We start from the raw sequence: 72,089 nt of genomic DNA, 5'->3' as shown, positions 1-72,089 counted from the left end.
TATCTATCTAGTTTGTTTTAAAAGAAAAAGGTATATTATCTTCAAGTGTTCATGGCACACTGCAAGTAGTTATCATGTATTTAAGCCACAGAGAAAATTAGTGTTCTCCAATACTTGTTAAGCGTTTTTCACATATTATCTTATTAAATCCTCACAACAACTCTGTAAGTTTGGTATTGTTATTCTCTACATTTTAGAAATACTTTTTTAAACTACTTATGGTGGGACACAGCATCAATAAATAATTTATTCAGTTTTGAATCTTGCCCAAGTTGTAATATTGAAAAAATTTTAAAGATTTACCGCAAAAACTGAAGTTTTATGGACAGATTGTTTTGAATAAAGTTCTACCAAATTTTTAAGTAATAAACAATGTTATATTTTATTAAAACCATTTCATAGCATACACAGATAAGGAAACTAATCAAATTTTTTATGAATCTATCCTAATACTGATAATAACACATTATGCATTTAGAAAATAATAATTAACGATAGGATTTCCTCACTTATGAAGAGAAGTTCTATCTTCGTTAGGTTAAAAAAACATATAAAAAAAGCAGAAAAAAACAAATGATAGAGTGCCGGGGATCTCAATAGGCAATTGTGCGACCCCGAGGATCCGGGCTGATGGATTCGCCCGGCCTGCCCCGCGGCTACAGAAGGCGGGACGCTGCAGAGAAGCGATTAATTAGCAAGCAGGGAGGAAAGTGGCTGCCATTCGGTGGAACTCTGCCAGCCAAGCCCGCACTGACCCCTGGACTGAGTACAGGATTTCAGATGGGGAAGGAAGCGATACAGTCCCGTCCCCCACAACGGAAACCCCTCCAAGGCAATCAGCGGCCACCATCTTGGAGAGCTGAAGTATCCACCACCACTCTCCGACAGACTGCAACAATAAAACAGGTCTGTGTCTCCTAGGCTCTCCTAGGCTTTCTGGGGGAGGGAGTATCAGAGTGAGCCCGCATAAAGACGAGGGGAAAACTAGAGACACCTGTCCTTCAACTCCCCCTCCCATCAGCAGCCAAAACGAAACCTGTCTAGCCAGCGCTGGGGGAGAGGCAAGCAGAAAAAATCAAAATGATAGAGTGCCAGGGATCCCAATAGCCAATTGTGCGACCCCAGGGATCCGGGCTGACTGATTCGCCCGGCCTTCCCCATGGCTACAGAAGGCGGGGCGCCACAGAGAAGTAATTAATTAGCAAGCAGGGAGAAAAGTGGTTGCAATTCTGTGGAATCCTGCTGGATCAGCCCGCACTGACCCCCGGGCTGAGTACAGGATTTCAGAGGGGGAAGGAAGTGGTACAGTTCTATCCCCCACAACGGGAACAAAACAATAGAGTGCCGGGGTCCCCAATAGACACCCTCTACACCCAACAAACGGCAGGTCCAGAGTACAGTCTGAACTACTGAGAAATCTAGTCTAGCAGGAGAAACCAAGACTAGCAGGAGAAACTAGGGGACTAGAGGCCAGGCCCTCGCAACTGGGCGGCTGGAAACCGCAGGCCCGCCGGCAACAGTTCACCCACTGCCCGTGTAACTGGGCGGTAGGAGAACGCCCGCCTGCCAGCTACCGACCGCAGGACGGGGTGCCTAGAGATCGCCCGCCCACCGGCGACAGCTGGCCCGCTGCCCGCGCGACTGGGCGGCTGAAGTCCACTCCCCCGCCGGTGACCGTTCACCCGCCGGCTGCCTGAGATACTGGGCAGCTGGAGACTGCCCGCCTGCCTTGACGGGGAGCTGAAACCAAACAGAGACAGTCCAGTCACACAGCCCCATTAGGACACCCCAGCAAGGAGCCTGGGGCCCGTCATAGCAGAGTAGTGACATCACTGGAGCTCGGATGTCGGAATTCCTTCCCAGCAGAATCCACGTTAGCAGGCACAGTTTAACAACACAAAGAAGAAACAACAGAGTAATACAGAACCAAAACAAACCTATAGAAGAGAGCAGAAACACGGCAATCAAATAGAGCTGAAAAGTAACGTGGACAACATGAGAAAACAAGGGAAAAAAAGGAGTACAAACAATACAGGACAACTTAATTCTACAGGAGGACATAGAAACATCAGAAGCAGGGATAGGGAATGAACTCAAGGCCTACCTAACTTGAATGGAAAGGAATATTAGGGAAGACATGAGAGAGCAAGTCCAAGCAATAAAAGTATATTTTGAAAATGAATTAAACAAACAAATTCAAATGGCAAAGAACGAGCTCTACCAGGAGATAGAGATCTTAAAAAAAATCAAACAATAATGCTAGAATTGCAGGAAAATATAAACCAAATTAAAAACTCAAACGAGAATATGACAAACAGACTTGATCAAGTAGAAGTCAGAACATCAGATAAAGAAGACAAGGATTATCAACTTGAAAAGAATATAGTCAACATAGAAAAGATGCTTAAATCCCATGAGCAATCTATTCAAGAGATATGGGATGTCATAAAAAAACCAAATTTGAGGGTCATCGGGATAGAAGAAGGCACAGAGCCTCAAACCAAAGGAATGGACAGCATATTAAATAAAATAATTCTAGAAAACTTCCCAGAGATGAAAAATGAAATGGATTGCCAAATCCTGGAAGCCTACAGGACCCCAAACATTCAAAACTGTAATAGACCAACTCCAAGACATATAATTATGAAGATAGCCAATGTACAGAACAAGGAGAGAATATTAAAAGCTACGAGAGAAAAGAGGCAGATTACATTCAGGGGTAAACCAATTAGGTTAACGACTGATTTCTTATCACAGACTTTGAAAGCGAGAAGATCCTGGAACAATGTATTTCAAAAGCTGAAAAATAATGGATTCCAACCAAGAATACTGTATCCAGCAAAATTAAGCTTCAGATTTGACAATGAAATTAAAATCTTTCACGATAAACAAAAGCTAAAAGAATTCGCAGCAACAAAACCAGCACTGCAAAGCATTTTGAGCAAAATACTACAAGAAGAGGAATTGAAAAATAGTGCCCAAAACTAACAGCAGGAGGTGTCTCAATAAAGGGGGAGGAAAATAACCAAAAAGTAAAACCAGCCAAACTAAAATAAATAAAGTAAGAAGCATGACTGGAAGTACAAATCATATCTCAATTGTAACCTTAAATGTTAATGGCCTAAACTCACCAATCAAGAGACATAGGCTAGTAACCTGGATCAGAAAAACAAATCCAACAATATGCTGCCTTCAAGAGACTCATATGATAGGAAAAGACATACACAGGCTGAAGGTAAAAGGTTGGGAAAAATCATACCACTCACATGGCCCTCGGAAGCAAGCAGGAGTGGCCATACTCATATCGAATAAAATCAACTTTAAACCTAAGTTAATCAAGAAGGATAAAGAAGGACACTATATCCTGTTAAAAGGAACCATCTACAAACATGACATAACAATTATCAATTTGTATGCACCAAACAATGGAACTGCAACGTTCATAAAACAAACTCTCCTCAAGTTCAAGAGTCAAATAGACCACAACACAATAATTATGGGTGACTTTAACACACCGCTCTCGCCATTAGACAGATCCTCTAGGCAAAAACTGAATAAAGAAACTATAGAACTCAACAGCACAATCAATAACCTAGACTTAACCAACATATATAGAATATATCAACCATCATCAAGTGGATACACGTTCTTCTCAGCAGCACATGGATCCTACTCAAAGATAGACCATATATTATGCCATAAGACAACGCTTAGTAAATATAAAGGCGTGGAGATAATACCATGCACCATATCTGATCACAATGGAATGAAATTGGAAATCAATGATAAAAGAAGGAAGGGGAAATCCTACATCACATGGAAAATGAACAATATGTTACTGAATGATCAATGAGTTACAGAAGACATAAAGGAGGAGATGAAAAAATTCTTAGAGATAAATGATAATACAGACACAACATACCAGAATCTATGGGACACAATGAAAGCAGTTTTAAGAGGAAAATTCATTTCTTGGAGTTCTTTCCTCAAAAAAAGAAATAACCAACAAATAAATGAACTCACACTACACCCCAAAAACCTAGAAAAGGAAGAGCAAAACAACAGCAAATGTAGTAGAAGACAAGAAATAATTAAAATTAGAGCAGAAATCAACGAAATTGAAACAAAAAAAACCATTGAAAAAATTGATAAAACTAAAAGTTGGTTCTTTGAAAAAATAAATAAGATAGACAGGCCCTTACCAAAAGTTCTCTACAGGTTTAATGCGATGCCAATCAAAATCCCAACAGCATTTCTTGTTGAAATAGATAAAGCAATCATGAAATTCATATGGAAAGACAAAAGACCCAGAATAGCAAAAGCAATTCTAAGCAGGAAGAGTGAATGTGGAGGTATAGCGATACCAGAGTTCAAACTGTACTACAAAACAATAGTAACAATAACAGCATGGTACTGGTACCAAAACAGGCAGGTGGACCAATGGTACAGAATAGAGGACACAGAGACTAATCCACAAAGTTACAACTATCTTATATTTGATAAAGGAGCTAAAAACATGCAATGGAGGAAGGATAGCATCTTCAAGAAATGGTGCTGGGAAAATTGGAAATCCATATGCAACAAAATGAAATTGAATCCCTTTCTCTCACCATCCACAAAAGTTAACTGAAAATGGATCAAGGAGCTAGATATCAAATTAGAGACGGTGCGTCAGATAGAAGAAAAAGTTGGCTCCAATCTACATATAGTGGGGTCAGGCTCCAAATTCCTTAATAGGACGCCCATAGCCCAAGAGTTAATAACAAGAATAAACAAATGGGACTTACTTAAACTAAAAAGTTTTTTTCTAAGCAAGAGAAACAATAAAAGAGGTAAATAGAGAGCCTACATCATGGGAACAAATTTTTACCCCTCATACCTCAGATAGAGCCTTAATATCCAGAATGTACAAAGAACTCAAAAAATTAAACAATAAGATAACAAACAACCCAATCAACAAATGGGCCAAGGACCTGAACAGACACTTCTCAGAGGAGGACAGACAATCAATCAACAAGTACATGAAAAAATGCTCACCATCTCTAGCAATCAGAGAAATGCAAATCAAAACCACACTAAGATACCATCTCACTCCAGTAAGATTAGCAGCCATTATGAAGTCAAACAACAATAAGTGTTGGCGGGGATGTGGGGAAAAGGGTACACTTGTACACTGCTGGTGGGACTGCAAAATGGTGAGGTCAATTTTGAAAGCAGTATGGAGATTCCTGGGTAAGCTGGGAATGGAACCACCATTTGACCCAGCTGTTGCCCTTCTCGGACTATTCCCTGAGGACCTTAAAAGAGCCCACTATAGGGATACGGCCACATCAACGATTATAGTGGCACAATTCACAATAGCTAGACTGTGGAACCAACCTAGATGCCCTTCAATAGATGAATGGATAAAAAAAATGTGGCATCTATACACAATGGAGTATTATGCAGCACTAAGAAATGACAAAATCATAGAATTTGCAGGGAAATGGATGGCATTAGAGCAGATTATGCTAAGTGAAGCTAGCCAAGCCTAAAAAACAAATGCCAAATGTCTTCTCTGATATAAAGAGAGCAACTAAGAACAGAACAGGAAGGAAGAGCATGAGGAAAAGACTAATAATAAACAAAGACGAATGGGGGAGAGAAAGGGAGAGAGAAGGGAAAGCATATGGAAATGGTAGGAGACCTTCAATGATACACAAAATTATAAGAGGTTATGAGGGGCAAGGGGGAGGGGGGGGAAGGGGAGAGAATTGAACAACAGCAGAGGAGGTAGAGAGGGAAGATGGGAGGGGAGGGGAGTGGAGGGGGATAGTAGGGGATAGGAAAGGAAGCAGAATGCAGCAGTCACTAATATGCCATTATGTAATATTGTGAGTATGTAACAGTTGTGATTCTGCAATCTGTATCTGGGGGTAAAAATGGGAGTTCAAAACCCAATTGAGTCTAATGTATGAAAGACGATATATCATGAGCTCTGTAATGTTTTGAACAATCAATAAAAAAAATATAAAAATATATATAATTGCTATATATATGTATATATTGCAAATTTCACCCAAGGGCAATTTACCACTGTGAAGCATCCCAGCCATTTTAATTTTTAGTTTGAGACAGGGCCTCACTAAGTTTCTTAGGGCCTTTCTAAGTTGCTGAGATTGACCCTGAACTTGCAACCCTCCTGTCTCAGTTGTTGGAATTATAAGTGTGCACCGCCATGCCTGCTTTTTGACCCATATTTCACAATCTTGGATGTGAAAGACATTATGCTCGATATAAAAATACAAAAAAAATCTTTTGTTAATGTCATATTTAGCAAATAACCACATAAAAGTCCCCACATGTGGGCTGTGGCTGTGGCTCAGTAATAGTGCACTTGCCTGGAATGTGTGAGGGACTGGGTTTGATCTCAGCACCACATATAAATAAATAAAGGTCTATCGACAACTAAATATATATATATATATATATATATATATATATATATATATATATATATGGATGGATATATATATTATTCCTTTTTCACATAGATATTTTATTAAATATATATTATATATATATATATATATGAATATATATATGGAGATATATATATCTCCACCCCCACATGTATCTTGTTCACTATTTTATTTCCACTACATAAAACAGTGCCTTTTACAGGTTAAGCAAATATGTATTAAATTACTAGATAAATGAAAGTTTAGGAATATGTAAATATTTTAGAAAAAAATGATAGGCAAACTGACTAGCAGAATATTTTCCAGAAATATAATAAAATTATATGGGAATTTATATAGAGCATGCATTATTTCAAGCAATTAAAATAATGAATTATTTAATAAATTTTGTTAAACTAATGAATCATTTGTAAAATGGATAAAGTCAGATATTTTGTTCACATCACCATTTACAGAGATAGATTCCAAATGGAGAAAAGGTTTAAGTGTAAACAAAATATGGTATATTTTTAAAATTCTTAATATATTAGATAATATGTACATAAATATGATTCAAAGTTTAGAAATTCAATGATGAAATTTAGGAATTAATGCAAATATTTTTAAATCATGTGACAAAAGAAATAATACACAAATTGATGAGTAAGAAAAAGAAAAATACATATATAAATGTATATATCTGAAAGAAAAGTAGCATCTATAATACATGAGAATCTTCAAAATAAAGTTTCATTATAATTATTGCCCTATAAACTTATAAAATATTTCCAAGTTACAAGAAAAACAGAAAGTTAGAAAAACCTGTTTACCTATCATTCAGCTTTAATATATGTACTAGTGAAACACTTTAAGTATTTAAATATTACAGGAACAGTTTAAAATTATTTGTTTTGCCAATTATCCCCAAATAACTTGTTCTCTCCTTTATTCTGAGAATTCAGCATTATTCAAAAGTTGATTTTATCCCTATTCATGTTTTCTTTTCACATACATAAACAATATAATTTAATGTTTTAAAATTTTACATAATCTGTTGCTGTACATTATCTCAGTTTCTGGGCATCAGCATCCCAGGTTTAGTTTGGGACCTTTGCCTCAAGGCTTCTCACAAGATATTGATCACAGTTGCATCTTCATCTGAAGGTTCAAAAGGGGGACAGCATGCTTTCAATTTCCCTCACATAGTTGTTAGCAGGATTCTATTCTTTGTGAGTTGTTGGACTAAAGGACTTGGTTGTTTACTAGTTGTTGACCAGAAACCTCCTTAAGGTTGTACTCCATTGACTTTTTATATGGCAGCTCAGAGACAGTAGCTGATTTCCATCAGAAAACTGGGTGAGAGAAAAGGAAAAGGTGAGCAAGACCAAAGCCAGGTTATTTTAGTAGTCTATTCTAATACCTTATTAATTTTCCATATTCTATTCATTAGAATACTTCTGGTAAGTTCAGAGTATACTCTGCAGGGGATTACATAGGTGCATTACATAAGGTGGGAGTCATCAATGGCAATCTTACTGGCCATCTACCATAATTTTCATACAACTTTCTGCAAATTTGTCTCATACTTTATTGATTTATTCATGTCAACATATCATTTAAGCATTATATAGTACAATCTGTGTAACCATTTTCACCATGTTAAGTATTCCAAAGTTGTTGTAACATTTTACACTGCTATCAGAATTATATGAAAATACATATTTTCTTCAATTTTGATTTTTTGCATTTCTATATTAATTTCATTTAGTCAAATAAAGAGGTATAATTTTCATACTTAGAGAAAACACACACACACACACACACACACACAAATTTAAATGTGCATAATCCAAATCTGTCACCATGGTCAGCTCTATTGTGTTTTGAAATGAAATAGGATTAACAAATTAAACAAAATCCAGAAACATAAGTAAATAACCACTGAAGATTTCAGTGTCATTAATTTTGGATTATAGACTTCCAAATGTACTAAAATTGTTCCTTGCTCAGCTGAAACATCTCACTTTTTATAATTTTGCTTTGTAAACTCCTATATACTCACTTATAACCCAACTGTATTAAGTATTGCAACAGGGTTTTGAATTCCTAGCTCTTCTCCTCCTTCTCTCAATTGTATTTCAAAACATTATTTTATAGATCACTATAGTACTTCTGGACTTTATTTGAATATTTTCTTCAACTGTTATCTTGTGTGCACAAAGTGTTCCTAAGGTTTAATAGTACAGAAAAATGCTGAAACTTGAGTAGAGAAAGAATGGGTTTATTGTAAAATGGGAGAGAAAAAGGTAAAAACAATAAAAGCATTAGTATTTATTCTAATACTTTGTGTAACTATCTCACAAAAATAAGCTCTACCTTGGGGGAAAAATAATAACATATAAAAATCAATTTAGTTTATAGTAGACTAAAGTAGTGGCTTTTTAGTGGTGTTAAAATTTAAGTCACTTGTTTGTTTCATGGAGTATTGCTTTCTCATCAGGTTAAAAGTAATTCTGCACAATGATAATGACAAAGTTTGAACAAAACTCTCAATTTCCACATCTCTTCTATTTTCTGATACATCTAAAGCTGAATTTCCACTTTTCCATCTCTTATTTTGAATTAGATATACAATGTTATTTAATGCCCTGTTTATCTATATATATATATATATATATATATATATATATATATATATATATACTAAAATTATTATGTTTGAGTCAAATATAATTTATCTACTAAATCAAAACAGAATGTGTACATTTATAATTCTTGTCCTAAGCAAGATTGGATATGATTTTGATTAGTGACCATTCTAGCTGATTCTTGATTTACTCAAAATGATTAAGGAGAGAATTACATGGTCATTTACAACTCATCCATCCTGGCTCTTCAAAATAAGCATGCAATGTTAATAAATAAAATACTCTAATACTAATACTGTAAATTCTATAATAATACTAATAATACTAATACTCTAATACTCTAAATACTCTTAATAAAATAAAATACTCCAAGCAAGTTAGGCAAGAAATATTATACTATGCCAAAACTTTCTGCCCATATTCTTCCACCTTTGATCACAGGCACAATTGATGTATATTTATGTCTTCTACTCTTGGATTGATGTTTCTAGCTATTGTTATAATATTAAATCATCTTGGAGCAATCTTAGCTATAGCTACATTCCCATCTTTAGATTCTCATACAAAATAGAAAAGCTAAGAGTTTCCTTTAGGCTTCAATGTGTAGTGCAAACTAATAGGATAAGTGTCTTCAAAGGTCCCTACCACACACTAGATTCCTGTTATGGTTTCCATATGTGGTGTCCCTTAAGATCTCATGTGTTGAGACAATACAAGAACATTCAGAGATGACATTATTAGATTATGAGAGTTGTAACCTCCTCAGTGGATTAATCCACTAATTTGAACTAATTGGGCAGTAATTGTAGGCAGGTAGGGTATAACTGAAGGAAGCAGGTCACTTTGTTTTGATATTTTGTCCATAGTGAGCACAGAACTCTCTGTGCTTCCTGGTTGTTATGCCCTGAACTGCTTTTCTCCATCATGACCCTTTGTCACAATGTTTGCTCTTACCTTGGGCCCAAATCTATGGAGTCAGCTAACCATAGACTGAACCTCTGAATCCCTGAGCCAAAATAAAGTTTCTGCTTCTAAATTGTTCTTGTTACAGTGATACACTATTTGGTCACAGTGATACAAAGCTGACTAAAATAATGCCAGTCTTTTCAGGTTGTCTCCCTGCTCTTTGCTCCTTTTACTAGAGTAAGGCCTACTTCTCCTTGATTCATAAACCCAAATGTTATTACATCAGAATCAAGGACTAAGTTAACATAGGACTACTTAAATTTAAATTGCCCTGAGTACAAACAGGTTCTCAGTTCTTAAAGATTCAATTATTGTATGCTGATTAGTGAAGTAAGTTTAATAATATTACTAACCAAAAGATTCCTTAGGTCACTGACTAATGCAAAGTGTTTATTTTACTTTAACAATTTCAGGTCATATATTTTAGTTTGTTCTTCTTCATGTCTGTCCTAAAGTAAAACAATCACAAGCAAACTCTTACAAAATTCCCTATTTATTATTATAATTTGTTTTTATCACAAAATTTCTAAGTATTCCCATGTCTTTCTGCACATCATTTTCTTATTTTTCTAGTGTTCAAAAGCTAAAAATGAAATGCTTGCTCTACTTAGATCTACACAATTTATTATGATTTTAAAAGAGTCTTTTTCTTTAACACTTTAAAATAACCTGACCAGAAATTCCAGAATGATTAAAATTTTTCCAAGTAAAATTAACATTTCAGATAGTAATCTGAGACAATATAAACCTAGTAAAATACTGTGAACTGCAAATAGATTCCATTTATTATATTATGCTGATAGTGCAGAATTACTACTCAAAATCATTTTTAATGTTTTTTAGTGAATTATAATTATATACAATATTGGGGTTCATATTGGTACCAAAAAAAAAAAAACCAAACCAAAAAACCCACTTAGTAAATGGGTGAAATAGCTAAACAGATATTTATCAAAAGATAAATAACAAATGGCCAACAAATGTATAAAAAATTGTGCAACATCATTTAAAGCACATTATCAATCTTTATTTACTGTATTGTCTAGAAACCTAAAACACTTACACTCTCATATTTCATTTCAGATAGTTATGGCTATATGACCTAGCTCAGAACAGTAAGACACAAATATAAAAATAGTCAGACAAAAATGGGTGTGTTTAATTTTATGTATCAACTTGATTGAGTTAAGGTATGCACAGATAACTAATTTTTAAAGCATTATATCTGCCTGTGACTGTGAGAATGTTTCCAAAAGATATCAACAATGAATTGGTAGACTGAATAAAGAAGATTGACACCAGTTATGTGTGAACATCAACCAGTCTTTGAGGGTTTAATAGAAAAAAAACAGTGGAGGTAGATTTAATTTGCTCACATTTTTCTTTTTTTTTTTTTTAATGATACAAATGTTCTTTTTTGAAAATATTTTTTAGTTGTCAATCGACTTTCATTTCATTTATTTTATTTATTTATGTGTGGTGCAGAGAATTGAACCCAGTGCCTCATACATGCTAGGCAAGCATTCTATTGCTGAGTCACATCACTAGCCCCTAATTCACTCACTCTTTTTGTGCTGAAACATTCATCCTGTCCTCCCTTCAGAGATTGGAGCTTATTCCTGAGCCTTCAGGCTTTGACCTTATCCCTCTCCATACCTCCCACCAGAACACTTAATGATACAAATGTATATGCACACAACATGGAAACAAATATATAAAGCAACTACTGAATGATCTCAATGGTACCTCAGTATCCCACTTTCAATGATGAAAAGATCATTTAGACAGAAAACAAACAAGGAAACTTTGGACTGAAATTATATTGTGGACCAAAAGGACCTAAAAAACATGCAGAACACTCACCTAGTAGAAACTGAATACACATTCTTTTCACATTTACACAAAATATTCTCCAGGATTGATCAATTTTAATCCACAAAACAAAACTTAAAGAATTTATGAGTATTGAAACCATATCAAGTATCCTTTCACATCATAATGGCATGAACCTAGAAATCAATCACAGTAGAAATCTGGAAAAGTGTAAAATTAGAAGAAAATTAAACAATATACTCCTAAAAACACAACTGGACAATAAACAAATCAAAGGGAATTAAAATATGTGAAATTAATTAAAATGGAAATAAAACATACCAAACTTATAGGATACACAAATGTAGTCCTAAGAAGAAAAATTAGAGCAATAAGTACCTATATCAGAAAAGATTACAATAATTTAATATTATAACTTAAAGAACTAGATAAAGTAAGCCAATCCCAAGTAAGCAGAAGGAAGGAAATAGAACAGATTAGAGCAAAAATAAATGAAATACAAACTAGAAAGATCATAGAAAAAAATCAACAGGGGCTGTAGCTTAGCTGCAGAATTCTTGTCTAGCATGTATGAGGTACTATGTTGGATCCTCAGCACCACATAAAAATAAACAAATGAAATAAAGGCATTCTGTCCATTTACAACTACAAATTTTTTTAAAAAGAAAAATATCAACAAAACTGTTTTGAAAATATAAATGTAATCAACAAGCCTTTGTTAGTTTCATTAGGAAAAATAAAAGGTACAGTCCTTAAAATACGTCAGAAATTAAAGAAGGGACACTAAAGTGGATAGCACCAAAAAACAAAGGATAATAAGTGGCTACTATGAACAATTATACACCAAAATATTTGGCAACCTAGAAAAAATGTAAATTTCTAGACAAATACAACGTACATCTAAACAGTTCAATAACAGGAAAGGCCATTGAATCAGTATTAAGAAGTCTGGAGGGAGCAGTTTCTTTGGCCCTCTAGGCTTTTGGCGATCTATCTCTGTCCCTGTTCTAGGGTGATCAGTAGATAAATGGCACTGAGGGAAAGCCCCAATTACATTTGCCTCTGTGTGGTCTATACAACACTCCCAATCCCACATCCATTCACTCCCTTTCCTTTGCTGGTCAGAAACACTAGCAATTTAGGTTGTAGGACTGAGAGAAAGACAAGGGATAATTAGTAAAAAGGTGCCCAGGTTCCCCTCATGCACATAGATAACTTTCACTAGTCTGTTTAAAAATTTCCCATTACCATTCCAATGCTTAGAAATGTGCTTTGTTCTCTTTAAGCTGCCTCTTTAAGCTGCCAGAGGGAGGCAATTTAAAATCAACCTTTCCAAGAGTCCCTCAGATAGAAAGTGCTATATGCCTTACAACCAGTAGATATCCCTCACCCTCAGGAGATTCCTTTAGTCTATGGAGCAAAAAAGCAAACAAGAAGAGTGGGCAATTTTCTTTCATTGTGGGTTTTATAGTGACAGGGAGGAAAGTAGTAATGCCCTTAAGTCTGAATCCTCCAGGGTCTCTGGCACAGGGCAAATTGGGATCTAGCACTTTGCCAAAGGGGACAAGAAACAACTTTGGCATAGCAAGATGAGAGATGAGTTTTCTGGACCATAAGGAAGCTCAAACTTAGGGAAACATCCCTAATGAGAACAGTTTTCTCCAGCACAGGCACCCGAGTCCAGGTTTTTCTTTTTTTCACTCAGATGGGAGCTTCTCTCTCCAATATGGTCTATACACCACTTACCTGCATATTGAAAAATTGGCATAAGTTTGACCCACAGATGCTCAAGAAAAAGTGCCTCATTTTCTTCTGCCACCAGGTCTGGCCTCAATACAAACTCCCTGGTGGGGAATCCTGGCTACCAGAGGAAAATATCAATTTTAATATAATTTTACAGCTTGATAAATTTTGCAAAAGGGAAGGGAAATGGTGTGAGGTTCCATATGTCCAGGTTTTCTTTGCCCTAAGGGAAAACCCCAAATTATGCCCACAATGTAAAGTAGACTTAGCTAGGGCTGGGGTTGTGGCTCAGCTGTAGAGTGCTCACCTCGCATGTGTGAGACCCTGGGTTCAATCCTCAGCACCACATAAAATAAAAATAAACAAAACTAAGATATTGTGTTCATGTATAACTAAAAAAAATTGTTTTAAAAAGTAGACTTAGCTATGATATCTGCCATGAAGAGAGAAAAACTTAAGGAATCACCTACTGAGGAGAAAGAATCAGATGGACCCACAAAATTTCCATCCCCTGTTGATGTGCGACAGCAGCCCTCCTGTCCTCCATATCCTTGCCTCTCTCCATTTTTCCCAATAGACAAATCAAATATATTACCCATCCAGGGGATGCCAGCTGGAGAATTTGGACCAATCAAAATACATCCTCCCTTCTCCCTTCAAGACCTAAGACAGATAAAAACAGACTTAGGGATATTTTTGGAGGATCCAGATAAATATATTGAGGTATTTCAAAACTTATGCCAGGTGTTTGACCTCACCTGGAAAGATAATATGCCATTACTCAACCAGACTTTGACCTCCAATTAGAAGAAAGCAGCCCTAAGAGCAGCTGAAGAGTTTGGGGATGACCTACATTTTGCTCATGCCCCAGCAGCACAGAGTAGGAGCAAACCCAATTATCCATCTAGAGCACAGGCAGTTCCCAGAAACAATCCTGACTGGAACCCAAATGATGAACAGGATGTTTGGAAAATTAGACATTTCCAAATATTGGTCTTGAGGCCCTCAAGAAAATCAAGCAAAAGCACATTAACTATTCTAAGGTTTCAGAAATTACTCAGGGCCCCCAGGAAAGCCCTGCTATTTTCATGAAGAAACTCAGAAAGGCAATGAGAAAACACACCACTGTGGATCCTGAATACACAGAGGGCCACCTCTTTTTAAAAATTTTTATATGTTTATTTTATTTATTTTTATGTGGTGCCAGTGCCTCACACATGCTAGGCAAGCACCTTACCATTGAGCTACAACTCTGGCCTGGGCCACCTACTTTTAAAGGAAAAATTTATTACTCAGTCAGCTGCAGACACTTGTAAGGAGTTACAAAAATTAGCATATGGCCCTGATCAATCTTTAGATGACATCCTCCAACTTGCTACTTCCATTTTTTTAATAGAGATCAAGAGGAAAAGAAGAAGAAAGAGAGCAGAGACAGAAAAAGAACTGAAGCACTGGTATTAGCTCTTAGAGGAATAAGCTCCCAGGGTGAAAAAGGAGGAAAACAAAATGGTCCTCAATCCACAAAAGGGACTTGTTTCCATTGCGGAGAGGAAGGACATTTCAAATGGGATTGCCCAGGAGCCAAGTGACCACCCCCAAACCCCTGCGCTAAATGTAAAGCCAATCACTGGAAGAGTGACTGTGCTCAGGGGCATAGGTCCTTGAAGCCAGACTCCTCCACACAGGTCTAATGGGCCCAGGGTCAATTCTGGCTCCCATAATTCCTATCACCACATGTAAGCACTGTGTATGCCTCTCCATAGGGAGCCAAGAGGTCAACTTCCTCTTAGATACTAGCACCAGTTATTCTGTGCTCACTTATCCTGGACCTCTTTAATACTATAATGGTGCAAGAAGTGTCTGCATGACCTATTAATAGAAAGTTTACTCCCCTACTAAGTTGTGAGTGGGAGGGGATGATGTTTTCTCATGCATTTCTGATTGTCCCAGAATGTCCTACCCCTTTATTGGGAAGAGCCTTACTTTCAAATCTTCAGACGTCCATTACAATGAATTTGGGACAGCAAGGATCATTATGTTTGTTTTTATTAGAATGTAATATAAACCCTGAAGTGTGGGCTACTGAAGGCAAAATTGGATGGTCAAAAAGTACAGTTCCAGGGCTGGGGATGTGGCTCAAGCGGTAGCGCGCTCGCCTGGCATGCGTGCGGCCCGGGTTCGATCCTCAGCACCACATACCAACAAAGATGTTGTGTCCACCGAAAACTAAAAAATAAATATTAAAAATTCTCTCTCTCTCTCTCTCTCTCTCTCTCTCTCTCTCTCTCTCTCCTCTCTCACTCTCTCTTTAAAAAAAAAAATAAGTACAGTTCCAATCAAAATAGTCTTAAAAGATCCTTCTTTCTTTCCACATCAGAGACAATATCCCCTACACCCAGAGGCAAAAAAGGGCTTATTGAAGATCATTCAGAATCTCAAATGACAGAAACTTTTAGTGCCCTGCAACAGCCCATGGAATTAAAAAACCCAATGGGGAATGGTGTCTAGTCTAGGACCTCAGAATAATTAACAAAGCAGTTGTTCCTCTCCACCCTGTAGTTCCTAATCCATACACTCTGTTATCTGAGATTCCAGCAGCCACTGCTTGGTTTACTATGTTAAATTTAAAAGATGCCTTTTTCTGTATACCATTAAACTCCCAATAACAATATATGGTTGCCTTTGAGGAACCAGATAGCGGATCTCAATTAACCTGGACAGTATTGCCCCAAGGAATCAGAGATAGGCCTCCTATGTTTGGCCAAACCCTAGCTAAGGACTTAACAGAATTCAGAGATAAAACATCTCTGACTTTCCTGCAATATGTAGATGACATACTTTTATGTGCCTCCACTCAAAAGAAATGTCAAAAAGCCATTAAAGAACTTTTAAACTTCTTAACTGATGAGGGTTATAAAGTCTCAAAGAAAAAAGCTCAATTGTGCCAAAAACAAGTTTAATATTTAAGATTACATCTGTCTCAAGGAACCCACAAACTAGGACCAGGAAGAACTACCCCTAGAGAACAATATCCTCTACCTCAAACCATAAGGCAACTTACAGGCTTCCTAGGGATAACCGGGTACTGTAGGCTTTGGATCCCTGGATATGGGGAATTATATAAGCCTCTTTATAGCCTTCTCAGAGAGACACTATTCCAAGGAACAACTTCCCTGACATGAAAACCAGAACAGATTAAAGCCTTTAAGGCATCAAAAGGGGTCTTACTCCAAGCCCCTGCCCTCAGTTTACCTACTGAACAAAAATTCAACCTATATGTCACTGAGAGAGGAGGAATAGCCCTGGGAGTGGTCACAAAAAAGAAGGAACCTGCTTAATAGCCAGTAGCTTATCTCAATAAGGAGCTTGATCAAGTGTCTGGAGGATGGCCTCACTGTTTGAGAGTAGTAGAGGCAGTAGCCCTACTAGTCCCTGAGGCAATTAAAATCACTCTAGGAAGAGACCTTATTGTTTATACCTCCCATAATCTCTCAGGGATTTTAAATACAAAAGGAGAAATATGGCTCTCAGACAACTGCCTTCTATAATATCAAACTTTACTTTTAGATGAATCTGTAACTCAAATAAAGACCTGTAACTCAAATAAACCTAGCCACCTTCCTCCCAGAAAAATTAGAAGGAAATCCTGAACATGACTGCCAACAAGTTCTAGTGAAAGGGTAAAGTTTCTAAGCTGGAAACCTTGAATTGAAATGTAAAAGATTAGTTACTATTAAGTTCCTCTGTTACACCCAGATTCCTGAGATAGTTAAGACAACGCCCTACTGGCCATTCAGCCTAGGGCCCTGTGCAGTTCGTCACAGGGCCCGAACCAATCAGTTTGAATGTGTACCCAGTTTAGAAGTGACCAATCACCCCTGCCCAGCCTGTTCCCACCAATGAATGGACTAATCATGTATCAGAGTTGTTGTTCAATTTTCCCGCGCCTCATGATGATTTGTTCTGATGTATGCAAAGCCCCCCACCCTCTCCAATAAGTGTACTTAAGCTCTGCTTGACCTCTGCTCTGGGCTCCGGGCTGCTCTCCCTTCTTGAGTGAGCATGGAGTCCCAGCGCGCTGGAATGGATCCAATAAATCCCCCTTGCCATTGCATGAAGCTAGTCTCGTGGTCTCTTTCTCCGACGTTTCGCCGGACCCTTACACTAGCTATAAATTACTCCTTCAAAATGTTCCTCTGTCCAATTCAGATCTCACCATGTTCACAGATGGGAGTTCCTGTATGGAACAAGGAGAATGCAAAGCTGGATATACTGTGGTGACTTTACATGACACCATAGAGACACAATATTTGCCCCCAGGCACAAGCACATAACTAGCTGAATTGATAGCCCTAAGGAGAACACTTGAAATAGGGAAGCAACACATAATTAATATTTATACTGACTCTAAATACACCTACCTAATCCTGCATGTACATGCAGCAATTTGGAAGGAAAGAGGATTTCAAACAACTGGAGGAACATCCATAAGGAACTAGGAACAAATCTTAAAACTTCTAGAAGCTCTTTATTTACCCAAAGAGGTAACAGTAATTCACTGTCAAGGACATCAAAAAGAGATAGATAAAATAATAGAGGGCAACAGGCTAGCAGATCTATAAGCCAAAGAGGCCGCTAAGGGAAATTTACTGATGATAACCTTAGCCCCTTTGATATAGACAGGCCTTCCCCCAGAGATAAGACCTTGGAAGATTTTACATACACCAATATTTCCACCTAGGAGAAGAAAACACTCTTAAATTAACCTGAGAGATAATTGAAAGGAAAGATATTTCAAAGACCATCCACCAAATAGTCAAAGTCTGTGAAACATGCCAAAGAAATAATTCACTCAATTCTGCCAAGAAGCCCCCAGGATTATAAAGGACAGGGCAGTTCCCTGGGGAAGACTAGCAACTTGATTTTACCCACATGCCCAAAGGCAATGGATTCCAATATTTATTAGTTATGATCGATACTTTTACTGGGTGAACTGAAGCCTAACCTTCCCGAACTGAATAGGCAGGAGAGGCAGTCAAAGCATTATTACAGGAAATAATCCAGGATTTGGGTTGCCTTGAAGTCTACAGAGTGACAATGGAGCAGCCTTTAAGGCAAATGTCACTCAGGGAATATCCAAAGCCTTAGGCATCAAATACCATCTCCATTGTACATGGAGACCTCAATCCTCAGGAAGAGTAGAGAAAACTAATGGCATTTAAAAAAGACATCTAAAGGAAACTCACTCAAGAAACCCACTACCCATGGCCTAACATGCTTCCTTTGGCAGTACTCAGAATTAGAAACACCCCCCAAACATTAGGGCTTAGCCCATTTGAGCTCTTATATAGGAGACCATTCCTAAGAAATAATATCCTTAAACACCAGGAAACTGCAAAGCTTGTGACTCATCACAAAGTTGGCCAAAATTAAAGCTGAAATTTGTAAATATCCCATATCTGAGCCAGTTACTACTCCAACTCTATATGAGCCTGGAGATCTAGTTATGATCAAGACCATACTTTCAAACTCCCCAAACTTAGACCCCATTTGTAAAGGAATTTTTTCTGTAATCTTATCCACCCCTTTTGCAGTAAAATTGCTGGGACAGGAGAACTGGATCCACCACTCTCTGATTAAAGCCTGCCATCCTGAGCCAATACCCAAAGAGACTTTTTCCCACGTATGCCAGGTGAGTGTGCTACCACTTGAGCCACATTCCCAGCCCCAACTTTACTTATTTTATCAAAATATCAGACAAGTATATTGAACAGTGTTAGTCATTTCTTTCTTGTTGAAGAAAAGTCCTAGAACCAAGGCATATCAGATATTTTATAGACATCAAAATTTTATTAGTTTTTTTGAACACCTAGAAAAACTTGTAAGCTTAATTTTAAAGAATCTTTACTTTCATCTGTTTACTCAATTTAAATTGAACCATTTAAATCAGGTAAATTAAAGATATTTGGATCCATTTTTAAAAAAATTCATGAGCCAATTGCCTTATATATTAGCCAAGTTTTATATCATGTGCATGATATATGGACATACACACATATAGGCATACAACATATAACACAAGCATGCACACATAACACAATAGTAAAGTCCTTGTAGTTTTTCCGCAGGTGAAATCTCCATTTCGATGTTTAAAAACTCCACAGTTGAATACAAATAAAACTGATCAGAAAAACATTAACCTAGGTCTGTAGGATCAAAATCATGACTAAAAAAAATACAGAACTTAAGAAAAAGCAAGAGTCCTGGAGAAAATGACTGGCCAATAATTAGTAAATACCATACAATTTACTTTTTTGTTTAGTCTACTTTGAGTTCAGGTAAAAGACACTTTTACTTTTTTTTTCCCCCCTTGGGCCTCAGATCAGTCTCCTACTGAGCTTGAAGGCTTCTTCCATTTGCATTTCAATGTAACTCCTGCCTGAGATCTGGAAGGAGCAGGGAAAACTGCTATTCTGAGCAGAAACCTCATGCCTAAGGCATTTTAACCATTTTTAGTCTGTAATTGGACAGGTTTAGATGTTGAAAATTATGATAACTTATTTTCTATTATGCATTCCTTATTATTAATTTTATCTCTGACAACCCAACTTTTAACTGCAAGACTGTGCAATGTTTCAAAAAACTCATTCAGATACAAGATTGTTACAGTAAAACATTATCTTTTAGACACATTTACATCTATAGGTACCCATTCTGCCAAGATCATTTCCAAGAAACAATCTATAATATCAACACATTATTGCCCATGTCTTAAAGGGCCAGAAACAGATACAAAGACGCAATGACAGACAGACAGAAAGGAGCTCTAGACTATGGCTGAGGCAGACAAGAACCTTTAAAACAGACAGACCAGATAAGAGAAAAATCTCCCCAAATTTCCAACTCCCATTTAATTATGACTCCTACATCAGTGGCACCATAGATGTCCCCACGAGTGGACCAGATCTTCTCATAGAGGGGCAACCAGAAGGGTAAAATCAAGGGTCTCGGTGTGGCAACTTTACTGCATTCAGTGTCCCCCCTTTTTAAGTAGATAGAGGTGGAGTAATTCTTACAGTGTAGGGAAGGAAGGTGGGAGTTCCCCAAAGCAAAATGGGAGTCATCAGGTGCTGGGAATCCCTCAGTCCCTCCTTTTACTTACAGGATTAGCTCCTCTGATTCTGTCTGACCCCAGGCATGCTTGCATATCTCCTAACTTTCCAGTAGTCAGCTCTCAAAAAGTTCATCTTACATCCTCTGCGGGCAGTTGTTTGAAGTGCTAGGCTTCCCCAAGAAAGTGGAGCAGGGGCTCCTCTAGAGTCCCTCCAGTGGTATCAAAATTTGTAACTGAAAGTTTGGTTCCCGTCCTCGAAACCAATTAATGCCAATTTAATAATGAGGACAGGGTTTTGAGAAAAAGAAAAACAAATGAGAAACACAGGGGACTCAGTCCCAAAGGTTGTGACTCTCTTGATCTGGAGGGACAAGGGAGTTTTAAAGGAGTTTCACTTGTTAATTTGGGAGATATTCAGTTCTTAGATCCCCAATAGGCATTTCCCTCTGTAGTAGTTATACTCAAGGCAGCCAACTAGGGGAAGAAAAGAAAACTTTGGTTCCCGAATCCCACTTAACAAAGGGGGGTAAAGTTTATCAAAGCTCTTTAAAACACAGCTCAAAGGAGTGTAAGAGGTGAGAACAGAAAAGCTGTCATATCTATTTGAGGGGAAATTGACCTTTGGTTAGGGTTAGGGTTAGGGTTAGGGTTAGGGTTAGGGACATTTTTAGGCTAAAATTTGTCTAAAGTTACCTCCACACATCTAAGGCAGATCAGGACTTGGGACACTGTGTCAGTCCAAAGTAAAACAATGCCATCACTCTTAACAGAAACACAGAAAAAAAAGGCAAAACACAGATTCCTGGGTCAGATATAAAACAGAAACAGATTGGGGGAGTCTGAATCCTCCTCAGATTGAGTCAGAAGTCTCTCTGAAGGGGCCTGGGATGTCTCCCAGGAGCCCCAGTTGGTCACTCTCCAGCGTGTCTGCCAAGGCCATTTGCCAGCCCAGAATACAGAGTCTGCTGGCCATAGTCAGAACAAAGTAGACAACAGATACATGAATTACAAGACTCACTGGTATTAGACTTTCCAGTTTGGGGGTTCTGGGGCCTGGGGGATCCAGGATGAGCCCCCAGATGTAATGTCAGATTCATGGGACCCCAATAGACCTCTAGGAGCCAAATCAGATGTAATCACACAAGAATCTTTATTGCAAGCTTGAGCCTAGATTCACAACCATTTCTGATGTAGTGGTCCTGAGGACTGTGAGTCCTGGTCCTTTGTTCATTGATATTTTATAGGTTTGGGGGGATATTCTATGTGTCACAACATCACTCATCAAATATTTCATACTGCAGGAAAATCAAACAACAACTCTTAATATTGATTAGCACATTTACTGGCGGGAACAAGTTGGGTAGGGGTGATTGGTTAGTACAAGAGGGGGATTCCTTTGAACTGATTGGTTTAATCTGTGAGGGGTGTATATGCTAAACTACATGGTTTCCTAACATGTTATCAATCACAGAGACTGGTGGGGGGTTATCTGGTATCCCAGGTATTTTTCCTGTCTCATGCTGATTGGTGGTTGCTAGGGGGTTGCTATGGGTTCTCACCTAGGTAACTGGGTCAGGAACACCTGGGGCCACAGATATCTCCTGTTATTTACAGACAAACAACTCAGCAGGGTGGCTATGTGGCTAGGAGTGCTCCGTGGGTTTTTCCAAGGACAAGGGTCACACCCCCCACTAGACAGGTTTTGCTCTGAGGTAGAGTCTGGTTTCTCAAAAGTGGAGTCACATCAGTTTCTCACAGTACTAATAACTTCTTGTTTCTCTTATAGAATCACCCATCACTCAAATGGCCCTCCAGCCTGTAACTTCTCTATCAGACTTCTATCAGGAACCACTCAATAGACTGGATTTTTTAAAAAGGAACTTCCAAACCGCTTGTTCCACACTGCCCCCTTCCAGCTTGAAGAAGCCAGAAAGGTTGCTGTCCCCTTTCCTTACAGCAGTAGGAGTTCCTAAAATTAGAGGGGGGAATGAAGCCAGATTTAAAGATAGGTAGTTAGTGTAGTTAGGTATTTTGGGTATAATATTGAGTAAGATAAAGAAAATGGACACCATTATCGAGAATGGAGTCCAGGAAACCAGAAGAGCACCTGGGGAAATTGAAATATTAATGTCCCCAAGGCCCTAAACCCATCCTAAGGAACTGTTAATGAAGTAGTACCCAGCAAACAGGAAGGTGCTCATCAAACCACCTCAGGCCCTTGCTGCCCAGATTACTCCTCCAGTCCACAGATCTCTGATCTTTTGGCCTTCCCACCTGCATTCTATCACTGCAGGATAAAGGGAAACAAAGGACAGGAATGTGGGAGGACTAAAAGAAGACCTTAGATATAAAAAAAGGGAAGACCTCCCCCTTCCACGGATTCTGCCTTCTGCCTTCCCTTTCAGGTCTCCTTCTTCCTCCAGGGAGGAAGTCTTTTCTGCTATCCTTTAATAAAGCCTTCTACTTTCCACTCTACACTTCCCACTGTGTGCTTCTCTGGTGTTATACTTCAGCATTCAGGAATTCAAGGACGCATCACTGGTAAACAGTGGTAAGAGTACCTCTGTGTAATCTGGAGCTCCTGAGGAGGAAACTCACTTGGCTCTAGAGATCCACCACTTTCTGTTTTATAAGTGTAAGAAGAATCTGCCATATACATGCTAGGACTTACTAGGATTCACTAAATTGCTGGCCATAAGAAACAGCAGCCACTGAACTGCTTCATCATGTCTACTTGCAATTGATTAGGAGCTGTAAGGGGCACTAGCCATAGACATGCTTACCAATGACTGGTTACAACTGACAGGGAGCCCAGCTCCATGGACATGTACAAAGAACATGCCCAGGTGCAATTACACCACCTCAATGGACATCGACAATGGACATTGACTTTCACTGTATGCACCCAATCACCAATGTACACCACCAACTTGGAACTGTATTAAATTGCTGGTCCTGACACATTGAAGAGTTTTGCTCCAAGGACATTGATGAGACTGGCTGCCTTGCTGTTGGTCCCTGGACTGACTCCACCATTCCCTGACATCCAGCCATCAGCTGGAGAGAACCACCAAACAAGGACAATGTCTGCTTTTTGGCTAAAAAATTCATGTGGCATTGGAGGTATTTTGGGACTTGTGGTTGCCCTAGGACTGTGTGATTTGCTTATAGGATTTAATTAGTGTGTATTTAATGCTAGTTGGGGTGCTCCTGCACACCCAACATTTTTTGTATTAATTGTTCATATTTGATGATTGGTGTGGTTGAATGTACCCTTGAATTTAAATACAATCCACCTCTGAGTATTAATTATTAATAGCACAGCTTGTGACAATAAGTCTCATCAGAAATAAGGGTGAGACTGATGAGGAAGATGGCAGATTACTGGAAAGTAGCAGTTGGCACAGGTTTGTGAATTGGGACACACTCAGTGAAGAAATTACTTTTCTGGGAGGTAAGTGAAACAGAGGGAAAACACTGATACTCACTATTGTACAAAAAGCCTTGAACACTGAAAAAGTTGGAGTACACCAGATAAATCTAAAGAGCTCTTTAGGAGCCAGGAATGTTATGGGTAACATAAACTTCTCCCAGTAGAGAGAAGAGGGCCATAGCTAGTATCCTGGTATCCCAGTATCCCCCCAAGTGAGGAAGTTCTGCCTTTTGTTTCTTTTTTTTGGAAGTGGTGTGGATTGAATCCAGGCCCTTGTTCATGCAAGGCAAGCACTCTAAATTATATCCCCAGCCCATGAGTTCTGCCTTTCTATAGGTTCTAGGCTTCCTTTGTTCTCCTCCCTTCCCCTTATCTCTCCTTCCAGCTTATATCTGAATAGGCCCCGGAAATGCTCTGTGGAATGGCCAAAAGGTGGGAAATAGGTGGGCTGGAGAGGCCAGGGAGGAGTGATCCAGACAGGAAAGGGGCCCAGGGTGAATAATTAGCAAGTTTTACAACTCCCCATAGGGAGGGACAATTCCTGGGACTGGTAACCTTAGCAAAAGATTGGAGCAGGAGCAGGTTATCTGTAGGAAGGGCTCTGGAGGCATTAACATTTTAATTCCTCCATTCTCAGGATCCACCCTTGCCTATCTGCCTAAGTCTGGCTTCAGTGTGTGTGTGTGTGGGGGGGGGGCAGTAAGTGATCTATAAGTGCTGGTATATTATGATGTGGGGAACCCCAGGGTGGGAGGTGCAGACCATCCTGGGCAGATCCAGAGGCTATTCAGCCAAATAAACTGGTAAGCAAAAAGGAAAGCTCAGCCAGTCATGCACAGGGATGTAGACTCCAATACCTCCATGTAAAAGTGGTGTGTGCACTTGAAACAGGTATTTAGATCCACAAATTCCAGGCTGAAACTAGTACATGAATTCAGTAGACACCAACTGGGAGATCTAAAGTGAGCCTAGTGAATCTCCTCTGGCTCAGAGGCTATTTTGACTGGGGCTTTATAGGTCCCAGAGGCCAAAGAAAGTACACACTCACCTCTTGCACTCCATTGAATCAACAGGTAGCAGGAACAGCAGCAGGGAGAAGAGGAACTGGGCAAAGAAAACAGGGAGAGCTTAGTGCTCTGCATTAGCTTAGCCTGGGGTTAAGTCAGATCTGAGAGGCCAGAGCAAGCTCAAGCTCCCCTTTCCCCCTTCCATTGAATCAACAGTGAGCAAGACCACCAGCTGGAAGAAGAAGATCTGGGTGGGTGGAGAAAAGGACAGAACTTTGAGCTAGCAAACTGCATTGCCCTTGGACTAAAAGAGATTCAGAGAAGCCAGAGAAAGCCTGTTCTTGGCTCCCTGACTCCATTGAATCAGCCTGAGCATAAATATCAGCAGGGAGCAGAGGAACAGGGTGGGGCTAAGAAAACAGTGCACAGTTGCTCTGAATCAGCTTTGCCCATCCAAAATAACTCAGTATCACCTAAAAGCAGAACCTTTGAAGGACCTCCTCCCACCAGAGGTGCTCTGTAAAATGCACTGGGATACAGACTCAGAAGCACATTGATTCATTAACATTTGAAAACACCCCACAAAAAATACCTGGGGGTGATGGGGATACAATTCAGTTGGTAGAGTCCTTGCCTGCATACACAAGACCCTGGGTTCAATCCCCAGCACCACACACACACACACACACACACACACACACACACAAACACACACAAAATAATACCTGAGAGAATGCTGGAATAAATTGCCTCCACAGGGAGCTACAGCTACACTGCCAACAACTCATGGCCCAATCTCAAAGACAGTACTCAGGTAATCAAGCTGCCAGTGAGAAACTGATGTGACTCCATTTTTGAAAATAAATAAATAAGAGCAGCTTCTACCTCAAGGCCTGTCCTAAGGAAAGGGGCATGACCCTTGTCCTTGGAAAAACCCACAGAGCACTCCTAAGCACATACCCACGCTGCTGAGTTGTTTGTCTGTAAATAATAGGAGAGATCTGTGGCGCCAGGTGGCCCTGACTCAGGCTAGGTGAGGACCCACGGCAACCCCCCTAGCATCCTCCAATCAGCATGAGACAGGGAAAATACCTGGAATGCCACATGACCCCCCAGTAGTTTATGGTGGTTGATAACATGTTGGGAAACCATGTAGTTCAGAACATACACCCCTTTTGGCCTAAACCAATCAGTTCAAAGGAATCCCCCTCTTGTACTAACCAATCACCCCTACCCAATTTGTTTCTGCCAGTGAATGTGCTAATCAGTGTTAAGAGTTGTTCTTTGATTTTCCCATGGTATGAAATGATTTGCTGTGTGATGTTGTAATGCATAGAGTATTCCCCCCAAAACCTATAAAATCTCACTGGACAAAGGACCAGGACTCACTCCCTGGGACCGCTACATCAGAAAGAGTTGTGAGTCCAGGCTTGAGGTTTCAATAAAGACTCTTGTGTGATTGCATCGGATTTGGCTCCTGGAGGTCTACTGGGGTCCCATGAATCTGGCATAACACCAGAATCTTCCAGAGCTTCTCACAATATCCCACTGAGAAGGGAATTTGAGAAATAAAAAGACAGTTTGGGACAAAAACTAGCAAAATACAAACAACAACTAAAAACTTCTGTTGACTATTTTGCTAGTTATTTTTTTTTTGCTGTTGTTACATTTTGATTTGTTTTTTGAATGTGTACTGATTAACAAATGATAGACATTTATGCATTTGTACATATAACTATTTCTCTATTTTTTCTTAGCTTTTATCATTTCCTTAAGATGGTTAGCTTTTTTTCCTTTTTTTCCTATTTCATGCTTTCCATTTTTTGTTAATTTTTTTCAACCTTTATTTTTCTTTGTTTGAAGGCTAGGTCATTGATTAGTATAAGTTGGATTGACTTCCCATTGACTATTTCACAACAATTTACCTTTATTTATAATTCTCTTTTCTTACCAACATCCAAACTCTACTGCCCTATTTTTTACTCTTCCTTTAATTTTTTTAACCTCTATTCATTTTTATTATTATTTTTGTGTTTATCCATTTTTTTGTTCTCACCTTTTAAAAATACATCCTATATTTCCTCTGCATAGACCCCTACTCAACTATAAAATCTATAAACTCTTTTCTGCCACCCCATCTCTTTTTCTTTTTCCTCTTAAAGAACTCTGTAATGGGCTCGGGCTGTGACTCAGAGGAAAAGCTCTCACCTAGCATGCGTGAGGCACTGGGTTTGATACTCAGCACCACATAAAAATAAAATAAAGGTATTGTGTCTATCCACAACTAAAAACATAGAAAAAAGATCTCTAGAGTGGGAAGTATATACATACTCATATATCCTATTTTGTTCTTCATATCTACCATTTGCTTGTAGATTGTTATTATTCATAGATCAATATTTCAAAGACTAAGATGTTTGTTTAGTACATATTGATTTTGTTCTTTCACACTTGTATTACTTTTCTGTATAGTTTACTTTTATATATTTTAAATTTTTTCCTATGTTCCACTTTATTTTTACTTTTATTACTTTTTTCTCTAACTTCTTGATTTCCCTTGACTCTTTCTTTCTTTTCTCTGCTAACCACTAACCACTAATGTTCTGTATTCCACTCTTTAACTTTTTAGCTCTATTTTTGCTCCTCCTCCCTCATAATCATTACATCCTACATCACTTCTATTATATCCATGGTCACCATATGAAATTGTAAACTCTTAGGAAACCTTAAGATTTTTATTGTGAGCAATAACTAGTCATATCATTTCTCAGTATTATAACAACAAACATTGTAAATTTCATTACAAGAACTTTTTGGTTTAATACTGTAAGTTGTTTGCATTGGTTGTTATTATCTGTCTCCCCCTAAACTATGACATACAAGTAAACTTCAGTGACACTATAAATCCATAAGGTTGAAACTCTACTGCCTCAAAATCAACTGTTAGATGGGTAGACATACAGATGACATGAACAGACCAGGGGACAAATTGCCTCTAACAAAACAAAAGAAATCAAAAAGAGAATCCATTGACACCACCATGGAAGAAATGTCAGAGAAGGAATTTAAAATCTACATATTTAAACTGATCTGTGAGGTAAAGGCTGATGTAAGAGAGCAAATTCATATAGCAAAAGATCACTTCAATAAAGAAATAGAGATTCTGAAAGAAAAACAAACAAACAAGCAGAAATACACAAAAGAATCAATTAATCAATTAATCAAATAAAACATTCATTGGAAAGTATCACCAGCAGAATAAACCACCTGAAATACAGAGTCTCAGGCAGTGAAGACAAGTTACATAATCTTAAAAATAAAGTCAAGGGCTAGGAATGTGACTCAAGCAGTAGTGCGCTCGCCTGGCATGCATGCGGCCCGGGTTCGATCCTCAGCACCACATACAAACAAAGATGTTGTGTCCGCCGAAAACTAAAAAATAAATATTAAAATTCTCTCTCTCTCTCTCTCTCTTTAAAAAAAAGTCAAACATGCAGAAAACGTGTTAAGAAACCATCAGTACAAATTTCAAGAAATATAATATAATATAAAATGATAATATAAAGATAATATAAAAAGACCAAACTAAAGATTTATTGGAATAGAGGAAGGCTCAGAGATATAAACCAAAAGGATACATAATCTCTTTAATAAAATAATATCTGAAAATTTCCCAAAGATTAAGAATGAAATGGAAAATCCAAAACTGGAAACACACAGGACTCTGAATATACAAAATTACAACAGACCCACACCAAGGCACAATATTATAAAGATGCCTAACATGCAGAATAAGGATAGAATTCTAAAAGTAGTCAGAGTAAGAACTCAAGTAACATTCAGAGGGAAACAAATTTTGACTTCAGCTAATTTCTCAACCCAGACCCTTAAAGCTAGGAGGTATTCGAACAATATATACCAAGCTGTGAAAGAAATGAATGTCAGCCAAAAATAGTATACCCTGCAAAACTAAGCTTGAGATTTGATAATGAAATATAAAACTTCCAAGATAAACAAAAGTTAAAAGAATTAACAACCAAAAAGCCTGCACTACAAAACATTCTCAACAAAATATCTCATGAAGAAGAAACAAAACATAAAAATAAAATACAACAAAGGGAGGAACTACACTAGGAGTATAGTCAAATTAAAAATCAAAAATAAACCAAAATGTCTGGGAAAAATTAATAACATCTCAATAATAATCTTGAATGTTAATAGCCTAAACACATCATTCAAAAGACATAGACTGGCAGGTTGAATTTTAATAAAAAGATCCATTATTGTGCTGTTTCCAATAGACTCACCTCATAAGCAAAGACATTCATAGACCAAAGGTGAAATGATGGGAAAAATCATTACTCATATGGATTGTGTACACAAGCAGAGGTTTTTCTCCTTATATCAGATAAAGTGGATTTCAAGCCAAAGTTAATCAGAAGGATCCAAGAAGGATATTTCAGACTGCTTATGGGAATTATACATCAGTAAGACATAACAATTATAAATATTAATGACCCAAACAACGGAACATCTATGTACATCAAACAACCTCTTCCCAAATTCAAGAATCAAATAGACCACAACACAATTATACTGGATGACTTTAACATACCTCTCTCACTACTGGATAGATCTACCAAACAAAAATTAAATAATGAAATTATAGAACTAAATAATACAATCAATAATTTAGAGTTAATGGTCATATATAGAATATTTCATCCATCAACAAGTGAATGCACTTTCTTCTTAGCAACACACAGATCCTTCTCCAAAATAGAACCATATCTTTCCACAAATTAAGTGGAAATATATTACATCTTTATGGGTTTAAATAATCAACATGATAAAAATGTCCATTCTACTCATAGATTCTACTATAGACTCAATGGGATTCTTATGATTGTCCAAAGGCACTTTTCATAGTAATAGAAACAAAAACAATTCCAAAATTTGTATGGCACCACAAAAGACATGTATAAACTGAAGTAATCCTGAGAATGAAAAACAATTTTTGAAGACATTCAACTATGAGATTTAAAATGGTCTTTCAAAGCTTAGTTATCAAAACAGTATGGAAATTATATAAAAACAGATACATAGATTAATGGGAAACAATAAAGAGAGGACCCAGATTTATTTCCAAGCTTATATGGCCATCTAATTTTTGTAAAGGACCCCAAGAACACAAAAAGAAGAAAGGATTATTTCTTCAATAAATAGTTCTGAGAAAGTTGGGTGTACACAAAAGAATGAAACCTTAAATTAACTTAATCCATATACAAAAATAAACACAAAGTGGATTGACATAAACATAACAATAGAAACTATAAAACTAGTTTAAGAAAACAGAGAGGAAGCTGCTTGACCTTAGTGTTAGAAATGATTCCTTAGAGAGACACCAATATCACAAAAAAGCAAAATTAAACAAATGGGATCATATTAAAACTAAAAGTTTCTGTATAGTAAAGGAAACAATAAATAAAATTAAAAGGCATTGGTGAATTATTTTAAAACTGACATTTTTTTCCTTTCTCCTGTTCCTCTTCCTCTTCCTCTACCCAACTTCAGGGAAAGCAAGAAGAACATTCTTCCTACCATAAGCCTAGTGATCTGGACTTTTGCTCACTGTCCACAAGAATAAAGAACTCTGAGCCAGGCAGGGTGGCACATGCTTATAATCCCAGTGGCTTAGGAGGCTGAGACAGGAGGATAATGGGTTCAGAGCCAGGCTCAACTTGGCAAGGCCCTGAGCAACTCAGAGAGACCCTGTCTGTAAAAAAAAAAAAAAAAAAAAAAAAAAAAAAAAAAAAAAAAAAAGAGTTGGGGATGTGGCTCAGTGGTGGAGTGCCTGTGGGTTCAAAACACTCTGGCCTGGAAAATAAAACAAAAGCTCTGTCAAGGACATAATTTAAACATTAGTTAGTTCTAATTATAACAGTACTTGGAAAATAGCCCTTGCACTCATCTTTCTAAAGCCCTGTATTCTCTCTGGAAATTCCAATGGCATTCTCTGTGATATGAGTCTGTTGCCTTTCTCCTTTGCTAGCAAAACAATAAAACTTATATTTTCCTTTTTCTCATAAACTTGTCCTCATTATTGGATTGGCATCTGGGGCAAGCTTTGACCTTTTGGTATCAGTTGTTGAGTATGTGTAAAACAGTGAATCCTTGTAAACTGTTGGTCGTAATATAAATTGGTATAGTTATTATGGAAAACAATGTGGAGATTCTTCAATGAATTAAGAATACTAGCTGGGCAAGGTGGAACATGCCTGTAATGCCAGTAGTTCTAGAAGCTCAGACAGAAGTATTGTGAGTTCAAAGCCAACCTCAGCAATGGTGAGGTGCTAAGAAACTCAGTGACCCTGTCTCTAAATAAAATGCAAAATAGGGCTGGGGATATGGGTCAGTGATTGAGTGCCCCTGAGTTCAATCACTGGTATCCAAACAAAACAAAACAAAGCCAAACAACAACAATAACAAAAAAAGGATCATTAGATGATCCAGTACTCTCTATTCTGAGTATATATACAAAGGAAAGGAAATCAATACCTGATAAAGTTATCTGTACCCATATGTTTATTGCATTATATAAAATATACGAGATATGAAACCACTCTAAATTTACTTTGAAGTATGACTGGATAAAGAAATTGTGATACACACTTAATGAAATATCCACCTTTATAAGAGGAAAATCTAGCTGTTTGTGAAAACATGGATGAAATTAGTGTATATTATGCTGAGTACAGTAAGACAGGCACAGAAAGAAAAAATACTACATTATTTTTTTTCTTTCATGATGAATATAAAAAATGTTAAATACATAGAACATGAAAATAGAATGGTGTTTATCAGAGGTTAAAGTGGTATGAGAAGATAGTGAATGAAGCAATAGAGATATATAAGTCAAAATATTAAATTGTAATTATTCAAATAGTTGAATGTAGAAATCATAAGTATTATAGCACGAGAGCTATAGTTTATATTATTATGTTGTATTCTGAAAATTTTCTAAGAGTAGATTTTTGTTGTTCTTAATATACACACACATACATATGCACATGATAACTGTGAGGAAAGAGAAATATGTTAAATTTCTTACCTATAGTAATTACTTCATTATATGTATATAGAAACATTTTGTATACCATAAATTTAAATAATTAAGAAAACATAGTTAACTCTTACTCAACATCTCTCTCAAAACAAGGCAAAAGCAAAAACATAATTTCACAATTCTAAATCATATATTTACACTAAATCCTGGAGTAAGAAAGGAAAAGAAATACTAAATTGTATCTTTCAAGTATGTCAGAATTCTATTGTGGCAAGCTTGTAAAGGGATTCAGATCTATTCAATACAATGGAAACACGGTTTTGAATCTCAGCTGCATGGGTATCTATAGCTAAGCCATTTCTTTCTCCTTTCTTTTGGTCAAAGCATTATTGGGGATATGCATTCACAGATGTTTATTTTCATGTATAATGGCAATTTCATTTTTGCACAGGAACATCTTTATAAAAATGCTCCTGATATTTCTTTATTTGAATAATTTCCTAGGCTTTGAAAAAACACAAAAATCATTTATAGCTTATTTTATTTTATTTTATTTTTTTTAGAGATCTTTTTTTATTGGTTGTTCACAACATTACAAAGCTCTTGACATATCATATTTCATACATTAGATTGAAGTGGGTTATGAACTCCCAATTTTACCCCAAATGCAGATTGCAGAATCACGTTGGTTACACATCCACAATTTTACATAACGCCCTATTAGTAATTGTTGTATTCTGCTATTTTTCCTATCCCCTACTATCCCCACTCCCCTTCCCTCACATCTTCTCTCTCTACCCCATCTACTGTAATTCATTTCTCTCCTTGTTTATTTTCCCATTCCCCTCACAACCTCTTATATGTAATTTTGTATAGCAATGAGGGTCTCCCTTCATTTCCATGCAATTTCCCTTTTCTCTCCCTTTCCCTCCCATCTCATGTCTCTGTTTAAAGTTAATCTTTTCTTCCTGCTCTTCCTCCCTACTCTGTTCATAGTTGCTCTCATTATATCAAAGAAGACATTTGGTATTTGTTTTTTAGGGATTGGCTAGCTTCACTAAGCATAATCTGCTCTAGTGCCATCCATTTCCCTGCAAACTCCATGATTTTGTTATTTTTAGTGCTGCGTAATATTCCATGGTGTATAAATGCCACATTTTTTTATCCATTCATCTATTGAAGGGCATCTGGGTTGGTTACACAGTCTAGCTATTGTGGATTGTGCTGCTATGAACATCGATGTGGCAGTATCCCTGTAGCATGCTCTTTTAAGGTCTTCAGGGAATAGTCCAAGAAGGGCAACAGCAGGGTCAAATGGTGGTTCCATTCCCAGCTTTCCCAGGAATCTCCAAACTGCTTTCCAAATTGGCTGCACCAATTTGCAGTCCCACCAGCAATGTACAAGTGTACGCTTTTCTCCACATCCTCGCCAGCACTTGCTGTTGTTTGACTTCATAGTGGCTGCCAATCTTACTGGAGTGAGATGGTATCTTAGGGTGGTTATGATTTGCATTTCTCTGACTGCTAGAGATGGTGAGCATTTTTTCATGTACTTGTTGATTGATTGTATATCCTCCTCTGAGAAGTGTCTGTTCAGGTCCTTGGCCCATTTGTTGATTGGGTTATTTGTTATCTTATTGTCTAATTTTTTGAGTTCTTTGTATACTCTGGATATTAGGGCTCTATCTGAAGTGTGAGGAGTAAAAATTTGTTCCCAGGATGTAGGCTCCCTATTTACCTCTCTTATTGTTTCTCTTGCTGAGAAAAAACTTTTTAGTTTAAGTAAGTCCCATTTGTTGATTCTTGTTATTAACTCTTGTGCTATGGGTGTTCTATTAAAAAATTTGGAGCCCGACCCCACAATATGTAGATTGGAGCCAATTTTTTCTTCTATCAGACGCAGAGTCTCTGATTTGATATCAAGCTTCTTGATCCATTTTGAGTTAACTTTTGTGCATGGCGAGAGAAAGCGATTCAGTTTTATTTTGTTGCATATGGATTTCCAGTTTTCCCAACACCATCTGTTGAAGATGCTATCCTTCCTCCATTGCATGCTTTTAGCCCGTTTATCAAATATAAGATAGTTGTAACTTTGTGGATTATTCTCTGTGTCCTCTATTCTATACCATTGGTCCACCTGCCTGTTTTGGTACCAGTACCATGCTGTTTTTGTCACTATTGCTATGTAATATAGTTTGAAATCTGGTATCGCTATACCGCCTGATTCACACTTCCTGCTTAGAATTGCTTTTGCTATTCTGGGTCTTTTATTTTTCCATATGAATTTCATGATTGCTTTATCTATTTCTACAAGAAATGCTGTTGGGATTTTGATTGGCATTGCATTAAACCTATAGAGAGCTTTTGGTAATATTGCCATTTTGATAATGTTAGTTCTGCCTATACATGAACAGGGTATATTTTTTCATCTTCTAAGATCTTCTTCTACTTCTCTCTTTAGGGCTCTGTAGTTTTCATTGTATAAATCTTTCACCTCTTTTGTTAGGTTGATTCCCAAGTATTTTATTTTTTTTTTTTGAGGATATTGTGAATGGAGTGTTTTCCTCCTTTTCGTTTCAGAAGTTTTGTTGCTGATATACAGAAGTGCCTTTGATTTATGCATGTTGATTTTATATCCTGCCACATTGCTGAATTCATTTATTAGTTCTAGTTGTTTCTTTGTAGACCCTTTTGGGTCTTCTAGGTATAGAATCATGTCGTCCTCAAATAGTGATAATTTAAGTTCTTCTTTTCCTATTTTTATGCCTTTAATTTCTTTTGTCTGTCTAATTGCTCTGGCTAGTATTTCAAGGACTAAATTAAATAGAAGTGGTGAGAGAGGGCATCCCTGTCTTGTTCCAGATTTTAGAGGGAATGCCTTCAACTTTTCTCCATTCAGAATGATGCTAGCCTGAGGCTTAGCATAGATAGTTTTTACAATGTCAAGGTAAGTTCCTGTTATCCCTAGTTTTTCTAATGTTTTGAACATAAAGGGATGCTGTACTTTGTCGAATGCTTTCTCTGCGTCTATTGAGATGATCATATGGTTCTTATCTTTAAGTCTATTGATGTGGTGAATAACATTTATTGATTTCAGTATATTGGACCATCCTTGCATCCCAGGGATGAATCCTACTTGATCATGGTGCACAATTTTTTTGATGTGTTTTTGTATTTGATTCGCCAGAATTTTATTGAGGATTTTTGCATCTAGGTTCATTAGAGATATTGGTCTGTAGTTTTCTTTCTTTGAGGTGTCTTTTTCTGGTTTCGGAATCAGGGTGATGTTGGCCTCATAGAATGAATTTGGAAGAGCTCCCTCTTTTTCTTTTTCCTGAAATAACTTGAAAAGTATTGGTATTAATTCTTCTTTAAAGGTTTTATAAAACTCCGCTGTATACCCATCCGGTCCTGGGCTTTTCTTGGTTGGTAGTCTTTTGATTTCTTCTTCAATTTCATCTATTGATATTGGTCTGTTCAAATTGTGTGTATCCTCCTGACTCAGTCTGGGCAAATCATATGACTTAAGAAATTTATTGATGTGTTCACTGTCTTCTATTTTATTGGAATATAGGTTTTCAAAATAATTTCTAATTGTCTTCTGTATTTCTGTAGCATCTGTTGTGATATTGCCTTTTTCATCCCGTATGTTAGTAATTTGAGTTCTCTCTCTTCTTCTCTTCGTTAGCATGGCTAAAGGTCTGTCGATCTTATTTATTTTTTTCGAAGAACCAACTTTTAATTTTTTGTTAATTTTTTTCAATAGTTTCTTTTGTTTCAATTTCATTGATTTCCGCTCTGATTTTAATTATTTCTTGCCTTCTGCTACATTTGCTGTTGTTTTGCTCTTCCTTTTCTAGGGCTTTGAGATGAAGTGTGAACTCATTTATTTGTTGGTTTTTTCTTTTTTGAGAAATGACCTCCAGGCGATGAATTTTCCTCTTAAAACTGCTTTCATTGTGTCCCATAGATTCTGATATGTTGTGTCTGTATTTTCATTTATCTCTAAGAATTTTTTGATTTCCTCCTTTATGTCTTCTGTAACCCATTGATCATTCAGTAACATATTGTTCATTTTCCATGTGATGTAGGATTTTTCCTTCCTTCTTTTATCATCGATTTCCAGTTTCATTCCATTATGATCAGATAAAATGCATGGTATTATCTCCACCCCTTTATATTTACTGAGGGTTGCCCTATGGCAAAATATATGGTCTATTTTTGAGAAGGATCCATGTGCTGCTGAGAAAAAAGTATATCCATTTGATGATGGTGGATATATTCTATATATGTCAGTTAAGTCCAGGTTATTGATTGTGGTATTGAGTTCTATAGTTTCTTTATTCAACTTTTGTTTGGAGTATCTGTCCAATGGTGAGAGGGGTGTGTTGAAGTCACCCATAATTATTGTGTTGTGGTCTATTTGATTCTTGAACTTGAGGAGAGTTTGTTTTATGAATGTTGCAGCACCATTATTTGGTGCATAAATATTGATAATTGTTATGTCTTGTTGGTGAATGGTTCCTTTTAACAGTATATAATGTCCTTCCTTATCCCTTTTGATTAACTTAGTCTTGAAGTCGATTTTATTCGATATGAGGATGGCCACCCCTGCTTGCTTACGAGGACCGTGTGCATGGTATATTTTTTCCCATCCTTTCACCTTCAGCCTGTGCATGTGTTTTCCAATCAGATGTGTCTCCTGGAGGCAGAAAATTGTTGGATTTGTTTTTTTAATCCATGATACCAGCCTATGTCGCTTTATTGGAGAGTTTAAGCCATTAAGATTTAGAGTTACTATTGAGATATGGTTTGTACTTCCAGCTATGTTTGATTATTTATCCTTTTTTAAAAAAAATTAGTTTGTTTCTCCATGGTTATCTTTCCCCTCACCCTCTTTATTTACCGAGGCACTTCCCACTGATGGTTTTGGTTATTGTTTTTCATTTCTTCCTCGTGTAGTGTTTTGCTGAAAATGCTTTGCAATGCTGGTTTTCTGGCTGCAAATTCTTTTAACTTTTATTTATCATGGAAGATTTTTATTTTATTGTCATAACTGAAGCTTAATTTTGCTGGATACAGAATTCTTGGTTGGCATCCATTGTCTTTCAGTGTTTGAAATATATTGTTCCATGACCTTCTTGCTTACAGAGTGTGTGATGAAAAATCTGTTGTTAACCTTATTGGTTTACCCCTGAATGTAATCTGTCTCCTTTCTCTTGTAGCTTTTAATATTTTCTCTTTGTTCTGTATATTGGATATCTTCATAACAATGTGTCTTGGCGTTGGTTTACTGTGATTTTGTGTCCTGTATGCATCTTCAAATTGTATATCTGTTTCCTTTTTTATTTCTGGAAAGTTTTCAGTAATTATTTCATTCAGCAGGTTGCTCATTCCCTTGGATTGAATCTCTGTACCTTCTTCTATCCCGATGACTCGTAAGTTTATTTTTTTATGTTATCCCATAACTCTCGGATGTTTTTCTCGTGATTTTTTACCAGCCTTTCTGAGTTGGCTAGACTCTTTTCCAGATGATATATTTTGTCTTCATTATATGACATTCTGGCTTCTACTTGCTCCACTCTGTTGGTGATACTCTCAATTGAGTTTTTAATTTGGTTTATCGTTTCCTTCATTTCTAGAATTATTGTTTGATTATTTTTTATAATCTCTATCTCCTGATAAAGATGCTTAACTTCTTCATTTATCTGTTTATGTAATTCATTCTCAATATGTTCTTTCGCTGCTTGAATTTGCTGTCTCGTATCCTCTTTAAGTTTCCATTCCATCTGTCTAAGGTGTTCCTTGAGTTCTTTATATGACCATTTTTTTCTGATGAATCTAGGTCCTCCTGAATATTTAGGCTGTCCTGCATTGTTTGTACTCCTTTTCTTCCTTGCTTTTTCAAGCTGCTCATGTTACTTCTTGTTCTGTTTGACTGCTGAGTTACTGTTTACTCCTATAAATTTATTTGATGCTTGGGAGGAAAGGTATTAGAAGGGAAAGGAAGAAGTCACTAAAGAGAATGAGAGTAAGCAGGTAGAATTCAAGGAAGGGGGAATAAGAAAATTGAAAAGAAATGAAAAGACAAAAGAAGAAAAAAAATAGGAAATAAAAAAAGAAAAAATATAAAAAAATAATAAAATAAAAAATTAAAATTAAAAGTAGAAGAAAAAAAAATTTAAAAAATTGTAAAAAAATTAGAAAACAACAAGAAAAATGAAAATGAAAGAAAAACCCAAATCCAAAAAAAAGAAAAAAAAAACTAATAAATGCAGTCTTAGAGTTTGATTAACTTCTCTTCCAGTAGGTGGCGCTGTGCCCACCAGGCCAAGTTTCTCCTGTCAGTACGCGGGAACCAATCACTGTGCAGCAGCTCCTCCTCCCAGACTGGGCGAGTCTTCAATCCTGAGTGCCTAGGGCCTCCTCTTGTGTCTAGTCACTTCCCCACTTTTCCTCTAGCCAGGCCTCTCTCACGGGTGCCGCTCACCACAATACTGGCTACACGCCAGGTCTGTTGCTCCAGGGAGCCCTGTTTTCATGTACGACTGGGCACACTCTTCCAGTTCACCATTCCCTCAGACCCTAAGTTTGTAGAGCTTGGGGCTGAGAATCCTCAGCGAATTTTACTTGCCCTCTAGTAGCCACACCCCCGGTAGCTGGTGCAAGAGACCTCAGTTGTCAGCACTGGTGGGAGCGGTAGCCGGGAGTTCCGCTCCGTGGGTCCCACGCCATGTCTGATTCCCTCGGTCTGGCTATCCGCTCACGGGAGAGCTGGGAGGGGCCCTTACGGGAGAGCTGGGAGGGGCCCTTAAGGTTTCCCTGATGTGTGGAGAGGGAAGGCTATGGAATTACACACCTGTAGCTGTAGGTTTCAATGAAGTTATCTCCTCCGCCACAGTCTGGTGACGTCAGTTCTCTGCCATGGTGGTATCTCTTGCAAATGGTGGCAGTTTGTTTCCCTTGCCGGGTGACCAATGCAACGGGTGGGTGCTTACTGTCTCTCCCAAGACCCGTTTCAGACCTATGGCCACTACCTATGAAGGCTCGGTTGGCATTTACCTCTGTAGGATCAGAAGGGCTGACCAGTTGTTTCAGCCGGATGGATTAGTGCTGAGTCACAGCTGTTTGTCTGCGGGAAGCGAATGGGAGCTTGAATTCAGCCGATCCGGGCTCAGTGTGTGTTCTGAGAGGCCCAGACTGTTTGCCCCAGATCCATGTCAGCTCAGCATTGCCTAGTGATCCTGAGCAAAGAGAATTTAGATTGTTTAAGACTCCCTATGCCCGCACAGCTGAAGAGGTCAGAGACTTGATCTCTCCGCACCCGCCGCCATGTTGGAATCCCTATAGCTTATTTTAATCTTTGCAAAGATGAAAGGCAGTACCCAGTGCATTTCTAGATAAAAGGCAACTCAATTCACAATGTTGATTGGTATTTATATAATAACACAAAAAATATCAATTACAAAACAAAATTAAAATTAAATAGCTAATTATTGTGCATATATATATGCACTAAATGTATATATAAATAGCACAATAATTATAAATATAATATATATACACACTATATATATGCATATATATATATATTTTTTTTTCTCTTTGCACTCTCCATTGACCTATAACTAACAGAGCTATTTAAGCACACCAAAGGAAAATTTTAAATTTGCCATTTTATGCATCTTTAATTTATCTAAAAAATAAAGTTTGTATTGAAGTAACATTGAGATTAAATCTTTGATAAATCACAGAAAGGCTCAGGAATAAAAACTTCTGATCCTTCATATTTTATTTTACATATAAATTGTCTCTTGAGTAGTTTCACATAAATCAAAATTACAACTTTGAACCAGAATGAAAAACATTAAATGTATTTACTTACTCATTTTTTTTCCTTGAGTAAAGGGCTGCATAAACTGAAGAAGCACTGATAAAAAAAATTGTAATCTCTTCTGGTTCTTCCATTTTTAAACATAGATACATCATGTTTTGTCTTCTTTAGAAGAAATACAATTAATTTTATTTTTCTACAACATTTGAAAGTAAGTTTTAAGCCAGGCATGATGGCACACACCTGTAATCCTAGCAGCTTGGGAGCCTAAGGCAGGAGGATACTGAGTTTAAAGCCAGCCTCAGCAAAAGAGAGGTGCTATGGAACTCAGTGATACACCGTCTCTAAATAAAATATAAATAAGGGTTGGGAATGTGGCTCAGTGGTTGAGTGTCCCTGAGCTCAATTTCTGGTACCTCCCCCCAAAAGTGAGTTTTATAGGTGCCACATTTATTTAAAAAATAGTGCATTCTTGAAAATTGTTAGTGGTCTAAGGCATAATTCCTCTTTAGTTTCATTGTATCATGTTTATCAAATTCTATAGACTTGATATATGATTTGGGGGGCAGGGAAAAAGCCTTCCTTCATTTTTCTTTATTTTTCTCTTTTTTTAAAGAGAGAGAGAGAATTATATATATTTTAGTTCTTGGCAGACACAACATCTTTGTTTTTATATGTTGTGCTGAGGATCGAACCAGGGCTGCATGCATGCCAGGCAAGCACGCTACCGCTTGAGCCACATCTTCAGCCCCTTTCCTTCATTTTTCTACATTTGGTGAAATTAATCATTTTGAACAAAGTTTTGCAATTTTAATAATTTTCAACAAAAATTTATAATATAATTTATAATTTAGTAATATTATTTATTTTGATAGAGATTACCAACTTTAATACTGAATTCCAAAGTTCTCAAACCACTGTGTTTAAAATTTGTTTACATCTTTGTTTTATACCCTGTTTTTACATAGCGTTCCTTACCCTAGTCTAAATTTCCAATAAGCTAAGAGCAATATCTGAGTGGGTACCAAAATGGAAGGCTCTTTCTTCACAGTGTTCTCTCACTTTATTCAATTTTTTCACTTTTCTTCATTCACTTTATAAATATTTGAAGTATAGAATGCATAATAGAAGTGGTCCTTCTATTATGAAGGCCACAACATTGAGAAAAATAAAGATATGTTGGCCTCAGGGGCTTCACATAGTATTCTAGATGATTGTCTATTACTTCAAAACCTCTTATTTATGTACAATGAACATCTCTGTGATGTAGAATTTGAAATATCAGCCTGAATGGGTTAAACTCTACCCATTTATCTAGTAAAATATTATTTTTGAGTGTATATGTTAGGATGCTTCTGGATAAGTTTGGCATTTTAATCAACGAACTGAGTATGAAAAATATGCCCTTAAGTAATGTGGTTGGGTACCATCCAATTCATTGAGGGCCTAGATAAAACAAAAGGCAGAGGAAAAATAAATTTTGTTTCTCTCCTGGAGTTTGGAAACCCATCTTATACTCATGCAGGCTTTGTACATCATTCTAGACTTTGGACTCTAAGACTTGCACCACATTATGACACTTTTAGACACTGACAGAAAGTTATACCATAAGCTTCCCTGGTTCTGTAGGTTGTCAGCACATCAGAGGACTTCTCAGAATTCATAATCAATAAAGCAATCTTCATAATTAATACATATATAACATATATATTAATAGATTTGTGTGTGTAGTTGCTATTACACAGTAAATATCACTAATAGAATATATATATATATATATATATATATATATATATATATATATATATATATATTCTATTGCCTATTGGCTCTGTTTCTCTGGTGAGTCCTAATATACTGATACATTTAAGTCCTCTGAAAACCACTAGGGAGCAGTCCATTGTATAGCAGGAGACTAGTATACTTCTTTTTCCCTCTATGAACAGCAAGAGATGTTTTATGTCCCCAACCTATAAGTAAGTAAGTCTCACTTATTTGAAATTTTAATTCAACTAAATAATCTTAGTGAGTACTTTTTGTGTAATTTGTTAATCACTACAGGGAACACAAACATGAGTAAGCTCATGAGTAAGTTCCCAGGATGTAGGCTCCCTATTTACCTCTCTTATTGTTTCTTTTGCTGAGAAAAAAACTTTTTAGTTTGAGCAAGTCCCATTTGTTGATTCTAGATATTAATTCTTGTGCTATGGGTGTCCTATTGAGGAATTTGGAGCCCGACCCCACAGTGTGTAGGTCGTAGCCAACTTAAATTTTAAGACAGGACCTCACCAAGTTGCTGAGGCTGGTTTCAAACTTGCCATCCAAATGCCTCAGCCTTTCAAGTAGCTGGGATTACAGGTTTGAGGTATTGTTCCCAGATTAAATTGAAAATTTTATATTGTATATATTTTACTACATAAGATAATTAACAGAGTGCACAAGCTCTAAAAGGATAGCAAGCACCTGAGTAGATATGTTGCTATGATTTTGAGTCAGAGAAAAAGAAAAGTTATTTAGAACTTCATTGATGTACATTGTCAGACATGAAATATAGAAGACTTAAACATAAAATATTTCAAAAAATAAAGGGCAGAATTACAAAATTATTTCAACAAGAAACATATCAAGAAACAAATAGGGGGCTCGAGATGTGGCTCAAATGATAGCATGCTCGCCTGGCATGTGTGAGGCACTCGGGTTTGATCCTCAGCACCACATAAAAATAAAATAGAGATATTGTGTCCATCTAATAAACCTAAAAAAATAAATATTTTTTAAAAAGAAACAACAGACATATTTGAAAAAAATGAAAATTCCAGAAATGAAATAGTAGGTATTCATTGAAATGACAAGAACTCAATGGTGGAATTAAATGGCAGAAAGCAGTTGTCTTGCAGAGATGATTAGTGAAGTAGAAAGAATATTTCAATAACATATTCTGTACAGAGTTAAAGATATAAGATGGAAAATATGAAAACGAGGCTTAAATAAGTCAAGGGTAGAATGAGAATTTGTAATATTTGAATGAGTACAGTCATGAGTAGAAAATGAAGATGAAGTATTAAAGGCAAAAAGACAAAATTGAAGCAGATAATTGTGTCTTCCATTTCCAGTAATGGTCATATAGATATTGCAGAAAATATATAAAATTATCTATCTGACCAGATGCTTTTTGACTTACTTTAGGATTACATCCGGATAATTGTAAATTTAAAATATTGTAAATCAAATAGGGATTTAATAGACCCAAACTACTTATCATCACAGTTTAGTAATACAATACTCTATTAATACAGTACACTCTTAATAGTTCACAGTAACCTCATGCTTATATGACTGACTTGGAGCTGTGGTTTGCTGCTCTGGCCAGCATCACAAAAAAGCAAATAGGCAGCTTAGAAAAAGATCAAAATTCCTAACTTAAAGTATGGTTTCCACTGAATCAATATTACTTTTAAGCCATAGTAAAATTGATAAATATTGATTTGAGCTATCATAAGTTGGAGTCACCTCTGTGTGTTTGTGTGATCTTAAATATAATTTTAAAATGCTTCTTAAACTGTTTATAATAACTAGACTTTATTGAGGACTGGGTTGTGATTCAGTGGTAGAGTGAGCGCTTAGCATGTTGGAGGCCCCAAATTCAATCTTCAGCACCCCAACAAACAAATGTATTTATTAGATGTCAATTGTTCCAACATTGAGTTCTTGAAAGAATCCAAACAGGTAAGAATAATTAAAATTTGTTATGTAATTACTAAAACATACATGGTTTTAAGTGCTTTATGTGGATTAATTTATCAAATTCTCACACCAATCCTATAAAGAGGCATATCTATGAAAATGTATATCCTTTAAAAGACATTAAATAAATGTTTATCTCCATCCTCCTTTTAAGGGAGCAAGGGATGTGATTCAAAAAAAGTAAAAAAGACTGGAGTTGAGATATTTTTAGAGATTTTAAGATAACAAATGAATTGTATAAGCATGGGGAATATAAATAAATCATCATTAGGGACATTCTAATATGATTTTAAACATCAAAGATGAGAAGAATGCTTTAAAGAAGTTAGAGAAAAAAACAGATTGCCTTTAAAAGGTGACAGTGTAACTGGAAATCTGACTTAATCAGAATTATGTTCAGAAGATTACAGGATGTCATCTTTCATTTACTGATTAAAAAAAAACTTGCGGGCTGGGGATTTGGCTCAAGCGGTAGTGCGCTCGCCTGGCATGCGTGCAGCCAGGGTTCGATCCTCAGCACCACATACAAACAAAGATGTTGTGCCCGCCGAAAACTAAAAAATAAAGATTAAAAAAAAAATTCTCTCTCTCTCTCTCTCTCTCTTTCTCTCTCTCTGTCTCTCACTCTCTCTTAAAAAAAAAAACTTGCTTTCAAAACACAAGTTTTAACTAAGTAAATATATTTTAAAAATGAGAGAAAACAAAGACTTTTGTAAGCCGTAAAACCTGGCATTTTTTACTAATTGAAATTCATGAAAAATATTCTATAGGCTATTTATCAGGTGAAAAGTATTCTGTAATGGAAGGTCTGGCATGTAAGAAAAAGTGAAGAACAAGTAAAGTGGCAAAAATATAGATAAATATAAATAAACACTCCATAACTTATCAACAAAAATAACATTTTGTGTATATAAATAGAGAATTAAAATAAATGAAAAAAATGAAAGATGTTTTGGGAGGTGATTAAATTGAGATTCTTGTTTAACCAAAAAGGATGAATAAACACTGTGATTATATTAAGAATTAAGTAGGCATAGGCATATATAATTTCTAGGTTACCATAAAATAATAAAATTCTCAAATTAATAGGAAAACCTTGAAAGATAAATATTGGCATCAGATCTATATTGGCATCAGATTCACCATTTTAGGTCAGGAGCTCCAAAGTTTATATTCTGAGGCAATGCTGCTTAACTTCCTGTAAGAACATGTGCCTGCTGAATGATCAATGCCACCCCAGTTTAAACTCCTAAGCAGATTAAGATCAACCCCATTCTGGTTTATGATGCAACTCCTAAGTAGCTTATGAAATTCCTCTTGCAGGCCATAAAGCTGCTCTATAAGTGCCAACATGCTGCTGCTCTTATCAGAGGGTAGCCTTGTTGGTTTGCCTCATGTTACCAACAATAAATCTCTTGCATGAGATTCTGGGGTGTGGACTCTGTGAGTGTACTTTCAATAAAGAAAGGCAAAACAAAATAAAAACAAAAAAGAGAGAGACCAATTAAACAAAGAATACCTTACAATAAAGAAAGTACAGGTTAATATGGTTTATTAATGCCAGATGCAGTGGCACATGCCTGTAATCCTAGTGGCTTGGGAAGCTAAAGCAAGATGATTGTGAGTTCAAAGCCAGCCTCAGAAAAAGTGAGGCACTACAGCCAAATGAGCAAGAACAATATCATGTGATAGAGCATGTAGATATCAGTACTCCTGTTTCAAGGTCACAGGTGCACTTCATGTCTCCTGTATCCATCCTCAGAAAGCATAAACTCAGACCAAAATGAGATCAACATCGAACAATCCAAAATTTCAGGGCATTCAACAAAATCTCTGACCAGGACCCCTCAAAACCATCAAGGTCATAAAACATGGAAAGATGGAGAAATTGTCAGTGACCAGAGAAGACTAAAGAGGCATGGCAGATAAATGCAAACGTGAGATTCTAGATTCCATTTTAAAGAGATAGATGACATCAATGGAAATAACAGCAAAACCCAAATAAAATCTGGAGTTTAGTTTAAAATGGGAAATACTTTTACCATATAAAAATCACTGCCTTCTACCCATGCAAAATAAATTCCTTCACTTTCTATTTCACTTATCTAGATACAGAATGAACTGCATTAAGTGGAACTCTTGTTGAATCTAAGATCTTCTTTAAAGTGGGGGTGGTGGGGGGTGGTAAAGAGAAAAAAAGGAGGAAAGAACAGAAAATGAAATTATTTTGTGGCTCACATTATCTTTTTAAATATATCCCCCTTTACCAATTTTTAATACAAATTAGAGTACACAGAGAAAAACCACTTACTCTAGAGTTAGTGGAAAAATTTAGATTTAGCTTCTAGCTATTGATATCTTGTGATGATTGAAAGGAAAGCAAGGATCCGGGAGATGGGCAAGCAAAAAATGAAAGGCAGAGATACATACAAGTGTTCATTATCACAGCTGACAAATAAAGGCCATCTCTCCATAGACAAATAAAGGAAAAACAGGCTTGGGGCTCTGGATTTTTATGGGGCCGGCTCAGGGATTAGAGTAAATTGGGTCCTCATGCAGGTGGTTAAGGGTGGGGTTGATATAAGGGAGTGGTGAGCCTTTCTCAGAAATGCCCTTGGGCAGGAAAGCCAAAATTTTCTTAAAATGCAGGCTGTCATTTAAGATGGCCATCCAGATGCTAAGCAAGGTTCTTACAAAGATTGTTGAAGTATTTAAAAAAGGTAAGGTACTAAGTAACTCAGTGAGTCCCTGTCTCTACATAAAATACAAAATAGAGCTGGGGATGTGGCTCAGTGGTTGAGTTCCACTGAGGTTGATCCCCAGTATGAAAAAAAACCCACAAAACTATATGGTTAGTTAAAACATACATATGTTGGTTATTTTAAAATTATAAATGGATTAAATTCTCTACATAGAAAAGAAATTAGTATTAGAAAAAATCCATCTATATGCTGTTTTAAAGAAAGGTCATCTAAACCTTAAAATTAGAGAAAATTTGGCAGTGGAAGAATAGAAAAATAATAAGTTTAGGCAAAGATAATCAATGTTCACTAAAATGTTAGTGTAAAAGGCTGGTAAGTAATTTTTTTTTCTGAGCAAAAGGAAAAAGAAGGTTTATCACTAACAAAGGTGAAACACAGCAGACTCCTGTCCCAGAGGCTGTGATTCTGCCCATCAACAACAACATGGGACTTTTAAAGAGCTTTTGCAAAGACTACATTCCATGTTTTCTCTGTAATGCACTTGTTCATTGGGGAGATAGCGATTTCTGAGATTTTCTGGTACCATCCCTAAAGTCTGGATTACTTCTTTCCTATGGTGTGTGTGTACTCAAAGACAGATAAACCTTCCTAGGATGAAGAAGAAAGTCAAACCTGTTTCCCCTGAGATTAGGAAGGGGGAGAGATTAGGGAGGAGCAGGGAAAGAGGAAGAGAAAGAAATATCCATTTTAAAAATAAGTTACAGTGGCACAGCACCAAGGGATATATTCAAGGCATAAGATAGATTACCGTTACATTTCTCTACTGTTAACTTGTACATTCCATTTCTATGGAAAAATGAGCGATGGAATCTCCAAACTTCTACCTGCTGAAAAGGGGCAAAATTGGGGGAAGTAACCCTAAGTCCTTGTTCTCTATCAGATGGGGTGTGGAGAGTTAAGTGCATACAGTATCACAGTAGTCCAGAGGTCGACAACTGCAGATGACAGGTGACTGAACAAGGCATACACAGGGCAGGGATCATGCTAAGACAACAATAAAGAAGAAAGAAAAACATTACTTTTTTTGTAAACAATTAGCACAAAAGCAATTAGTATTTCAGCTAGTCTCTGAAAACCATGAGGATAGTAACTCATCATCTTATTAGTGAAAAACAGATCAAGTTTATCAATGTAGGGGTTTAGGAAGATTTGTAGGTCTATGAGATCAGATTCAAATTAATTCAGGACAAATATTTGACTCTAGAGAACTTTGTGATCATTATTATTAGGCACTCTCACACAAAGAACCCTTCCTTTATAGCCTCCACTTTACTTGCTTTTGGTAGGGCTGACACAAGTGTATATCTTAAGTTACATTAATAAAACCATTATTTTTCCTTTTAAATGTCCATGTAGGACTGTGCTTAGGCTATACCCTCCTGCCAGGTGTTTAAAACTAAGTTGGTCAAAACTGACCTTATTCATATCTACTATCAAGAGTAAGCTAAGATTCCTCAGCTATCACTCTTGAAAATGTGTGAGAAGCCTCTTGCCTCCTTTATCTTTCCTCTATCAGCAGTGTCATCTGCCAGGATGAGTCAGGGTCCTGCTGACCATATGTAGCTTCTCTTGGAAGCATCAGGGGCATTTCCATCTCCAATGACCCACCTTTTTGCAGAATGTGCACTTGTTGGCTTCCGGTTCTTTAGGGTCCTCTTTTTATCAAATATATATTAAAAAAATATTTTTTAGTTGTAGATGAACACATAGTATCTTTATTTATTTTTATGTGGTGCTGAGGATTGAACCCAATGCCTCACACATACGAGGCAAGCACTTTACCACTGAGCTACAGCCCCAGCCCCTCTAGGGTCCTCTTGATCTAGCTGATCAGTAGAACAGATAACTAACCTGATAAGTAATTTTATACTGGATATATGAGGTCTTTAACACCCGAACCAATCTCATGCGATGTAAGAGCAAAAACCCCAGACATTATGTTACTCTTGATATTATATAAGCACTTAACATCACACATAAAGCAGTCTTTTGAAAAGAACAAATCTAGTTTTAATCAAGATTTTAAATCTATATGCCAGATTATAGAAAATTAAAACCAAATTAATGTTAGAGGAAACCAAGATGATGCAATCCTGCAAATACAGAACATGGCAAATTCTACAAAACAAATTGTTGGTTTAATTGATAAATAGTAGAAACATAAATAGAAATCTAATTGAATATAATAAAGTGAAGCTATATATTGATAAAATGCATATGTGCACATTGTTTGCATTTTGGCTGGAGAAACCAACCGTAAAAGTTCATATTGAATCAGTAATAAAAATTTTCATATTGACTTGGGATTTTACCACTTTCAAGGATTACTGATGATCTTTTAGCTACAATGGTATATTGTGGTTGTATTCTGAGTTGTGAAATTCATACTAAAATATTGGGGAATGTAATTGTGATGCTTGAAATTTTCTTTAACAAATATTTCATTATTATCATAACAAATATATAAAATAAATATAGAAACTCTAGTTGAATATATATTTAATCTCTGTGTAAAAATATTTTTGGACCTTCCAAACAATAAAATCATATGACTATATCAATTGTTGTCAAGGGCTTTATATTTGAGGAAATGGGAAGAGACATTGGACAATGTATACAAAGTTTCAGTTATGCAGGAAGAATCAGCTCTTGAGATCCAAAGTACACTCTGGTGACTATCACTAATAATACTGCATTTTTGTCCTTGAAATTTTCTAAGAGTAAATAATAAATATTCCCACCACACATACAAAAATACACATAGGTAACTTTGAAGTGATAGATATGTTCCTTACCTTGATTGTGGTATTCATTTCACAATATATATGTAAATTGATAAAGCACATTGTACACCTTAAATATATTCAGTTGTTTTAAATTATGCCTCAATACAACTGAGGAGAAAATGTGTATGTAAGTAAATATAGAAATCCCAAAAGTCCACATGTAAAAGTGACACCAAAATTTGTGGATATATATATTTTTTACATGGTGCTGAGGATCAGCAATTATATATACATACACACACACACATACATATATAAACATCAAGAGTTAATGATGTCATGCATCCCCACTCTCTCAAAATATTTTATTTATGAAAATGAAAGCACCTTATTGTTTGTAGTTTTCTTGAATATAATTGACAACAATCAAGCACAAAAGAGCTTGCAAACAAGTGGCAGGAACTGCATCATTTGGTGTAACAGAGGTAATTAAGAATAGTCCTTGTTTCAGGCATACTTAAACTAAGGAATTCAAAGGTTGTTGTTTGTTTTTTGATCTCCCTTATTCTTTTGCTGCTGATTCACTGTGAGGTGTGTTGCCCTCATTCTCTTGTATGGAATATGAATTTCCCTTATGTGGTTGGCACTAATATGTTGGTTCAGTTATAGTATATATATATTCAATATAATATTTTAAAATTTGTGTGGTTATGAGATATAATGTAATTTATATTCAATTTTCTACCAATAGTCTGAAAATATTTTTAGATATGTGAAGAAAATATATAAAATAAAATTCCAGTGTTATCATACAGAGCATATTCTGAATAATTTAATAAAGTCAGTTTTGTCATCCATGATTGATCAAAGCAATTGATCATATTTACTAAGGAAATTTACTTCCTAGAAGATTTAGAAGAGGAAGGTTGCAAATAAATAGTATTAGAGAAATGAAGGAATTCATTTAATTTGTTTTACTTTTTAATTTTTTAAAATTGTAGATGGACACAATACCTTTATTTATTTATTTATTTTTCTTTTTATGTGGTGCTGAGGATCAAACCCAGTGCCTCACACATGCTAGACGAGTGCACTACCATTGAGCCACAACCCCAGCCCTAATTTGTTTTATTTTTTAAAAGAAATTCATCATAAGAAGATACTAAGAAACATTGTTTTATGAAATGGGATAGATGTACAAGGTACTAAAATGTCAGGTCAATGGTGGTGACTTAGGAACAAAGCACCAAGCAGCCCCAGCACAGGAAAGAAACTTCAATCAGGATGGAACTGCCTGTCAATCAGCAGGGTCTCCTGGCCAATTCTGGATCTCAGCCAGTTCCACTGACCAACTCCAGTGGGACAAGGGACTCTAAAAACCCCTTTTCCTGTCCCAAGCCCTCCCTTCCTGCCTTAAGCTCCATTAAATTCCGTGTCCAGTCTAGCCCCTATGAGGTTTCTCCTTAGATCCTCTTCCTATCCGCTCTGTGGGTTTGATAGAGAAAGTTCTTTACAGGAGTGGAATCTCAATAAAGCCTTAATAAAGCCTTGTTCACCAGTCTTTTTAAATCTGCCTCCTTTTGGTTGCCACCGTTGACCTGACCTTATACTAAATCCTTCAGTTCTCATGATTCAAAGAAAAAGTGGAGGATCATGACTGATTTTGGTTTTTGTGATTTATCATAAATAATATCACATTGGACTATAATTATTTTATCAATAAGAAAATACTTCATTAATTAGGCAGGAAGAAAAATAAGATAAGCACATAAAATTAACTGATCTCACAGCCTGCCTTTTGTTACATAGGACAAATACTTAGGTACATTTCACATTCCTTAATGTTATTTATTATATGATCTAATGAGAATTTTCTTTTTTTAAATTTTTATTTTTTTTATTGGTTGTTCACAACATTACAAAGCTCTTTTCCTAAGAGTCTTAGTATTCCTAGTGAAACACTGTTGAAAAGTTATTCTGATGGGTAGGGATAAAGGAGCTTTCTTCTGGAAGGAAGTAAGGATGAAATTTAAATTTAGAAAAAAAATGTAGATAGAGGAAAAGAGGTAATGATCATATTCTAAATAATCAGAAAGGGGCTTAAAACAGATATTTTATTATTTACCAGATGCCATAAAAAATCTTATAATTATTTTTCTGCCACCATTTTGACTGATTCTTAGGACCAATTCTAATTTACTAGTGTCCAAAATGATCTGTACATGCTTAGTTTGCCTGTTAAGTTGATAATTAGCTGGCCACCTTTTCCAGAGTTGTCACCTATTTTTTATTTTCCTATTCTAGTGGCTTCTATTTCCATTTTCATGCTAAGAATTTTGTACTCTTCTCTTACTATGGAATTTCTTTAGTGCAGAGTATTTCTAGATTAAAGTCATCATCTTCATTTTGAACTGATAATTGCAATATCACATTATTTGATATACTCTAATAATTTGATCCCATCATTATCAGATCTGGCACTATAGCAAAATGATGATGAGTCAACAACACAAACCAAGTAATATATATAGGTTTACTTACTGGCATTTTGGGGTCATTTCTAATTCTAGCTCACTATTGTTTCTTCCTAAAACAGTGTATAAGTTTAGAAAAAACCTAATCAGTTGTTTATCACATTGAAAAAAAAAGATTATAAATGTATATTTATGGGGTTGGAGTTGTGGCTCAGTGGCTTTGCCTAGCATGAGGCTCTGGGCTCGATCCCTGGCACCACATAATAAATGAATGAATGAATGAATGAATGAATGAATGAATAAATAGTAAAATGTATATTTACTAGCAAATTCTAAAATAGCCAAAATATTTGACAAAGAAATCCATGCTTTATTAAAAATATAATAATTAAGGTAATGTTGTACTTAAAAATATATAAAGAACAGGCCAGGGAAACTGAATAAAGAACTCAGAGCCCCAAAACAGAGTGGAAGTAGTCACTCACTTCAAAAATGACAAGTTTGAATTGTGGGAAAAGAAATTTTCTTTCAACAAATGATGCTGGATCAATAGGGTATCCTTATGGGGAAAATATATTTTTTAAATACCACCCAAAAGTGTGTGAAGACCCTAAAGATTAAAACTCTGTCCAGGATTGGGAAGAATAAAGCAGCTCTGCTGTTAATTAATTTGGTAGGACAGGATAGTCAGCTGTATTTAAAAGGAATCTTTATTTCTTTCAAGTTCATACAACAACTATAATATTCTATAAGAGCCACTTCTTCAAATGATTGGAGCTTACTTACTATTGGTATCCACAGACTAGTTTTTCTATTCTTATTTGTTACTAGGGAGACCAATTGATAAACTTTTTTTCATGTGATTAATTCAGAAGCAGAAACTTTTTTAAATTTATTTTTTAGTTGTAGTTGGACAGAATATCTTTATTTGTTTACTTTTTTTAATGTGGTGTTGAGGATCAAACCCATGGCCTCATGCGTGCTAGGTGAGCACTCTACCACTGAGCCACAGGCCCAATTGGTAAACTTTTTTCACTTCTTGTCAGTAAACAATCTCTAGTTGATTTGCACTTTTAATCCATTCTCAGAAAGAGCAAACACATCAGAAGTAATCAATGCTTCTTTGAGACTATCCTTGGAATCCTTCAATGATAATCCAAATCTTAGAAAAGACACTTCCCTCCTCCATCTTGTTAAATGACATTTCACTGATCTTCTAAAATATCATTCCTTTGCAGTGATTCAATAAATCTAATTTTTTCATATCAGAGGCCTATTCCTGGTGATCTTTAATATCAATGTAGAAGCTCTAGGAAATACAAAACTAGAATCTTTTTGAATATTAACGTGGAAAAAATCTCTTCATAATCTTGTGATAGGTAAAAATGTATTAAAAGAAAAATAAATATTAGCCATAAAGTAAGCAATACAGTATACTATATTAAAATTGCTGGGTGCAGTGGTTCCTGTCTGTAATCCCAACAGCTTGGGAGGCTGAGAAAGGAGAATAGCACGTTCAAAGCCAGCCTCAGCAACTTAGAGAGGCACTTAACAAGTCAGTGAGACCCTGTCTTTAAATAAAATATTTAAAAAGGATTTGGGATATGGCTCAGTGGTTTGAACACCCTGGGTTCAATCCCCAGTACCAAAAAAAAAAAAAAAAAAAGAAAAGAAAAGAAAAAAAGAAAAACAAAAACTTCTTTTAAGCAAAATACATAATGAAGCAAAAGAAAATTCCAGCCAAAAAGTGTTCTTAAACATTTGAAATACATGTAATTTGACCTATATATTATGAACAAAGGTATTTTGTCTATGATATATAGAAAAATTTTACAAACTAAAAAAAAAAAGGCTCAACTCCATGGCAAATTAGAAAAAAAATGCGCATTCCCCAGCAGTTTCTTTCCTCAATATATGAATATTAGGGGACTGGGGATGTGGCTCAAGCGGTAGTGCGCTCGCCTGGCATGCGTGCGGCCCAGGTTCGATCCTCAGCACCACATACAAACAAAGATGTTGTGTCCGCCGAAAACTGAAAAACTGAAAAATAAATATTGAAATTCTCTCTCTCTCTCTCTCTCTCTCTCTCTCTCTCTCTCTCTCTCTCTCTCTCTCTCTTTAAAAAAAAGATTTAAAAATATATGAATATTAGGCAGACTACAATTCAGCAAGTTGTGTGTCTAAGGAAATTAACTGAAATTCAACATTGGACAGCAAAATAATCAAAGAGACACAGAAAGTCAGAAACTTTTAACGTAATATAAAAAATAATATGTTAGAGATGTTCCAGCGTGGCTGGCTGCAGTGTTAGCCCCACAGCTTCACTGTGAGGAGACAAAGCACAAGCAGAGAGAGAGGAAAATGGGACAAAACTGGCTATTGAGAACCTGTGAAATAGCAAGGGAGGCTGACCTTAATTGACCCGGAGATGGTTGGGGGGGAGTTGTTGAGGGAAAAGCAATTTAAATCACTTGGCTGAAGGATGGGGAATCCAACAGGATTCAGAGTGATGAAGGCGGGAACTACATTGAGTAGCTATGCCAAAGTGAGCAGAGGAGGGAGATTGGGAATTCATAAAGAAAATTGCAAGCCTGACCCAGCAGTCACTTATTGTAGGTTTCAGAGCATGCCTGGGCAAGCACAATTGAAACAGGTGCAGAGAGGATTGTGCCTAGGATGGCACAGAATGGGAATAACAAGGAGAGAGAGAGCCTGTTTTGATAATCACATCCCAGAGAAGCATGAAGGAAAATGTCAATTACCAGTCAGACAGGTGCATCTGCACTCCAGTTGTGATCCTAGGTAATCCACATCCATGGACATGGAATTTGTAAAGCCTGTCAAGTTTTAGGATCCTTGCCCTAAAAGTGGAATTTTTAGGAGGGTTCTGAGACCCAGACATCCATCCGAGATTGGCATCTCCACTGCAACAGGGAACATGATGGATCAAAACTCAAATGTCTTCCAACAGAGTTCCAAAGATCAACAAAGACCAAACTTTAGCCACTGGAACTTTCAATTTAGAACTCTGCAGCAGCTCTGCTATGTACCACTTATCAGCACTCTCCAGTCTGGGATATTATATACTGGGAGATGAGAAGCTGAGAAATACTGAAACACGTTTTGGCTCCTGGATACAATGGCTAGTAACTAGATGAGAAACACCAATATGTCAGACTTAAAAAACTCCAACCCTTTTCCCCAGTGTTACATAGCTCGAAAGTAAATACAAAGAAGGGCACAAGAACATAATCAATGAATCCTCAATTCTAGCGAAAAATTTCAAGCACCTCAGTGGAAAAAAAAACTCTTTATTTCTGGTTAAGAATGCTTTTTCCTATACCCACTTTTCCATCTTTTTAATTTTATTTCTTTGATTTTTGTTTTATCATTTTAAAAATAATTTAACCTTTATCTTTCATTTTTTAAATATTTGTTTAGTTGTAGATGGACACAATACATTTGTTTTGTTTATTTATTTTTATGTGGTGCAGAGGATTGAACCCAGTGCCTTATGTGTGTGAGGCAAGTGCACTATGGCTGAGCCACAACCCCAGCCCTTAATCTTTCATTTTTTATTAATTTTTTTTCATATGGTGCTGAGGACGAAACCCAGTGCCTCACCCATGCTTCATAAGTGCTCTACAACTGAGCTACAACCCTAGACCTATTTTATCCTTTGTATTTTTTTTAATTCTGTTTGACAGTGTGTGTGTGTGGGGGGGAGGGTGTTCTGATGCTTGGGCATGTTTGAAGAAAAAATGTACACACACACACACACACGTTCATATACTTTTTCATAGCCTTGGCTCGACTTTAGTGGTCTAAAATTTTATGTGTGTTTAATTTGTTTTGATCTTAAATTTGTTAACTTGTACTTTGTTCTTTGACCCTATATTATCCCTTCTTCACTTTCTTCCACCACTGAGACTTTTTTTTTCTGTTCTATCTTCCTCTCTTTCTTTTCTCTATTGCTTTTAAGTATTTTTTTTACTCTCTCACTTTTATAGCTGTCATGTACTAATGGTCTACTGCTTCCCTTCTGTTCACCTTTAAACATTTAAAACTTTCTCTTGGTTTCTGCTTTCCTTAGGTCTTAGTATTAAGTTAGCCTACAGCATCAAAACCTAATCTCCACTCTGTGTGTGTGTGTGTGTGTGTGTGTGTGTGTGTGTATGCCTGTGTGTGCATACACATGCACATATGGGCATTATAATAATGTTTCATGGGAGTTTAAAACTAATATTGAACATTGACATGTCTTTTTTTACTATGTTTCCTCCAAAAATATGATGTCTAGCATATACATTATGTAAGGGCAAGGATTTTAAAGAGAAATCATGTTATCATCTAGACTTGAAATCTACACTTTATTTACTTTTTATTTTCATTTTTATTCTTTTTGGGTACCAAGGATTGAACTCAGGGGCACTCGAACATTGAGCCATACCCAGAGCCCTATTTTGCATTTTATTTAGAGACAGGGTCTTACTGAATTGCCTAGTGCCCCACTTTTGCTGAGGCTAGCTTTGAATTCATGATCCTTCTGCCTCAGCCTCCTGAGCTGCTGGAATTGCAAGCATGTGCCACAGCACCCAACCTCCATTTTATTTTTAATGTTTGGTTTTCTTCAAGGTTTAAATGAGATAAGTTTATCTAAGCAATCTCATCTTACTGTAAAGCATATACAACTGGTTATATAAAGCAACATTTTAAAATACATGTGTCTTATAATATTTTCTCCTAGATCTCCTAGATCCTGAACTGATAATGCTGTTACAAACAGAGACTAACTGGAAATCAATGTACTATTATTTAGTATTCTCCTAAAACCTGTTTAAACAGATATTAAAAGAACCTAAGATGATGTTTATACATTTATGTGTATGTATATGTGTAAACACATATGTTTGTATGTAAAATATGGAATTTAGATTTATCTTGTGTTGATCTCAGAATAGAGGTCTCTCTTTCTCTCTGACATGCATACATAGGCACATACACTCCCACTTTTCATGTGTTTGAATTTTTGTCAGCTTACGTGATGATAAAGGCATATGTATTTCTCAATACATCTAAAGAAAGCATACAAATTATATGCTTACTTCCTTTGCTTAACATCATAGGATTTATTCAGATTTTCACAGAAATATTAGTTAATTATTTATTTTTATTTTCTATTGAAAAGATGTTTTGGTGATTTTTTTTCTAGTTGCACAGATACTATACAAAAAGAAGTGTATAGAGTAAAACAATGAGAAATGTATATCAGATCATTTTAAATGGCACTATTATGTTTTGTAAAATCTTCCTAGTAAATTGATGTAGTCTGCATTTGGCAATAACCATGACAAAGGGCAATATATATATATATATATATATATATATATATATATTGCAAAGTATGAAAACTATGCAGCTACATGAAAATTTTCATTAAACATTTAAGGGTTAGATTACCTTTACTATATCACTTTCTTCCATAAGCGTAAAGTTTTACAAATTACACAACTGTTAATTCAGGTACCCAATGGGGCAAAAAAGGGATGAAGAAAAGACAAACAGAAAAACAAATAGAGAAAAAGCTGCAGCCCAGTGATTCTCCATCCCCTGATGAGGGGTGGACAACCCAGAGCCAGCTCAGCACATTTATTATATAGTTTTAAACATCAAAAGTGTTACTGTGAGGGCTGGTGTTGTGGCTCAGAGATAGAGCACTCCCCTGGCATGTGTGAGGCACTGAGTTTGATCCTCAGGACCATATAAAAACAAATAAATAAAATAAAGGTTAAAAAAAGAAATACCCAATCTTTTTTTTTAAAGTTTTACTGTGAAAATGTTTCTTCAAAACAAGCGGAACCAAGGTCATAGGTATGAGTAGCCCAATTATGATTATAAGCTTTTGCCCATAACTTTCTACCCCCAGGAATCTGGGGTCTGAACTTCAAGGTCAAGAACTGAGAGCTCCTTGGCTGGCATAGAACCTACTTTTTTTTCCAGGAGATCACTATAGTAACCTGGTAATCTTTAATCAGCAACTTTACACTGAAAGTTTCTAGGAGACACATTTCCTCTGGTGTAGGACAGCTCAAGAACCATAATTCAGTCACTGCTCCTGACAATAAGAACATATAAATGATGAGAATATTAGTTTGTGTGACTATAATAATGCTTTAGGTGGCTTCTACTGAAATAGAGGGAGATCTGACAAATCTGGCCTTACATTTTTTAATGAGAATAATTAGCTGGAGCATAGTAATAGTTATATTATTGGAGTGAAATCATAATGTTTGGAGTGAAGTCTAGTTTAACATAATCTTTACCAGTCACTGCATTTCTAACACTGAAGATAAAAAAGAAAATCATGTTCTGACTTACTATCATGAACAATTAAAGAGAGGCTAGTAATGAAAGTTGAGTGTTTCTTTTGGTGATTAACTTGTTATAGGAAGAGAGCCAATTTGAAATTTTAATAAGCAGAAAATAGATGGACAAAAAGTGATGACTAATTTTCAAGGTGGCGATATAGGATATTAGTGGCTAAGAAGATGGTATATTAGATGAAGAGTGCACAGTCCCAACAGTGCCTCAATACAGAATGAAAAGAGGGAAGAAGTCTTCTCAGTGAGCTGGGTAACTAAGGGATCTCACTGAAAATTAATACTGAAATTAAAATTAAAACTCTATTGAGTCACAGAAATCAGAAACATGAATATAAGAAATAATTCAGTAAAGAAATGTCTCAGCCAGTGGTGGTAGGAAGGGGAGGGGCATCATAGACAGAAAAAAAGGAGAGAAATGTGACTGGTGGATGAAGAAATTAAAAAAAAAAAAGAGAATCAACTTGTGGTAACCTGAGAGAGGAAGGCTGAGTTTAACAGACACAAAGTCAGTAGAGGAAGTGAATCAGTGAAACCAAATTCAAAAACAACTCCTGGGGAAGGCACGTATTCTGGGCTAAGTAAAAGGCTGCTGGGCTCCCAGTAGAGCTTCTCACTGCCATGGAAGTATTCACCCTACTGGAGAAGGAGGTCATTCATTGTGATCACCCCACTGGAGATAGTGATTAACTGCTGAGTTCCCATGGCTGGAAAAAGTGAGCACTCTTTCCCTTGCAACCAGAGGGAGGCTGTCCACCTTGAACCTCCATCTGAGGAAAGCATGTGCTCAAGCTGCCCAAAATCCTTTGCAAACTCCTGGTAAGCGGAAAGCAGTACTCACATGGCCTTACTGCACTCCCACCACCTACAAAAGCCCCACCATCACCACTCCCATAGCAAGGAAAGCAGAGATTGGGAATACTTGCAGCTAACCAAAATTCCCAGAAGACACTTGAACCATAGAAACTGAAATAGGCACAATGAAAATTAGTCTGGACCATTCAGGTTCTGGATCCTGAGACAGAAATCTCCCTCTGTTGCTACACAGCATTTACACTCCAGGGAAGACACCCAGAATTTTATATTCATAGTGATGAGGGTGAAACCTGTGGACCTTTGTCATATCACCCAAAAGTGGATTTTATCAGAGACCCTAAATTTTCAGATATCCTGCTGAGATTAGCATTTCCCTCCAATAAAGAGTATAGAGCAAGTCTCAAAAACCCACCTACAGGGCTAGGATTATAGCTCAGTGGTAGAGCTCTTGCCTTGCACATGTAAGCCAATGGGTATGATCTTCAGAACCATCAAAAAAATAAATAAACAAAATAAAGTTAAAAAAACCAACACAGAGTTACAAAGTTTGATCCAAACTAAACCCCAATTATAGAATTCCCAATTTAGAACTCTGCACCACACCTGTCACAGAAAAACACAATTTGTCAACCCTGAAACTATACTAATTGCATTGCATACTAGGCAACAGGAAGCCAAGATCTACTACAAACTGTTTTGCCTCACAGCCAACAGCAGCTAAGAGTGAAATACAAAGGTGTCGGGTTTAATAACTTCAATCCTTGACATAAGGGTTGAAAAGTCAAAAACAAATAACAAGAATGAATATCCCTCACTGCCAACAGTTTTGACCACCTTAGCAGAAATGAGCCTTTTATTTCTCAGCAATATTTCATTTTGTATTATTTTATTTATTCTTTACATTTTCCTCATTTTTTTCTTTTCTTTTTATCCATATTTTAATCCTTTTTAAAAATTTAACAATTTACAAAAAGTTTTAAAACAGTTCATATTTTTTCCACTTTGTTTGATTTTGTGTGCATGTAGGTATATATGTCAGGGAGTATATGTACTGAATTTGTGGATAGATTATAAAATGTGTACTCGTGTAATTTTATATTCATGTTAACTGCTTCCTTCTGCACCTATTTATCATTTAGCCTTGATTTATCTTAGGTGGGATTCAGTTACATGTGAGATCAAACTGTTTCTATATCACAATTGTTGGTTTGTCTACACCTCTACTCTTGGCATTGTACCTTCCTTTTATCACTCTCTTTCCCCACTAACAAATAAATTTTCCTGTTTCCATGTCCTTTTTTTCTTTATTGTATTACTTTCAATAAATCATTTATTTCTTCATCTGCACTGCAAGCATCTGCTAACTATCACTTGCTTCTCCTGTGGTCACTTTAAAAAAATTCTATCTTTCCTTCAGTTTACCACCCTATTTTCTCTGTACTTAAAAAAGTGTAATCCCACTAATTAATGAAATTAAACAGTTTATGTAATTTATATCCAATTAATGTTGCTATGGTTATTAACATAGTGGATGACATAGTAGACATCTGATATTGAATGAATGCTTGACTAGTCCAGTTTGGTATTGCTGGTAGTGATGTTAAATGTTGACCCTGCCATTTCTATGTAGGTGACAATTAGTTTTATAGATGTCTCAAAACTATATTATCTGTGGCTAACATTAGTGCTACTTCTGGCTCCTCACTACCTAAGAGGGTTTGGAAGTGATTGGGTAAGTTCAAGGTCACAGAGTAGAGATCCTGCTCCTAAGAAATAAACTCAGCCACATTAAAATGAATCTCACCCCATACATGATCTAACCCACTTGAGCCTAAATATTACTTCAACTCACAGAATTGGGGACAAAAAGTACACACACACACACACACACACACACAAACAGGCCACAAGGAGGAAAAACCAGAGGGGAAGTTCAGGTTCCACCCCTTGATATCTACTCATATACCAAACCTAGAGAGAAATTATGGAATAAAAAATAACTATACATGTAAGAAAATCCATATAAAAGATTAAGTTGAATTCATCTCAATTATTGTGCAAGTCCAGAACCTCTGAAAACATGAAAACACGAAAAAAATCCACCACCAAAATTTACAATCCCCCAACAATAAGCCCTACAGATATGAAAGAGAATGAATGAAATTCCAGAGGAATATTACACAAAAATGATTGCTAAGATATTTAGTGAACTAAGATCTAAGTAATGAGTTAAGAGAGCAAATACAGGAGATAACAGACCATTTCAATAAATAAATAAATGTTAAAAAAATTAGAACTCCTGGAAATGAAATACACAGTAATCAAATAAAATAAAATCAAATTAACAAATCCACTTAAAAGCATCACCAACAGATTAAATTGCATTGACATTTCAACACTTCAAGATAGAACCTTCTTCCTCAATCACAGGATATGTGGATTTGAATACACAGAACAAAATAAATGAAGAAAATAGAACATGATCAGAATATACAAGAATTCAAGGATAATATTGAGAGAACCAACCTGAGAATCATTGGGCTAGAGGAGAACATGGATATAGAAGCTAAAAGTATTACAGACATTTTAATGAGATAGTCACACAAAACTTTTTCCACATCATAAAGGATATAGATATCTACATAGAGGAGGCATACAGAATCACATGTAGAACTCAATCAGAAGAGAAGCTCTCCAAGAGACATCATAATCAAAATCAAAATGCCTAACACAGAAAATAAGGAAAGAATATTAAAAGTTACAAAAGAGAAATATCAGGTCATATTTACAGGCAAACCAGTAAAGTTAACTTCTGACTTCTTAAATCATACACTAAAAACAAGGAGGACCCAGAATGAGATATTTCAAGCTCTAAAAAAAAGATTTGCCACCCAAGATCATTATACCAAGCAAAGGTCTTCTTCATATTTGTTGGGGAAATTAAAAAATGTCTATGACAAAGATAAATTTAAATAATTCAAGACAACTAAGCCAACACTATAATGAATTATCAGAGATAAACTGCACACAGATGAACCCAAAAGCAAATCCCAGAATTCCTAAATACATGGAGATCAATAGAAGACTAATTATGTAAATGAAATTCAAGTCATTATTAAACACAACAAAAAATTAAAATGGCAGTGAACAACAACAAATATATATCTACATATCCATATTATCATTGAATGTAAATGGTTTCAACATCCCTATTAAAGTCATAGATTAGCAGAATTGTTCAAAAAAAACCAAGATATAGCTATTTGCTGTCTGCAAGAGAAGACTCATCTCATAGGCAAAGATGCTTACACCTGAATGTAAATGAATTGAAAAAATATTCCATATGATTCAAGGTTGTAAATAAGCCAGAATAGATATCCTCATATCCAACAAAGTTGATTTCAAACAAATTTTAATCAAAAGAGACATAAAGGTCATTACATTTTAGTAAAGTGAACAATCCAACAAGAAGAAATAACAGTAGTAAGCATATATGCCCCAAATGTCAGTGCAAGCAATTGCATTAAAACAAACAAACAAACAAAAACTTCTTGACATTAATTTTCCTGATAGACTCCAATACAATAATAGTGAGCTCAACACACCTCTGTAAACAATAGACAGGTCAAAAATAATAAAATAAAAAGCCATATAGAATCTAAATAATGTTATAAATTAAATATTCCTAGTAGACATTTCCAGAATATATAACTCTAAAATAACTGAATTTACCTTCTTCTAAACAGCTCACAGAAACTTTTCCATAATAAACCATATTCTAGGTCAGGATGTCTTAGCAAATACAAAATAATAGATATAATCCCATGCATCTTTCTGACCATAATGTAATAAATCTAGAAGTTAACAGCAAGGAAAAAAAAAATAGAAACCGCACAAACACATGCAGATGAAAAAATACTCTTAAAATGAAGAGGAGGTAAAAGAAGAAATGAGACAAAAATATTCAAAAAATTTCTAGAAAGCAATGATACAATATATCAAAATCTCTGGGACAGTATGAAAGAAGTACTAAGAGGAAAATTTATTGCATTGAGATCCTATATAAAATATATATTCAAAAAATAAGCTTATACTCTACCTCAAGATCTTAGAATAGGAAGAGCAAGCTAATATCCCAAACAGTAGAAAGTATAAATTTATAAAAATCAGAACCCAAATCAATAATATGGAGAATAAAAATGATATTTAGAATAAATGCAACAAATTGATGATTCTTTAAAAATATTAATAGATTGAAAAAACCTGAAGCAAAGCTAACCAAAAGAAAAAGAGAGTTGATGAAAATTAATAAAATTAGAGAAGAAAAAGGAAAAATCACCACAGACACCTCTGAAATCCAGGGGATCATTGGAACTTATTTTTAAAATTTATACTCCATTAAAATGCAAAATCTAGAAGACAACAACAAATTTCCAGACACATATGATCTGCCCACGTTGATCCTGGACAATATATAAAATATAAACATACCACTATCAACTAATGAAAATGAAATAGTAATTAAAAGTCTACCAACAAAGAGAAACCTAGGACCAGATGTATTCTCAGCTAAGTTCAACCAGACTTTAAAGATTAACAAGTCATTCTCAAATTATTCCATGAAATTGAAAGGGAGGTAACATTCTCAAGTACATTCTATGCAGCCAGTATAATGACCCTGATACTAAAACCAGAACATAAAAATGAAAAAAAAATCTAGGAAAGAATACCACAGACCAATATCTCTAATGAACATAGATGCAAAAATCCTTAATAAAATATTAACAAACTACATTCAAAACTATATTAAGAAAGTAATACACCATGATCCAGGAGGCTTCATCCCAGGGATGCAAAGTTATTCAACATACACAAATAAAAAAAATGTAATTCACAACATAAATAGAATTAAGATCAAGAGTCATATGATCATCTCAATAAATGCAGGAAAGGCCTTTGATAAAATAGAGCAACCATTCATGTGAAAAACACTGAAGAAATTTAGGAAAGGAGGAATTGACCTTATCATTATAAAGACGATATATGGGCTGGGGATGTGGCTCAAGCGGTAGCGCGCTTGCCTGGCATGCGTGCGGCCCGGGTTCGATCCTCAGCACCACATACCAACAAAGTTGTTGTGTCCGCCGAGAACTAAAAAAAATAAATAAATAAATATTAAAATTCTCTCTCTCTCTCTGTCCCCCTCTCTCTCTCACTCTCTCTTTAAAAAAAAAATAAAAAATAAAGACGATATATGACAAAAACCAAAGACAACATCATACTGAATGCAGAAAAACTGAAAGCATTTCCTCTAAAATCAGGAACAAGATAATGATGTTTACTTTCTCCACTGCTTTTCAATACAGTCCTTGAAACTCTAGCCATCAGGCAAGAGAGGGAAATTAATAGGAAAAGAAGCCAACTATCTTTTTTTTTTTTTAAATTGGTACTAGGGATTGAACCCAGGAGCACTCAGCCGCTGAACCACTTCCTCAGCCCTTTTTATATTTTGTTTAGAGATAGGGTCTCACTAAGTTGCTTAGAGCCTTGCTAAATTGCTCAGCCTTGTTTTGAACTCATGATCCTCCTACCTCAGCCTCCCAAACCACTGAGATTACAAGAGTATGCCACTGCACATGGCAAGAAGCCAACTATTACTGTTTGCTGATGACATGATCCTATATCTAGAAGAACCAAAAAGTTCCACCAGAAGACTCCAAGAGCTGATCAATGAATACAGCAAAGTATCAGTATACTAGATAAATACTCATAAGTAAATAGATATTCTATATTTTAACGGTGATTCAGCTGAGAAATAAATCAGGAAAACCATCCCCTTCACAATATCCACAAAATAAATAAATAAATCAAATTCCTGGAACTTAATCTAATCAAAGAAGAGAAAAATCTCTATAATGAAAACTACAGAATGCTGAAGAAAGAAATTGAAGAGGACCTCAGAAAATGGAAACACCTCCCATGGTCTTGGATAGGTAAAATCAATATTGTCAAAATGGCCATACTACCCAAAGCAATATGTACATTCAATGCAATCCACATGAAAATACCAATGACATTCTTCACAAAATTAGAAAAAAATATCTTTCAATTCATTTGGAAAAATAAGAAACCCAGAATAGCCCAAGCAATTCTGAATAAGAAAATAATGTAGGAGGCATCACAATACCTGATCCCAAATTGTACTACAAATCTACAGTAACAAAACCAGCATGGCATTGGCATCAAAATAGACAGGAGGACCAAAGAAATAGATTGAAGACATAAATACAAAGCCAGATATTTACAGTCACCTAATTCTTCACAAAGGTGACAAAAATATGTATTGGAGAAAAGCAGCCCTTTTAACAAATTCTTGTGGAAAACTGATTATTGATATGTAGAAGAGTGAATTATATATATCCATATCTTTCACCCTCACAAAAATAAAATCCAAATGGACTAAAGATTTAGGAAATAAGCCAGGAACACTGAAGCTACAAGAAGAAAACATAGGGCTAACACTCCATCACATAGGAGCAGGCACCAACTTCCTCAACAGAATTTCTAAAGCCCAAGCATTAAAACCAATAATAAATAAGTGGGGTGGCATCAAATTAAAACGTATGCCCCGCAAACAAATAACTAACAGAGTGACTAGTGAGTCTATAAAATGGGAGAGAATTTTTGCCTGTTATTCCTCTGACAAAGGATTAATATCCACAATATATAAAAATCCAAAAACCTTAACACAAAAAATGGAAACAATAAATGGGCAACAAAACTAAACTGACACTTCTCAAAAGAAAAGAGAAATTGCCAAGAAATATACAAAAAAGAGTTCAACCTCTCTCGCAATCAGGAAAATGCAAATCAAAATCACACTAAGATTTCATTTCACCCCAGTCAGAATGACATTATTAATAATACAAATAATAATAAATACTGGTGAGGATGTGGATAAAAAGGTATATTTACACATTGTTGGCAGGTCTGTTAAGTTAGCGCAACTATTATGAAAATCAGTTTTAAAATTCTTCAAAATCCTAGAAATGAAATCAATATACGACCTAGAATTTCTGCCCTTGGTATTTATCATAAAGAACTAAAATTAGCATATTATGGCGATACAGGCACATTAATGTACTTCAATTTGCAATAACTAACTAAGTTATTAAAGCAGTCCAGGTATCCATCAAATGGGTAAAGATGATGAGGCATATATATATGATAGTTTTATTCAGCCATAAAGAAGAAATGAAATAATGGCATTTTTCAGGTAAATGGCTAAAAATGGAGAAAATACTGTTAAGTAAAATAATTAGGACTCAGAAAATCAAGGGTTGAATATTTTCTCTCACATGTGAGGCTAAAGCAAAATAAGGGGAAGAAGGAAGTCTGGAAGGAAGTCAGATATCATAAGGATACAGGGAAATCACTGGAGTAGAAGTAGAAAAATGAGAGTGAGTTAGGAAGGAAAAGATAGTGAAAGAAATGTGGAATGACTAGAATAGAATCATGTTATATACATAAATAACTTTTTGTATATAAAGTATCAAAAAATAAATAAATAAAGGTGTGAAAGGAAGATCAGGTGAATAAAAGAGGGAGAAAAGGGAGAGGGAGGAGGGAAGGGACACCTGGTTAATATTGACTGTCTCTTTTAATGTATCAACTGAGGAAAGTCAGAGTAGTAATGAAATACAAATTTTCTATTTACTAGTAGTTCATATGGTTGAAACTCTTGGTTAAAATGATTATCTGTGTAGTTTAATTGTATGCTCTCCACGAACCCATTACTGTGGGTAATAGAAAGCTGTTACATGAGTTCCTTAGCATAAGTACTATATGCAACTTTTTAATCATATTGTCAACTTTGATTTCTTTCTTGCTTTTAGAAAAGAAGCTTGTAAAAAGCTTTGCTGTAATGTAATAACCCACTTTAGTTGTGCCAATGTGTTTTTCAGATGCAAATTTTTTTCAGATGATTTCTGAAGCTAGATAACACAAAGATAGATTTTTATAATGCCATGTAAAAATGACTGAGTGCTTACTTTAGAGCTTACAAACATACTGCATCTTGTTTGTAGAAAAAATCTTTTTGAAATAATAAGTGCCATGATCATCTAAAAGGGTACTTTAAGCAAGTATGTTGTTGTTGTTTACTTTAAAAGTTTATGCAAAGAATTAAAAAAAAAACAGCTTATTTTCCCCAAAGACTTAATACTACTTACTTATGTAGTTCTTTGCAGGATACATAACTCCAGGTGTCCTTGGATCAATAAGATTTAATGATAGCTTCCTTTTACCACACTCACTTTAGGGAATAGAATCTCCCATAAGTACAGAATTTGAGAATGTGCAATCACTTCCCTTAAATATAGTTAACTAAATTTCTAAATTTCTCTGTCATACAATTAGCACTTTGTCAAGCTCAAAACACACTTATTTCCATTCAAAACATCCTAAAGGAAGTATTACCTGTCAGGTTAAATAAGGAGATCATTATATTTGAAATACAATGACCCACATAGGCACAATTAATCAATTTTCTAATTATTTCTGAGCTATACATGATTTCTAGACTTGTCTTAGCAAAATTATTGGTGTTTTTATATGCTAAAGATTGGAAATATCCTTTAGTTTTATATGTCATTTTGTTTAACAAAATAATGATACAATACCTAGACATGACACAATTAATTGACAACGAGAATTCCTAGAGGATGAGTACAGAAAATGGTATAATAATCATCTTAAATGCATATTTAGCAATGTTCAGAAAATTGTAGGTTTATGTAAAACTAAGATATCATAAAACTTTGAAAATCAATTATATCTACAAAAAGTGTAAGTATATGCAATTATGCTGGAAAATTTTCTGATATGACAACTTAATTCTTTTAATATGTATTTTCTAAGTGTCTTTATAATGTGCCAGTTACTAATGGTAAAGAACAGAAAATGCACAGTCCCTATGTATTACTAAAAATACATAAATAAGTCATGGTAATCCATGATATTACTTTACTGTAAGAGATTAAAAATATAAAGCCTCTATATTGCCAAAACCATAGAAAAACTGAATGTAGGTGGTTGGTCACATAAGTCTTTGAAGGAACCCATTCTTCTCATTAACAAATGTGTAGTTCATTCTCCTTTCCTCATTTGGAACACATAACATTCTCTTGTGATCTAACATTAAAACATAAATTAATTAAGCAATAAAATGTAACAGCAATAAAGATTCCCACCGAGAAAGAATGGAAAATAATGAAATACAAATAAAAGTGATTGGTATATTGAAATTTTGAAATGGGGAGAGTAACATTAAGAAAAAATGTTGCTCAATTATGTCCTTCTTCTGCTCCTTTGTCCATCATTCTCTGTAATCCTAACTCCATACTTTGTAATGTCCACATTTGCAATTTTCTTCCTTGACCCCATGTGAAGTCACTGTTGAAAAATATGCCCTTTCCAGATTTTGTCCTAAATAGAGATGGCTTCTAAAGTACATTTTAGAACTCAAAAATGTAGACATTTGTAATGCTAGTTTCTGAATATCTTTGGCAGTAAAACTCTTTTTTAAAAATTAGTAGGAATCAACATAATAAATATGTGAATTTCCCCCATGTTATCCAAATTTAAAGTAATTCCAATATTTTTTCTGAATCTGTGTTTTATGGTACATTTAGTAAAATCAACAAATAAGAATACTAGGAGAACACTGAAAAGGTAACAATGTTGTCAAATCCTATCAAACACCAATATATATCATCATATTTATTTCATTAAAACAGTGGAGTACTAGCATATAAAAAAGGTATACAGTTCCATTGGCCAGAAACTTAAGCAATTAGGAAATAGTGTATATGATTACTATGGCATCTCAAAAAAAATGAGGGAAAGATGGACTTTTTCAGTGAAGAACAGCAGAACTCCAGAACACGTGCCAAAAAAAGGCAAAATCAGATATGCTCCTTACCACACAACTGTACGTGTTTGAAATAGATCAAAGACTTAAAAGTGAAAACAAATACTCTTCTATTATTAGAAGAAAAGAAGAATAAATTAAACTAGTAATTGCAGTAACAAATAGCTTCTTCACTGTGAATTAAAATTCAGATAGTATAAGACAAAATATTGATAAATTTGATGATATTTAACTAGAAAATATTTTACCAAGAAGAAAAAAAAACTATAAGACAGAAAAATCAGTTGAAAAGCAGAGAGAATATACATGTAAGCTATATCAAAGAAAGGAAAAAAGTTAATATCAGTAACATATGAAGAACTTCTTTAAAAATGAATGAAATATCAACAAACATCCAAAAGTAAGAAAAGCATAAAAGCATATTGGTCACATCTTAAACATATAAAATTATACAACCTCACTTAGAATAAATAAAAAATTAAAGTAACTTTGAAATACCATTTCTCTTTTAGAGATAATAAGTATAAAAGTCTGACAACTTTTGTTTTTCCACAAAGCTATGGGAAAGTAGACAGTGTGGGAACCAAAAGGATATAGCCACCTTTGGTAAAATTTGTCCAAATCCAGTAAAATCACATATTCATTTTTACTATGCTCTTAAAACAGTGACTCAGTTTTTGATGTTGACTCCAAACATCTTTCAAATTCCACTATTTACTTTTTATGCACATCATAATTTAAAGCAGATAAGAAACTCTGTTGCTTTCTCCTTTGGTTCCAGATGGAAGAAGTTCAGACTACATGAATGTCAGCTTACACCCAGGAACCCTTATCTTAGCCTAGCTTCTAGCCTCATAAAATCTGAGCCAGTACCTTTCCCCATTTCTTAAGCCATTCTTATGTATGAAAAAGTCCACTACTGATAAAATAACTCTCTTGCATCTTTATCTCATAGCCAAAACACATTTATTTACTTTTGATTCAGAGCTCACTTGTAGGAGACCATCTCAAAGTTACACCAGCAAAGATGAATATATGTATATAGCCACAATTATTCCTTGTAGCACTATTTTTGTCATTGCAAAGAATCAGAAACAATCTGAATTTCCAGTATTAAGGGGCTGTTTAAGAAAAGGACTGAAAAATCACATGATTAAATATTATATAGATATAAACAGAAATAAGAAAAATTTCTATATACCAATATGGAATGATTTCCAAAGTATACCTGAAATACACACACACACACACACACACACACACACACACACATATATATATATATATATATATAAATGTGTGTGTGTGTGTGTGTGTATATATATATATATATATATATATATATATATATATATATATCTTTTATATGAATTTTAAGTTAAATATAACTTTTATATGAATTTTAAGTTAAATATAACTGAAATACTAACAAAAATTTACCCAAAGGAAGTGTAGAGAGGGCATAGGGTGGAGAAATGAAAGCTAGACTAACATGTTTATAAATTTGACCTTGGGATTATATAAATGTCTTATGTATTATAATGAATTAATTCAAAATTAAAAAATAATACATAGAAGAGAAATAAATCAAATCAACTGAATTATTTACCTTGTTAGCTGCATAAACTCAGAAGAACCATTTCAACTAGTTTTAAAATGTTGTAATTAACTGTATACCTTCAGTATGGAACATCTTAAGGAAAAAAGAACATGCAAAGAACATTCAAATTGATTCATAATAGTATTTTTACTAATTATGACATTTTATTCAGAAACTTCTATGTAGTCATTATAAGACAAAGCGAATGAATATTTTAATGACATTAGAAATCAATATTTGCTGCATAAAAGATCAGAGATATAAAAGAATTCCTAATTTTAAGTTGCAAGTATCAGTATTTATAATGCATTTTTCACTAAAATGCACATATTTTCTTGATTTTTATTGAAAATAAAAAGAAAACCTAGATGTTAGAAGAGTTCCTCATATTGAAATGGTCATCTTAAATATGATTTATCAATTAAGACAACAAGAGATTCTTGGAGAAGTAGTCAGTAACAAGTATGGTGCACAAAATGATCCTGAAGCATGTTGTCATGCCAGAAAATAAGAAAGCCAGGTTAAAAAAATATTTGAATCATGTTAACAAGATGCAGGAGCCTGCTTGAAATATTTTCTACTAGGCAAGGTTGGGACCATTTGAGTATCTAAATTAATAATTGCAATATATAGAAGCATCAAATATATTAAAATCCATGAATTAATTATTTTAATTTAAAAATTAAATTTAATTTGTATTTTTTTTTTTTGGGAAACAATCTTAGAAAATGGCAACTAAAACGAAAGAACAAGAAAGCACTTATCCTGCTTCTCTTATACAAATTGTACCCCAGGGTAAGTGAATAGCTAATACAGAAAAATTCTTTAGAATTACTTCAACTAGGGCTGGGGATGTGGCTCAAGCGGTAGCGCGCTCGCCTGGCATGCGTGCGGCCCGGGTTCGATCCTCAGCACCACATACCAACAAAGATGTTGTGTCCGCCGAGAACTAAAAAATAAATATTAAAAATTCTCTCTCTCTCTCTCACTCTCTCTCCTCTCTCACTCTCTCTTTAAAAAAAAAAAAGAATTACTTCAACTAATAAATGAAGAAATGACAGAATTAACACATTACCATTTGGCAAAACCTAGAGAAATAATGGTTTAGGGTAATGAATAGTGAAACTATATTGTGAAATGTTAACGGAGAACATTATAATTAATGTATCAGCCTGACACATCTAATCTACTGATCAATCTTTGCATCACTATAAAAAAGACAATAGGATTTTATGAATCCTTGGATTTCATGGGAAGTTAAAGAAGCTCATTGTCTATGAAATATTATTGTCAAACCAAGGTGCCCAAGATATCTTTAGATCTATGCACAATCTGTATAACATGCAGGAGCCTGATGAACATAGTCAATGATGTCATGAAATTACAACCTGCAAAATATTGACTGTGTAGATCTCAAACTTTACAAGATCATATTGCTGTTCCCTCAGAATTTCTGATTCAATAGGTAAGCCTCAAGAATTTGCATATCTAGCAAAATGCTGATGCTGCTGATACTTGAACTATACTTGGAGAACCAGTGGCTTCCTTAACAAATATGCAAAAACTATAGAT

Source organism: Spermophilus citellus, assembly GCF_964194105.1.
Source record: "Spermophilus citellus genome assembly, chromosome: X".
NCBI classification, from domain to species: domain Eukaryota; kingdom Metazoa; phylum Chordata; class Mammalia; order Rodentia; family Sciuridae; genus Spermophilus; species Spermophilus citellus.
This window is presented reverse-complemented; position numbering follows the sequence as displayed.